General features: G+C 43.2%; 1 protein-coding gene and 1 long non-coding RNA gene across 7 annotated transcripts; one reads left to right on the top strand and one right to left on the bottom strand.

Moving 5' to 3' along the window:
- Positions 1–7815: 7815 nt before the first annotated feature.
- GHRHR (growth hormone releasing hormone receptor) lies at positions 7816–49821 on the top strand. Of its 6 annotated transcripts, none has more exons than XM_045003257.1 (14): positions 7816–7892; positions 9246–9327; positions 18983–19085; positions 19684–19791; positions 28998–29095; positions 33577–33674; positions 34282–34414; positions 34577–34730; positions 35909–35969; positions 38223–38292; positions 39745–39836; positions 40300–40429; positions 42030–42071; positions 48555–49821. In XM_045003257.1, the coding sequence occupies exons 2-14, from the start codon at positions 9289–9291 to the stop codon at positions 48678–48680; spliced, it is 1254 nt and encodes a 417-aa protein (XP_044859192.1). In that variant the 5' UTR covers positions 7816–7892; positions 9246–9288; the 3' UTR covers positions 48681–49821. The 6 variants fall into 6 exon arrangements, with proteins under 6 accessions (XP_044859192.1, XP_044859196.1, XP_044859193.1 ...); XM_045003261.1 differs by having other exon boundaries at positions 9246–9315; XM_045003258.1 differs by lacking the exon at positions 7816–7892 and adding an exon at positions 8512–8601.
- On the bottom strand, positions 27567–30511 carry LOC123362775. Its single transcript, XR_006576560.1, has 3 exons — positions 30377–30511; positions 29150–29246; positions 27567–27892 (listed from the first exon to the last, which is right to left on the bottom strand). It is a non-coding gene; the product is annotated as an uncharacterized LOC123362775 (long non-coding RNA).
- Positions 49822–72089: the final 22268 nt, after the last annotated feature.

Raw genomic sequence — 72089 nt, forward strand, 5'->3', positions numbered from 1 at the left:
TTAAGCATTCGATAGACCCATAGTTACCATCTTTACTCCAGTGCTTTGGTACCAACATTAGAGCAATCCCCTAAGCTGAGAGAATTAAAAAAAAAATCTATCATGAGAAAGTTCTCCTATTACCTGTTAATTTACTGTATTTATTCAGATATTAATAACACACATAAAGAAGAAACTTTGATCCACGTAAGATAATCAGAGGAAGAAATAAGGATGGGAAGAATAGCTTGATGTGAATAAGCAGACAGAGGTATCATAATCTGGAAAACAATATTTACGATGTTGTAATAGGTTGCTTTTCCTGGCATCAAGTCATAGCGTTGCGGGGAACTTTGCCTATTCCACCCCCTTCTGGCCACTGCCACGGCTCTGTGATGGGCTGCGTCTGTCCAAATCTCCCATGTCCTCACCCTCTGACCAGATCACCTCATAAGTTCAGCCCCGTTCCAGGGTAACGAAAGGTCTGACGGATAAGTCCAAACAAACCCAAACTACTAATTCTTCTGCCCCTCACAGGCTCCTCTGAAGTTCTCTGCTGCTTGGCCCCTTCTCAGAGCTCTTATGCTGCTTTCTCCCAGGGGGGTTTCTCCCATTGCTGCCCCTCCCTGGGTACTCAGGCAGCTTCCCTCAGGGATTTCCCTGCTCTTTGCAGACTCTATCTCCGGGCTCCCCCACAGAACCTACTCTGCTCCCTGTGGTGTTCCTAGCCTGAGTTCCCCACCTTTGCACCTCTCTTCTGGGTCTCCTCCCCACTCGGTGTTCAGCGCTGTTTAAATAATCATCTCTCTGATTCCCCACAGCTGGGGTCAGTCTCCATCATAGTCAGTTGGGGGATAGCTGTCTGGTCACAGGTAAGGCTGAGCCCATCTTGTCTTAAAGGGCCAGCCAGCCGGTGACATATGTCTAATAGACTTTTCATCTCCAAAATGATAGGAAAGCCTTTATTATTCCCATTGTGTATGAGGAGGTTGAGGCACAGAGACAGTATATGAATTTGCTCAGTGCCACAGTTAGAGTCAATGTCAGAGTTGTATTAAGAAGTTGGGAGACCCTGGCTTCCAATCCTGTGCCTGGACCACACCTCTTATAATAAGCAAGCACAGGAACATGAAAGGTGGCATTATCATGGCCGAAAACCATGTCTCTCCTCCTTTTTAAAATATTACAAGGCAGAGTCTCCAGGAGTAACACTCATTACAAAATCCTTGTGCAATGTGAATCCCATTGTGGACCATACAGAATGAACAGGGGTTGATAGCAGAACAAGAGAGAAGGAACAAATAAGAACATGAAACTGGTATCTAAAGACTATTCTGGGATGAGCACACAAAGATCTGTTTCTTATTAATTCTGTCATTGTAATTCATGCTGATTAGTATCTTACTCTGTAAATAGCCCCATTAATTTCATAGGGTGGCCCTATGTTACGCTTGTATCTCATTGTTTATTATTATTTACTATTTATATTACCATAACCCCTAGGAGCTCTAGTCAAGGCCGGGACCTCATAGCGCTAGGTGCTGTACAAACACAAAACAAAATGACAGTCCTTGCCCCAAAGAGGCTACAATCTAAGCCCTGGTCTACACTTGGGGGCGGGGGAGGGAATTGATCTAAATTATGCAACTTCAGCTATGTGAATAATGTGAAGACACTGCGGTGAGTCGACTGCTGCCGCTCCCCCGTCGACTCTGCCTGTGCCTCTTGTAGGGTGACCAGACATCCTGATATTTAGGCGTTTGTCCCGATATTTTGCAGTATTCCCTTTTTTTTTTTTGCTCCGCCGGTGACCACCCCCCCATGTGTCCCGATATTTTCTTCCTCTCATCTGGTCACCCTAGCCTCTCGCGACGGTGGAGTACAGGAGTTGACGGAAGAGCACTCGGGAGTTGATTTATCGTGTCTAGACTAGACGTGATAAATCGATCCCCGCTGGATCGGTCGCTGCCCGCTGATCTATCGTCTAGTATAGACATACCCTAAGTATAAGACAAGATGGATACACACAGACAGATGGGAGAGTACAAGGAAACAATGAGACAGTATTGGTCAGCATGGTAGGCAATGGTCTTAGTACACCAGAGGTCTAACCATTGTTGATTTTTCACCAAACGAGTCACAATGTCTGTGTCTTCCACAAGGTTTGGACTCTAGGCCTCAGATTCTCACAATTGGCTTCTAGGATCCTCATTCTCTTTCCTTGCTAGTTTTGCAGAGCACATCCTAATATCAGCCCCCCCAAACCGGGTAGCCCCTGGCAGTCTGGAGCTGCAGATTGACACTGCCTGCTTGCTGGGTTACGCTGGAGGGCACACCCAGAAGCTTGATTGACCTGCCAGAGTGGCCCCAAGTGAGGCTCAGGAGAGGCTCTGTGTGATCAGACAGAGAGAGAAGAGAGAGACGTAGGGGAAGGAGTGCTTGTTCTCAGCCACATGGAGAGGAAACCATTTTCTGACACTCCAGGTCAGAGAGCCTGAAGCTGACCTGGAGCCCCTGCTCTGCTCCAGAAAGCCTGAGAGCCTCTTGAGAGGCCCCTGCTGCACTGAAAGCCTGAGATCAGCCCTGGCTTGATTTGCCTGGGATACCAGCCCATTGACTAGCCCACAGCACAGACAGCGACACCGGCCTATCCATTGAACCCCAGCTGCTCAACTGTGGGGACTTTGGGAAGGGCTGTGGGGCGGGGTGTTTTCCTGTTATATTGCTGTTGTGGGGTTTTAGTGTGGTGTTATAGTGCAGGATGGGGCGCCATTTAGTCACCATCCCTAAGTCTCCTCTCCTGTTCCCCTCCCCTTCCATTGTTATCCATGTGTCCTGTTCCAGGAAGTAAATGGTTGATATCTCATGTGGTTTTGGTTTAATATATTAGCTAATTTATCCTAGAAGTCGTAGCTATCACTTCACCTGGCCAATGGATGGAGGCATCAGCCATTACAAATCCAAGGCCCATTGCTCCCAAGGGCGGGGGGCGGGGTCAAAGACTTCTGAAGAAGGGACTTCACCATCTTCACCCCTTCCTGAACCCCAAGCAGGAATGGAGTTTCTCTTTCTCCTGCTGTGCCACAGGACCCAGACTGAGTGCAGCCAGCAGATAGGTGGCATGATCACACACTTAGTTCTATCAAAGGGCTGTATCTGGCAGTTGCAAGGTGATTACAAGCAGTTGATTAAATCAGGATTGAAAAAGTAGACTTTCTGGGGCCTGCAATATTAAAACCCCTGTGATTTTCTGGTATATTGTGCAGCAGGGAAGTGTAATCTCAATTATTTTATTAGAAACTATTTTTTTTGTTGTTTGGCCAATTAAAAAAATAGGGACAGAAGATTTCCATGGTTAAAAACTCTCTCTGTTGTTTTTTTACTGGTTCCAGGCCATGTGGTGTAGTGAAAATGGCGTTCAAATTGTAAGCTATCACTTTCACTTGTCAGTGGGGTCTCCTGGTCCTACTTGCAGGCTGAGGGGCTCTGTAAGGCAACATGAATATCTGTGCCTTCAGTCTGCAGAGAACCAGCCTAGAGTACAGCGGGTTGAGTTGTGGCTCTGTGTTTTAGGGGGCAGCCTGCTTTGTCTCTCTGTTTTGGGGTCCTTGTGTGTTATCATTCTGAGTTCAAAGAAACAAAGTAGTGTTATGCTGCAACCTTCCAGCAAGAGTCTTTTATGTTTTTATCTAACTTCTCTGTGCATGTGCCACGAGCATCATCGATGACAACTAGCTTCTGGAACAGAGCAATCATACTATTGACCTACTGGGTCCTCCATGAATAATCAAGAGAGATCAACTGATGATTGCAAAGACTAGTTGAAGGATTCCAGTAGAGCACAGTAGAATTTCCAATAGGATCCATATGAGACTTGGTGTTTTTGAGAGCATTTTTATTTATTTTTTTTCTAGTTCACTTGAAAATTGTTTAAATGAAAATCTTTCTGGCTGATGTTAGTTCTCATAGCAAATTGGGCCATTGTTCAATCCAATGATCGTAACGAATGCTTCAGAGGATGACAGTCGCTTTCTCCACTGCTATAATGAACCTATTAGAGCTGATCAAGGAGTTATTTTTTTCTGCACCATTTAATATTTCAACAAAAAGGAAAAGAATCAGTTTCATCAATTTTTTTCGTCAATGTTTTTCTAGCAGTTGTAAAAAAAAACCCTTGAAAGCTGATTTTTTGTTTGGTATTGTTTTCAGCATCTGGAAACCAAAACTGTTTTCAGGAGCCGAAATCCAAAATGTTCAATTGGAAACAAAAACATTTTGGTTTTCTGTTCTGGAAACAGTTTTTTGCTTTTGATGAGAACCTGTCATTTTTCAATGGAAAGATTTTTTTACCCCACAAAAATTGCCATTACCTCGAAACGCCATTTTCCATTAAAAAACATATTTGATGGAAAATTTTTGACCTATACCTATGTAAATGTGTGATGTTATACTTAGCGTGGGGAGTGTGCCTATGCTGATATGCTCATGAGAGACTCTGTCAGATACCCTTCAGTAGGAAAAGCTTCTCATTACACCATTAATATGAAAATTAACAACCCTGTCATTGAATTCCAGCTTGGGCTATTTATAATATGTATGGAAGGGGAACATTTTTACATATATATAAGCAAATCAAGTCAAATGTTATTGATTTAGCCTTTGGCCATGTTAAACATAAATGAAATAAATGCACACGCTACACCCAGTTAAATGTACACAAGCTACCATTTAGAAAGCTAACTTGGTTATTAGAATTATTCATATATACAACATACACCAGTTCATGCAGTCCTGTTACTGCATGCACATTGTTCCTTTACGATTTCTTTGAAGGAAAGTACTGAGACACCAGTGTGCTTTCTGAAAACTTAACCTGGAAGTCCCATCCGCCTTTGCAACATCACGCCTTCTCTATATTAGAAAACCTCCCCCAAACAGAATTGTTCTTGGTACACTGGTACAAACTCCCAATATGAATGCACTTACACAGATTTAGTTTAATAGGTTTAAACATGATTGAATGCTTTTCACTAAGTGTTTCCTTGAAGCAATCCTCATGGCTGCTCATTAAAATCCATCTGCCCATTTCATATACAATGTAATTAAAATCATTTCCAACAATTACACTGTCTGTATGTTGCTAGGCAAAAATATCTACCAGAATACAATTTGACTGTGCTGTGCTTTTCAGTCAGCAAGTGTTAGTCAAAACGGCCAAACTGTTAGTACAATTCTATAATTGCCATTCTGTTATCATAGCACCATAAATATCACAATGTATAACTCTTCTGTATTGATGTCAATTCATATTTTAAACACTCCTGCTTGTCTTATAAACTGGACATTTGATTAGCTCTTGTAGTCTCAAAAAGTTAGGCGCGACCCTCAAACTTCCTCCCAGACCCTCACTCCAAAATTGTATCTTTTAAATCAGTGGCTTTCCAGACTACTGTACCCCTTGCAGGAGTCTGATTTGTCTTGAGTACCCCAAGTTTCATCTCACTTAAAAACTACTTGCTTGCAAAATCAGACATAAAAACACAGAAGTGTCACAGCCTATTATTATTGAAAAAATTGCTGACTGTCTCACTTTTGCCACATAATTATAAAATAAATCAATTGGGATGTAAATATTGTACTTACATTTCAGTGTATAATATATAGAACAATATAAACAAGTCATTGTCTGTATGAAATTTTAGTTTGTACTGACTTGGCTAGTGCTTTTTATGTAGCCTGTGGTAAAATTAGGCAAATCTCTGGATGAGTTGATGTACCCCCTGGAAGACCTCTGCGTAGCCCCAGGGGTATGTGTATCCCTGGTTGAGAACCAGTGTTTCAAATAACTGTTCTGCTGGTGGAAGGCTCCAGATTAGCAGCTCTGAGGCTGAAACCTTCAATTGATCCCCCAACATGAATATCCTTGGTAATACAAGCTTCCCTGTGCTGTCCTGCTCCTGGTTCTCAACCCTGATCTAGATGGACCACACAAGAAGTCACTCCAGATTACCTTCCCACTCAACTCTTGGTCTCTCTGATCAGACTATCAAGTACCAAGAGACAGTGCTAGTACCTGGTCTGGGGTGGTACAAGTCCCCTTCTGAGCCCAATCCACAGAATATACGAGTCTGTTATAGCGCCAGGTAGACAGCTTTAGCTCAGGCTATCGCCGTTCATGCTTTTAGTGATGGGGGTCCCCAATTCAATCCTGGGCATCAGCCAGGATGGGGGGTGAGGATCACGGTTGTTTCGATGGTGAAACGTCAAGGGTAGAAACACCTGTTTTAGGCCATAGGAAAATTAGGATTCTGCCAGCTTTCCAGTGTTATGAGACAATTAATTATTATTATTATTTCTATATAGATAATGCCCAAAGACTACAAACAGGATGCTCAGTTTCATCAATTTTAAGGCTAGAAGGGACCATTAGATTATCTAGTCTGAGCTTCTTTATAACACAGGCAGAGAACTCGAGAAGTGCCACCAGGGCCTGACACCCCTGCAAGGACGGGGAATTGATTAGCTGAGATATGCCCAGATGATCCTCACAGGTGAGCCACAGCCCATGCTGCAGAGGAAGGCAAAACACAAAACAAAACAAACAAACAAAAACAACCCCAAGTTCCCTGACGATCTAATTTTGGGGGAAATCCCTTCCCATCCCCAAATCTGCTGATCAGTTCCACCCTGACAATGTGAGCAAGACACACCAGACAAACATCTAAGAAAGAGGCTTTTCCTCACCACCTCAGAACACCACTCCGCCCTGATCAGTGGCTCATGTCCACCCATGGCCAAACTCGGTTGCTTAGAGCAAAGGGGAAAAACCCCACACCCTAGAATGCAACCAATTCTGCATTGTGGGAAAAGTTCCTTCCTGATCCCTGCAAATGATGGCGGAAGCCCTGAAGCATAAGATTCCATTACAGTCATAGTTTTACTGCAGATTGGGGCCCCATTGTGCTAGTCAGTGTGCAGTCCCATAGAAAGACGTGGCCTTTGCCCCAAACAGCTTATACCCTAAGGGCCAGATGGTGTCCTGCCCTGCACATGGCGGCAGGGGGGCACAAGTGCCCAATGCGCCCTTGTGCCAATGCACCGTACCACCGCTTCAGCACACAGGCAGTAGCAGGATCCACAGAGCCATTAGGTCCCCCCTTGTGCATGTGGGCAGGAAGGGATGGAAGGGCGTGGAGAGAACATTGAGCAAAGGTCTCCTCCATGCCCAGCAGCATGGCTGTTCAGCCTGTTGAGGGGCGCATGCTGAACCAGGGACAGGCCCAGCACTCCTCACTCCCGTCCCTGGAGCAGCAGAGGAACCAGGAGGCAGACCGTGATTCGCCAGGTCGGAGTCGGCTTCCTAGGCTGCTCCCGGCACAGTGCAACGATGCACTAGTCCTTAGGGCGGATCACAGTCTGGCTAGCCATAAGTGAGAAATAGCGCAGGCGTGGCGAGAGAAGAGGGAGCAGCGGTAGCCCAGGGAGAGATGGTGGAGAGGTGATGGTACAGTGGAAGGTGGTACAGGGAGAGGACCTGGCAGCACTTCCCCCAAGCGACTGAGGACAGTCCTGCCGGAGCGCACTCCTGGATGTTGGAACTTTGCTAAGCAATGGCAGTGAACCATGAGCAGGGGGCAGGGAGGAGGACATTTATCCACTGGACATTCACACTGCTGGTGGGGAGACTGAGCAAAGGACGACTGTTGTGTATTTGGTTGTCATGGTTTTGTTGCTATGGCAACTGAGTTAGATTATTATGGGTTAGCTCAACCGGTTTCAACCGGCTGAGGAGCTCTCTGTATATATGTAAATAAAATGGAGGTTTTGGTTAGCTGCCTGCTCTCTGGCCTCAAGTGATTGTTTCCTACACCGGCTGCCCCAAGGATATAACAACGACAGCCAGAGTTACTGAGGTATTCGTATTGTTGATTTCTTGTTGCTGTATTTTCCTAAACGAATGCTGCGTTTCCTTCCCTTCCCCAGCCCCAGTGTTATCCAGACTCAGGGCTTGCGAGTAGGGAAGTATTGCTCTTAGGGCAGGGAGGGCATTTAGGTTTTTCTCAGGTTTCAGGAAGGGGTGGAGGGGGGCTTGAGCCAGTGGGTTTTGTAAACTTAGAAAGGAACCCCTCAATATTAGAACCCGTCCCTTTTTGTTGGCAGAAGGGAGCACACAGAGCTGGCTCTAGGAGAAGCAGGCGAGGCTGGTGGAGTGGAGGAATGGTGGTAACAGACAAGAGCAGACAGGCAGGAGAGACAGAACTGTGAAGGGCACTGACGGTTGTTCATTTTCACCTCTGGCACATAATGAGATCTTTACCATCACAATCTTTACAGTCAGCTTGCTTTGTCCGACGTCAGGCCTGACCTCACTTTAGCAGCCAATATCTCTCAAACTGATAGCGTGAGTGGCTTGGGCTTGCTGAAGCAGCTCTCACAACAAGCCGCAACTGAAATCCTTACAGAACTGAAGTGGCCGACTTCCACCTTCGGAGAAAGTCTGAGCAATATGCAGATTTCTTCCACTAGAAATCTGCTTTCTCCTTCTTCATCTCTGCCGTCTTCTAAGCAATCTGCCAGGTCTAGATGTAACTTGGCAGACTGCATGCATGTGCAAAAGCAATAGTAAGCTGTTGATCACTAGTTGTGTAACAACGATTGGAAAGAAAATGTACTAGTTACTGATTTGGCACAGTGGGCAGCTTACTCAGGGGAGGGTCAGGAAAGGGAAAGCCAGGATGGTGCAATTCAAAACCAAGTTGCAGTAGTAGAGCTGTGGGGTGAAGTGGTAAGCTGGACAAAAATTAACCAGTCTGGCTCTGATTTTATTTGAACCAGTCCACATGTCCTGAATTACAAACAGCCGAAACGTCACATAAAACGTTGACAATTGACTAGACCTCATTTGAATAAAATGTCCGTGCTGCAGAGAATCACAAAAAAAAGGCCAGTTAAGCTAAACAGGGGAAGATGGACCAGGACTAATGACCATGGGTGCTTCAGTTTTGGGGTTTCCAGCCTGAGACGCCTTCAAGGGGGCTGATCTTCAGCAAGTGCTCAATGCCCATCCACTGGAAATCAGGACCCTTTAAGGTATGTCAAGGCGGGCACTCAAATACTGGGGCAACCAAAATCACTAGCCACTTTTGAAAACCTTGACCAATTTTTGGTAAAGTATGCATTAAATCCACAGACAGATGAATACTCACACCACATAGGTGCATACATACTCACAGTGGGTATATGAATATATGCTTACCTGCTTCCAGGGTGATCAATGAAATGGTGCAGCGGGCCCTGGATTGAATCGACATGGCTAGGACCCCTGGACCAAATGAGGTACATCCTAAGGTACTCTGTGAATTAACCCTGAAAAGTACTGGCATATTGTAGACCTCCCAAATGGATGCTTGGCAAAATGCACTTAATTCATATTGTGTCTCTCTGTAGAGGGAGGATGAAAGAGCATATATGATGGTACACTGTGACATAAAGGATTTATCTGGCACGAGATTGGGATGACTGCACTGGTCATGAGTGATAGTTACAGGAATTACAAGGACTATAAGGAAGCTACGTAAAATATCAGAAAGCTGGTAAAGCTCCCTGTTCTAATTTACTATTGGAAATGCTCTGATTAGTGCAAATACTGCGTTTATTTAGTTCCACATATTTATTTAGTTAGCTGAGGTAATCAGCAAATGTTAATGGCTGCTTATAGGTTAGCTGTGCATCTTATAGAAGCAGTATGGCCTAGTGGCTTGAGTGCAAGACTGAGACTCAGGAGACCCAATATCTATTCCTGGTTCTGCCATTGGCCTGCTGGGTGACTTTGGCCAAGTCACATTGCTGCCCTGTGCCTCAGTTTCCCCATCTGTAAAATGAAGATACTATTTACTTCCTTTGTAAAGTACTGTGAGGTCTATGCCTGAAAAGCTCTACATATATATAGGCAGCAATACCTGTACTTCAGGTTCCCTGACACTTTCCATTATGAGACCTTGTTTTTAGTTTCATTCAACTTTGCCAAACTTTAACCATTTAGCCTGAAATTTTCTACGCTCTCCATCTGCCTCAGACTGAGTAGTTTTGGAAAATTCCATCTAAAATGGTTCAGTAATTTCTGATAATAAGGTTAGAAAAGATATGTTATTTTGCCTATGTTTAAAAATGTACACATATTTTGTTGAGAAGCTCTAGTGCCTGCATGGTTTGGCACAGGGACTTAACATTTGGCCGGAAGATTGATTTGCTTTCAGGGATGTGCCTTTGTTGTCTCCACAAAGATTTGCACAAATTACACCAAGAGAGTTGGAGTTTGGCAGCTAAATTCTCCAAAGATTCCATCTGGACTGAGCATGCTCCATCCCCTCAGAGTTCCTACATGCCAACTGGAATGTATATATGCCACCCGCACAGAGCAACTCAGCATGCTCCAGCCCAGAGCTGCAGGGACTGAACAGGGTTTTCCCTGCAATTGCTCTTCTGGCACCAGATCTGAGGACAGGGAGACTAGCTGTCCTGTGCATTCAATGCTCCCCATCTAGGAAGCTAGAGGGGAAGGAGGAGTGACAGATGGGAGCAGGGAAGGGGGAAGATATTCAGGGCAGGGGGAGAGGGGACGGGGAGTGGGAGTGGCAGGAGCTGGGGGAGCAGGAGAAGCACAGGACAAGCAGGGAGGGGGCAGAGTTTGGATGGGGAGAAGGGGACAGGCAGAAGCTTTGGGGACAACAGCAGAGGCCAAGTTAATTCAGGCATTTCCTATCTTGTGAGTGCTTGACTTTGCAACCTTAATGTTCTTTTCATACAGATTGTTGGGGTGTAATATATAAATACACTCACATGCAAGTTTTCATGTATACCCACACTCCTGGGACTGAAGTTGGCCTTCAGATGCATGCACAATGTGCATTCAAACCCCGGGAGTTGAGTATATGTGCAGAATTTGGCCACACATTTAAAAAATGTAATATTATGTGTTTACCTACCCGCTCCACACACTGTTTGAAACAGGAATAAGATGCACATTTGTTAGAATGAATGACTATTAACCATCACCATGTTTAAAGGGTTTGTCTCATACATATTTTGTTGCGTTAAATGCAACATGGTCAATGGTAACAAATCTATCAATGCCTACTAAAATCCTAGGGAGTGCAAGTTACCATAATCTCAGGGGTGCTCACATAGTCAATCCTTTGCAATCTCGGCACATACTGCAAGGTCAAGAAAGGTGGCAAGCATGTCATCCACAGCCTCGTCAATCACAGCCGAGAGAGTTGTTAATATTTAGTTTCCTCCTCATTTTACTGTTACGTCACTCCTGGGCAAAAAGATAAATGCTTCAGATCAGCAACCGATAGGAGAGGGGGAAGAGGAGAGGAAGGTAAAACGGGCTCAAGGAGGCTGAGGAGGTGGAGTATGACACCACTTGCTTCGGAACATGAACCCCCGTGCTTTGTACCGTTGTGCCTTTTACTCCCTGAGTCTTGCAGCTTTTGTAAGTAACTGTGTTAAACAGGTTTTCCGTCATTGTTTTCCCTAAGCAGTCAGTTTAACATTGGAACAGATGGTCAGATGCGGCTCGTTGCATTGCATGAGCATCTTTTTCTTTTTTGGACTTCGCTTCATATTAAACTGTGGAAGAGGCTAGGAAAGGTGCAAACTGTAGCAGAAGGCACACACACCTAAGCTGTCGGAGCTGTGTGCCCTTGCGCTGCACTGCGTTGTTACTGCACGTTCATTATTACTGCACTTCCATGAAAGAGAAACAGCATCCTAAACCGCGCATGTTACTTTATACAGAAGTGCTAAAAGAGAGGATGACAAATGCAAAGGGGAAGGGAATCGAGAAGATACTGTAAAAGCTATGAATTTAGATATTGCTGCTTAGCCTTTGGCATATACAACATTAGTAGGAGTTGGCATTTCACCTGCTTCTTTGGTAACATTTAGGATAACTTAGAATGTGAACTGTGTAGACAATAACAAATTAATTGAATCAACTGTGGCTGCATCTGCATATGCCAGGCTTCGATTTGGCTCCATAAGTTCATCTATGCAAAAAGAAACTACCTATCATGCTGACATTTTGCTTCAGCCAATTGCTTATGAGCGAGGTTGCCTGATTGTACATGAGAAGCTCTGTGCGATTGTTTACTTAAATTATGTTGCAGATTAATTCATTTTACGGTTGAATCCTTTCATTTCATTTGGGGCAGTGTTTCTCAGTCTTTTAAGGTTGGTGACCCCTTATTTCAAGTCCAAAAAAATTGCGACTTCCTCACATTTCTGATACAAGTAAGAATTAAAAATGTATCAGTTATAACAATCAACCTTTAGAGAGAGAGAGTGTGTGTGTGTGTGTGTTATGAGAAGTTGAAAGAGAAAACTTGCTCTTGAGGGACAAATGTGTTCAAGAAATGAGGAGTGAGATTTTCTTTGCTTTAGATTGTAATAAAATTTTCAATGCCGTTCATGACCTGGGGTGGGGGTTGCAACCCACGCTTTGAGAAACACAGTATTACAGTATTGTTTTGTGTGGGCGGCACAGGATCTTCTTTTTGTGTGTGGAAAGAGAAACAACACCGTGATGTGGAATAATTGGGACCATATACTTTATCTGTCTGTGCCTGTCATTCTCTCTGCTTGTACCATGTAACAAACTCTGCTCTGCAGTGGCACTCTATGTGGAGTGAAGAACCATTCCTCGTGAACAGGGTATCTGAATCTAGTCCTTAGTGGTTAACCATACTCAGCATTAAAGGACATCAGAAAGATCTGGGTGTTACAGTGCTTTCTTCTGAGCTAGATTCTGCCCCGTTACTCATATTGAGTAGCACCATACTTCACAAAGCATCACAAAGGACCAACTCACAGAATAAGATGCTACTCAGTGTGTGTAAGGATGGCACAATCAGGCTCTTACGGAACATTAGGATATCCTTATTATTATAACTGACATTAGCTAAGAAAACACTGTTTTAACTTAGCTGGAAAAACAACCATCCATTCTCAGCCATCAGTATACCTGTATGGTTTGTGGTAACTTTTCAGCGCGGTCTTAAATACTTACAATATTTAAAATGTCTCTACATTTTGTAAACTTCAGATGTTTTTATGCTTTGTATTTGTTGCTTGTATGCTATTTGTTGTAGTACGGTGTAAGAAAAAATGCAGAGACAGTGCAATGCTGAAATCCATGAGAGAAAACAATGAGAGATCACAAGAAAACCAAAATTCAAGTAAATGGAGCACAAGATACAATAAAACTGCATAAAATAATCTGAATAAGACACATTCTAATCCCAGAGTGTAATCCCAGAGTGTAAAGAGTTTGGTTGCTCTCCTGGGCCAGATCCTGTGTTCATTACTCACCTGAGCACTGATTTCACATGACCAGAGGTTGCAAGAGCAGCCTGATTTTCAGAGGGGCTGTGGAGCCCACACTTCCCGTTGACTTGGTTACTCAACAGCCCAGGAAACAAGCTCTAAATTTAGAATAGATCTCAATTTACTTTTGTATTTCAGACAGTTTAATTTTACAACATCAACAAGATTAATGGTTCATTCACTTCTTCTTGCCGGAAATAATCAGAAATATTAATCATGATCTTTATACAACTATTTCCCATGTCTGATTGTTTTGTTTCGTTCTCACTGTTTTGGGCCCTGGGCGAAAAATATGATTGATCTCATAGAAAAGAATATTGGAAAATCTTTTCTCCTTTCCATTGTAAGTGGGGCTTCCAGCTTCCTTAAATACACCAATAGCAAAAGAGAAGCAATTTTAGACCTGATCCCTACGTACCTGCCACGGCTGTGTTTATTTTCTATCCCCACTCCTGCCATATTTGCTCGCTCTTCTTTTTGACTAATCAATGAATCCTTCTTTTTCCTCTGGGATAGATTCTGATCCCCTTCTTCACTTCAGGTTCAGTAGTGCTATTCCTCATGAACAGACCCGTTGATTTCAGTAGAACCAACCATGGGGTAATGTCCTGTCCACTATGTGAAAATGGCATCAGAATTTGGTCCTTTGATAGGTAATAATTGGAGATATACCAATCTCCTAGAACTGGAAGGGACCTTGAAAGGTCATCAAGTCCAGCCCCCTACCTGGACCAATTTTTGCCCCAGATCCGTAAGTGGCCCCCTCAAGGACTGAACTCACAACCGTGGGTTTAGCAGGCCAATGCTCAAACCACTGAGCTATCCCTCCGCCTGGATAGCCAAAAGCTCCCTGCTCCTGCATGCATTTCTCAAATGTACCCGCAATCTTGGCTCCTATCCCCCAGCACCCCAAAGCAGCTCTGCATAAACATCATGAGATTCCCTGCTCAGAAGCTCAAGTCTTTGTACAATCAGTACAATCATACAATCAGTATGTCCTTCCCAACATGGGAGAGAAGGCTCTGTCTGGGACAGGTTCTGGTTAAATCAATATTCATTTGTAACAAGGAGAAATAGTTCTTTTACTTTTTAATTGGAAAATGGTCTGGCACGACCAGGATATTTTTATTCTCTGTGGATTCCAAACTGTCTTTATTCTTTGACGGTGATTAACCAGTGGCCTTTGTTGTATTTTACATGAGTGAAAGACCATTAGAGCTCCAATGTCGCAGTGAAGGCATCACGTAGATATATTTAATAACCATTTTAATATGCTAAAGTCCTTGGCCAACATTTTCATAAGTACCTAGTGATTTTGGATGGCCAATTTGAAATACTTTAATGGGTCATTTTACAGGTAATAGCTGTGCAGCGGTTTCTGAAAATCTGGCCCCATTATGATGGCTCAAGTTGGGCCCAAAGAAACGGAGTCCCCGGAATCACTAAGTCCCTTTAAAATCATTAGGCCAGGAAGCTGTAATCAGAACTGGTTCGGATGCCATATTTTCTGACCCAACTCTAAAATCTGAGCAGCTGGGGCAACTTCAAGATTTCTAGCCCTGAGTGGGCAAAAACTGTGTGCAAGACAGAATGGGGACTAAGGATCTGCTGCATTGTGCTAATGCACCTTCTTAGCTCATATTATATAAGCTGGGCTAATGCAGCCGTGTGAGAAAAGACTGTGGGTTTGACCCTGCGAGGTGCTGAGAGCCTCCTGTGAGGTGTCAAGCACTCCCCGCTTCCCGAAATAGTAAGTTCTTCAAATGGTACCTGTGAAGCTTCTGATCCTGAGTCCCTTAGTTGTGCAGGCAATCTCACCCCATCAGTAATTCCACAGAGTTTAGTAGGGCTATTTGTTCTGTGCCACATGAACCATCATTGCAGGATCACACTGCATGATCACAAAGTAGGATGCAAGGTGAGATGAGAGATCCTTGCTAGATATGGGCCCGAGACTTAAAGTTCAGATCAGGGTCCAAACGCTCTCAAAGTTTAGGAGTGTTCTGACTGTGGATTTTGATTGGAGCATTGTAGTAATAGAAGGTGGCTATGAGTATGGCTCTATCTCCCAGTCCTGTGCCAAGTTGGTATAATGTCTCACCTATTCATCCAATCATCCACTGCCTCGGCAGAAGGCAACAAAAGCTGAATATTCAGTGCCTTCCATAACCCAAAGTCAGCTTGTGTTAGTGTAACGCTGGCAGACCCTGGTTGTGGGTGGGTAGGATTGAACCTGGGATCTCAGTACAGGGGGCTCTACAATGTGAGCTAATAGCCACCTGACTATTAGCTAAGGCCATAGAGAAGTCTCAGTCCCTCTTTTGAAGTGGTCTGGATGGGCCAGAACACCACACCCAGGGGGTGTGTGGGTTACTTAGCACAGCCAGCAGTGTAAAAACACCAGCAAATGAATCTACCATAATCACACTTGCTTTCTGCCAAAGGAAGGCCTATGACATGAATATATTTTTTAAACCTATCTCATAGAATTAGGAGGGACCTTGAAAGATCATTGAGGCCAGCCCCCTGCCTTCATAGCAGGCTCAAGTACTGTCCCTGACAGATTTTTGCCCCAGACCCCTAAATGGCCCCCTGAAGGATTGAACTCACAACTCTGGGTTTAGCAGGCTAATGCTCAAACCCCTGAGCTCTACCTCCCCTGATAGTGATAAGGGAAAGGCTAACAAACACTTTGGAGAGGGAACAGGTAGCTTTTCCACACAGAAGTGTGCATGCATAAAAATCAGGAATCTGGAACATCAGCTTGGAAGGTGCAGCCGTGTTGAATTCCAACATCACTTTCTGGCTGGCTACACAATATTGTATGTGTCTCTCGCTCAGCATTCTCTGTCTTGGCTTGTTGAAACTGAGGGAACAGCCGAATCTTACACCCATACTTTGGACTGGTGCAAATGACTGCACAAGGCAGTGGGGAATCTGGTTCTCTAATCACTACATTCTAGTAATTCACAAATGTTAGGGCTGAGAACCTACAATTCTTATTAAAGTCAGAGGAAGTTGCAAGTGCTCATGATCAAGGAGGAGCCAGAACTTTTAAATCACCTGCAGTAAATGAAACATACACATTTAACTCCGGGGTACCTGGTAAAAGTTCTCACAACTTTGGAAACTAAACAACCCCCCCCAACCCCCCCCCAAAAAAACTGTATTTTTTGAGTCTATGAAAAAGTCAAACATTTATTTGTTCTCACCTTGAATATTTTAGTGGATTCCAAGGCCATTTTCACATGCAGATACCGGTTATTTTTTCCAGGAGAAGTTCTTTTCACTGTGCAAGCAGGTAAATTTCCACCCTGTTGAGATCTTTCTGGACACAGTTCATTAAACCAATAGAGTTCTATAAACTATCCGTTCATTGAAAGATATGCCTGGTTGTCATGCTGGGAACCTATTTTCTTCTGGGGTTTCAATACACAGGGACCAAATCATGGCCTTTCAGCATAGCTGACTTTCATTACTGATTAAGGAACACAACAAAGGAAGGACAAATATAAGCCTGCATGAGAAATTAAAAAGAGACTGTGTGTAGTGTGGGACCGACTCTTTCCCAGACACCTTGAATTGACCCAAGGGAGCTGGTCTCTAGCACACAGCAAGGAAGGCTCCATACATTTAAAGGTGCAGGACACAGAAAACAGTATCACAACATCTCCACTACATTTGTATATTCATATACACTCCAGTTTCACTGGTAAGTTTCCAAGTCCTGAAGTCAAAACAGCCATGGTTGTGTATGGAATTCCATGGCATGGAATCCTGGATCTAATCTCTTTTTTCCCCTTACACATGGGACCTAATCCTGCTCCCATTAAAGCAATGGCAAAATATTCAGTGTTTTCATTAGGAGCAGGAACAGAGCCTCAGATGGTAAACTAATAAGCAATCGGTTCAAAAGGTTGGTATATCAGCTTGGTATAGGGATGTTAATATGAATGGAGAACACTGGCTTATTAAAACCATTACATTCTGCCCTCTGAATGACCTGAAAGCAAGATATTTATTTCCAAAACTCGCTGAATATTTATCCTTCCTGTGTGAAAATGAGCCGAGTTGAATTTAGTCAGCCACCTGCTCAGTGGATAGATTTCATCCTGTTTTGATTCTTTTTTAAAAAACGAATGCTTTGATAGGTAACACTTCTTCCCTGACTAGTAAGGACAGGGTGGAGGCAGTGTGGAGCAGTCAGGGCCATGTGTGGATATGCAAGCGTCATCCGGCTGGTGCAGAGAAAGATGGTGCCAGGTGACCAAGGCAGACCCTGCTGCCCCTTCGAAGAGGCGTCATGTGCACTGCTGCCTATCACCCGCAGCACACAATAAAGCTGGGTGGGAAATGGTTTTCCCTTCCTGTGAAGAAAATGGAGATTTCAGAATAGTTTCTGTTCAGCAGTGGGATGAATCCAAGACCTTTTGACATTTATATTTTTGAGAAAAACCAGAGGGGAGAAAAAGGGATGTTATAGCCTAGAATAGCTCAGTGGTTACGGCACTTGTCTGGTATATGAGAGGTAGGTTCACAGCTCTGCTCTACTTTATTTGGAGCAGGGATTTTACTCCTCGTCCCCCAGGTCAGTGTCCTAGGCTAATGGCTATTCTACAGAGGAGCTCTCTCTGGCTACAGATTCTGTCCAGGATGTCAGAAACCTCTGCTGGCCACAGGGCTGCTGGAACAAATTCTATAGTGGGGATGCTGAGAGCCACTGAACCAAACTGTAAATCCTCTATATTTAAACCATTTCAAGCGAGGATGTGCTGCAGCTCCCCCCGCACCCCTAGTTCCAGCACCTGTGCCTGCCCAAAGCTTAGTTGAAACTGACTCTTTCCTACAAAAAGTTTTGGTTTTGACAATTTGGCATTTCCTCAACCCCCTCCAAATAAATATATTAAATTGTTGAATAATCCCACTTGTTTCTAGCACAATGTACTTGCCAGCTGTCTGGGTGCCTTGGAAAATCCAGTAGCTTATGTCTGCTTGTAGCCATTGTGCTCTGGTCCTACCCAACTCACTGGCACTCTTTGCAGGTCTAGGTTGGAATCCTGCTTTGTTGTAGCAAGGGGGAGAAGTGGGGAAGAGGTCCTCTCTGTTCAAAGTCTCTGTGCACAGCTCTCCCCCGCATCAGAGCACACAAGCAGTAAAGGGTAGGACCTGGCCATCAGAACGTATGGTTGCGAAAGCCTCAAAGCACGGAGGATTATATCCTGCCCATAACATCATTCAAGCTGGAGAAGGGCAAACAGCATGAGAAGGAAACAGAGCAGCTCCCTTAGGAGTCAGTGGCAGGAGATGCTTGTGAGACACAAATCTTGCAGAGGGCAAATCTTATGGTTGATGCTTCAGCGATGAAAAACCTTCTGAGTCAATTTTTACCTGGGGATAGATTCTCAGCTATGAAGTTTATGGAGCTATGCCAGTTTACACCAGCGGGGGATTTGCTCTTTGGTGTAAATCAGCATAACACCACTGACTTCAACAGAGCTCCACTTATTTATGCCAGTGGAGGATCTGGGCCTGTATAGTTGGGGTTACATGATGGAGTGGTGCCCTAACCTCCAAGCCGGGGCTAAGCACCCTCATGGCGCCTTTCTCGTTGCAGGTGGTTGGGCACATCCATCCAGAATGTGACTTTGTAGCTGAGCTGAAGAGAAATGAGAATGAATGTCTGAGGGGTGCTGAAGATCATGGAAATGAAACAGCAGGTACCGCATGTGGCAGCTCAAAAGGGGTGCGGGTTGGACAGTGAAGTGAAAAATTGCCAGGGTTGTGAGAACCGGTTCAGAGAAATGAGTGAATCCTCCCCACTCGGTTCTAGACCTGAACTCAGATCCTTGGATTCCTTCCACTGGCTCCCCATCACCCAGTACATCAAGTTCAAATGATTTGGTCTTTCATTCAGTGGCCCACCTCCCCTTTCCCCTGGTCTATCCTCACTGATCTGTTCTTCGACCACATTCTGCCACCCACTGGTCCTTTCATTTCTTTCTCCCACTCCTGATTCTGTGCCCTTTGCCACGCTGCCCTGTAGGCATGGAATTGTTTCCCAGCCTGAGTGCACTGCGCCACCTACCTTTCCTCGTTCCGTTCCCTCCTATGCTCTCTGTGCTGCCTGCAAGAAGTGAGCTAGAAAAAAATAAATGAAGGGGACCAGCAAGTTGGACAGATACCATCATGTGAGCTTGCTGCCGTAATGCTCCTCCTCATGCCGACATACTCTCACGTATTGCATCATGTCTAAAATTTGACTTTTCATATGCAAATATAAAAATGCTTTAAAATGTGTTTTCCCTTTCCTGGCAGGTTGCAGGAAAACATGGGACAGGCTACTGTGCTGGCCGAATGCCGAAGCTGGTGAGACTCTCACATTGCCCTGCCCGCAGGTTCTCTTTCACTTCCTCAAGGAGCCAGGTGAGGGACCCGCTTTACCTATTTATTTTAACTGTGCACATGACCATTGTGCTCATGAAAGTGAGGGACCGAGAAAGCAGCTTACACGGGACTGAGCCATGCTGGGTTACGCAGAGTTGCCACTCCGTTGATTTCAACAGGAGCTGAGGGTGCTCTGCAGCTCATATGCGGCCTTGCAGAGGTCCCATGACGGGGCCTGGTCCTGAAGTCCCTACTTAGGGCTGAGCTGAAGAACGCGGACGTCAGTGGAAAGATCCTCATTGGCTTTAACAGGCTTTGGGATCAGCCCATTGGGTAAACACTCCTGTTGAGTTCATTCTCAGTGCTGGCTGAGTCAGGACTTCAGCACAGGATCATAGGAGCTTCAAGCTGTGATAAAGCCTGGGATGAGATGAAAGGATGAGGAATCAGTGATGTGGTTGTTCCTTAGGGCCAAGGGTTGAGATGAGAAGCAGAACTATGCCATTAAAATGGCATATGCGTTGGGCCAAACACAACACCGAAGACAATAGGCACAACCCAGTGGAAGTCAAAGGCACTTACTGCAGAGGTGACTTTGGCCCAATAACTCACTACAAACAAACATGTGGGAGCCGAGAGGGAAATGATCTTCCAGGAAAGATCTAGATTTGGCATTTTCAAAAAGGAAAAAGTAATCTGCAAAGCTCAACCTCCTGCCTCCCTGGCAGCGCCTGACACGTTAGTTATAAACGAGGGATAAGGCAAATCCCTTTCATCTGCAGTTTCATTTCCTGCTCTGGGATTCTTAGGTTTAGCCTTGATCCATCTCATAATGCGTTCTGCTGAAAGCCCCTTAATAACCAGCAGGAGAAGCCAATCGCACCAGAGAAACCAGCGACTAATATCCAAAAGATGTTAACACCAAGGAGGGAATGGGTGCAAAGGGGTACAAGGGGTGTGTGTGAGGGGGGAGGGGATTGAATATAATTAGGAGGTCAGAAACAGCAAATATATAACACAAAGGCTTCAGGATGAAGGAGTATTCATACTCGGACACAACAGGAAAATTGGTCATTTCTGACTGAGAGGAAAAACCCGAACACAGCTAAAATCCTTGTCTGTACAGCCTTCGTGATATTTGATAGAATTACCTCAAAGGCAACAAGAATTTTTGTTTGCCAGTATTTGTGGACACACCCCGGACCCTAAAATTAAAGCAGCGACTCAACATGAAACCTAAGAGAATAATGAGGGCAAAGCCATTGACTATACTGTGCAGCTACAACGATGCAAAAAATCAAGCCCCCAAAAAATGTTTTTGTACTGATAAAGGAGCCCTGAGGTATAATTGAAATGCATCAATCTCATCACTTTTGTAGCAATATTTTATAGAGCCACCTGCAAAACAATTATTTTTTTCCCGTTTGATTATCACATTGAAATGGCCCTAAAGAATTAATTTTTCTAATTATTTTAAATCCCACCCCTCACACACACACACACACACCTATCTCTTGCACCCACTCCCTCCTTGGTGTTAACATTTTTCTGGCTATTAGTAGCTGGGGTTTTTTTTGTGACTGGTTTTTAAGGGGCTTGCAGCCAAAGGCTTTATGAGATGGATCCAGGATACAAATCTACGGTGTATGGGGCCCTGAAAACCGTAACTTCTTGCATATGCTCCTGCCCCCACCCCGCCACTCATAAATATTTTGCTTTTCTCTAAACCAGAGGAAGAGGTTGAGTGGAATACAAATCATAGCACAATGTTTAAGAGCTACACTAGCCCAACCTTTAAACAATAGTGATAGCTTCCTTTGAAACATTGCCTAAAGGAACTGCCTCCCATACAGAAAAACCCCAACCAAACAAAAACTTCTCGAAAGCCAGTTTACAAAGATGGGACATAGGCCACTTCATAGGCTCAACACCTGTAAATTGCAAAGAAAGTTTTTGATTCCAGTGTACAGTGAAAAAAATAAAAATTTAAAAGTCAAAAGCCATAGCTTTGTAACTGCATGAAAGACAGAGGTACAGACTGTAGCCTCTAACATTCTTATCTGAAGAAACAGCCCCATCCTACACCTCCTCCTCCTTCTTTCCTGACATTTTTTTTATCTAAAACTGCCATCTGCGTCTGCTAAACATACTGTTTCTAATCACATCAACTAAAGCTTTAAAAATAAATACTCATAAACTTTTAAAAGTGTAACATGAAGAACAGGGCTTGAGGAGACGAGAGCTGGGCCTGCCTTTTAGAGGAGCATTGATACATGACTGAAATATTGTTTTAGTAAAACAATTTTGTAGCCACTCTTTGCTAGTTGTCATGCTTTACCATGAACAAACATTTGTCATACAAAAGATTGTCCCAACTTCATGAGGCATTATTTCTCCCATAATTGTGCCAATTTTTCCAATCCCTTTCCCCCAGACTATCAGAAATAGTAAATAAATCAGATTCTCAAAATCGTTGGCGGGTGACATGCTTGGAGATACTGCATAGCAACACCGGCAAAGCAACAATTATATTTTGGGGGTTTGTTGATCATAACATTGACAGGATCCTAGAGAATTTTTTTTTTCTGTTCTTAGTTAACACTTTACATTTTACTTTTACACAAGGTGTAACCTGGATACTGAATAATACAAGACAGATGAACAACCTGAGAAAGTGCTGAAAACAGAAGCCTTATGATGGACTCAAGCCCTAATGTAACGGGACTAGGGAAGAAGTTAAAAGGGATAGCTGAAGAGAAAGATAGTGTTAACTAAAGAGGAGATTTAAAGAAAGCAGGGAGGGGAGAGACTTTTAAAAGTTTCTGATAGCTTATTTTTAAAGCTTTATTTGATGTGATTAAAACAGTATGTTTAGCAGACGCATGCAGAGAGGATGGCAGTATTAGATAAAAAAAAGTCAGGAAAGGAGGAGGAAGGAGTTTGGGGCAGGGGATGTTTCTTCAGATACCAGTGCCAAAGGCGACAGCCTTTATCTCTGTCCCTCAGACAGGCACAAAGTTATGGCTTTTGTCTTTTTTTTTTTTTTTTTACTGTACACTGCAATCAAAAACTTCCTTTGCTGTTTACAAGCGTTGAGCCTATGAAGGGGCCTATATCCCATCTTTGTAAACTGGCTTTAGAAAAGTTTTTGTTTGGTTGAGGTTTTTTTGTATGCGAAGCAGTTCAGGTAGGCAAATCTTTCAAAACAAACTGTCATGTACTTCTGGCTACAGAGCTCACTTATATACGCCAGCTGTGTTCATCGTAAGATCCTTTAATGCTCTGCCAGGCATGGTTGAGGTTAGTTAAAATAAGATATTTTACACCACATAGTGGTTGAACAGATAATACAGTTAACATTCCATTTCATCTCCCCCTTTAAGTTCTACATTCCTACCATTTACAATATTTACACTTTCACACTGTCTTTGAAGTTCAGTATTTATCAGCCTGTTGCATGTCTCTGAAACAGACTCTTTTTCTAATTACGTGACCCAAATGTGTGTCGACTTGGTATTCTCGCCATCCATTACTTGCAATGACTAGCCGTGGTTGGTTTGGAATCTCTAAGTCTTCTTTGTGAGCTGCTTCCGCCATCTGTAGAGTTTGCTCTGTTGATTGTTCTTTCTGAGGAACAAACTGTAGCTGTCAACAGTTTCTGTTGAACTCTCCACTGTTGGTGTCGATTACATATGATCTGGGTGCTGAATTCTTTTTCTTTATGGCAGCTGGAGTTGTCTCTCCTTTTCCTCCATCCAGTTTGACACAAAAGTGGTCACCAGGTTCTAGACACAGCAGTTGTCCAACTGAGTGATGTTATTTGTAAAAGCGTTCATAAGCTCTTTTAACCTTTTAATCCAATTTGGCTACTCTCTTCCTGTCTGACCACTTTGAAGACAGATTCCTCTCCCAAGTTGGAACAGCCGGTCTGGGGTTCCATCCTCCGGTCCCTACCAGCCGGGGTCCTGGCAGGCGGCCCTGCTCAGCCAGGTGCCAATCTGGGGTTCCATCCACTGGCCCCGGTAAATGTAAAATGTATTACTGGCACACAAAACCTTAAATTACAGTAAATAAATGAAGACTTGGCACACACTTCTCAAAGGTTGCTGACCCCTGTGCTAGGCTATATCTAGTAGCTGCTACTGATGTTGATCTGTAACTCAGAAGAGCGAGGAATGGACCTTCCTGCTTTGGGATTTTCTTGGCTGGCTGTACAGCTCAGTTGCTCCATTCATTTGTGGGTAATGTGGGCTGCTAGTAATATGGTTAAAACCATATTTAGTTCAAAATGACTTAAATTCTGCTGCAGTGAATTATGGTCCATTGCCTGTTCCTAGTTGTTCTGGAATACTGAAGTGAGGAAAAGTGCACTTCATTTTTCTCGATAACATTGCAACATGTCTTTCAAGAACATTATTTCTAATAACTGGAAAAATGGTTCACAATGACCAGGCAATGATATCCTCTGAATGCATATAAATCTCCAGCTAGTCTCTTCCAAAGTCTCTCTGTTAGAGGTGTTGTTATTAAAGATTCTTTCTGTTGTGTTGGGCTGCTAGTTCTGCAATGTTCACATGCAGCAACTTTATTGTTTATGTGCTTTCTGATACCCTGCCACCACACTGACTGGCTGGCCCATTCACAGCATTTAGTTAATCCTTGATGTCCTTCATGGATGAGGTTTAGAAATTTTCCTCTCATTTAATCTGGAATTATGATGCAATTGCCTTTAATCATGAGTCCATTTGACTCGCTTAACACAGCACAAAGTTGTCTCATGTCACCTCCTTAGTGTCCGTTAAATACTTGGGCCAGCTGCCTCAATGTAACTTAGACCTTCCTGAAGTTGCTTCTCTGTCAAGGTTGCTTTTGGTAGCTGGAGTAGCCTCTTTTATGACACTTGTCTGTATGTGTCCACAGCATTCACATCAGCTGTTACACCACCCTTGAGCTCACAGGTAGCTGAGTACAATGCTGAGCTCCATGACAGAGTGCCTGCTACTACTAGATTTTCCAAGGAACATATCTAGCAATTGAGCTAAATCCCATAAACCTTAGCAATAGATGTCGGCATTTCAGTGGTGCTTGGTCCAGGTCTTTTCAGTTGATGAGGGTGATAAGCGGTTTATGGTTTGTTATCCAGGTAAATGAATCCAGTCCACACAGATATCTGTAAAAGTTCTCACATGCCCATACACTTGCCGGGCACTCCTTTTCAATCTGTGCATATCGATTTTCCGCGTCTGTAAGCCCGTGAGAGCAAAATGCAGCTGGCTTCCACTCAGAGCCAGGTTGTAGCAACAATGCACCACCTAGGCCATAGCTGCTTGTATCTGCACTGACCATTGTGGGTTGGTTCACATCCTCGTACTTGAGAACTGGAGTCGTTGAGATAATTTATTTTACCTTATCAAAGGCAATTTCTTGGTTTGGCCCCACCTACGCAAGATGTGTTGGACATTAACAGTTCAGACAGTGGTTTGTTGCATTGAAAAGTCTTGTAGGTATCGAGCAAGGTAATTTACCATTCCCAGTATACGTCTTGGTGCATGCCATTCTCAAATTGCTTTTACTTTCTCAGGTCTAGGACTGATTCCAACTTTCTTTATTGTCTGTCCCCAAAACTGGATTTGGGGTACACAGAAAATGCACTTTTCCTTGTTTAGCTTCAGTTCAGACTGACTGATTAGGTTTAGGACTTTGTTGAGGGTTTTGTAGTATTCTTCCACCAAAGATCCATCTATCAGAATATTGGCCATGAAAACTACAGCTCCATTTGTGTTCATTCACAGTTCTGCCATCTGTCTTTGGAAAATTTCAGGTGCACTATTCATCCAAAAAGGTGATCTTCATAAGCAGAATCTCCCAAAAGCTGTGATAAATGTAGTTAGTTTAGCACTTTCTTTGGCTAAAGGAATTTGGCAGAATCCACTCAGCCATCCAGCTTAGAAAATACTGTATATCCTTTCACTTTGGGGAGAAAGTCATCCAGTGTTGGAAGGATATATTTTTCTCTCACAACTGCTTTATTAAATCTTTTAAGATCCACACAGCTTCATATTTTTCAATTTTTCTTTATAATTGGTACCATTGGGGCACACCATACTGCTGGCTCAGAGATTTTCTTGATTATGCCAATACATTCCATTCTCTTTAACTCAGTTTCCTCTTTATGAAATAATGGGTTAAGATTCCTGTGAGCTGTATGTGTATGGCTTAGCATAGTCTCTTAATGTTATTTGTACTAGATCTCCTTTCAAAAGTCCAATATCAATACATATTACATTGAGTTCCTCCACCTTTCTCACTAGGCCCATCAGGGCTGCCACGCTGCAGCTGAGAAGGCTTTTGTTCTGCGGTCCATTGATCACACACACTCTGCATGCATAGCTTTTTTCTTTGAGAGTTGTTTTTGTGGTGAACTAGATCATGCAATTCAAAATCCCTCCAGGTGATCTGTCAGGTGACATCAGCTTTGGGCAGTGTTGAAGGTGATTGTAAGTCCCTTCGGAGATAACTGTGATGCTAGCTCTTAAGGGAATTTTAAAGCTAATAGCCTTGCCAGGGATATACAATTTCATTCTCCAGGCAGGCTTTTTATCATCAAAAGTGATAGATTCCAGAAACAATGCCCTCTTGATTATCTGTAATATGAGTGAACTCCCTGACTGATTTGGTTCAGCAAACAGCTCCAAAATGTCCATATTTAATGCCTTTAGTACCCTGTGCACCTCTGGCTACATATGCATCATCTCTCAGGATATGACTTTTTTCACATCTTGTATATGTAGGCTGGATTTTGTCCCGCTTAGCTTGGGAGTTCTGTCTCCTTGCCTCTGGGGGCTTATGATATTACCTTTTAACACTCAAGTGTCTGTGTACAGTTTCTAACCTAGTTTCAGATTTTTCATGTTCATCAGGAAAGCCTATACTTTTAAATTATTATTTTTTATTGTAAAGCCTGTCTGTAAATGATGGAAATTTTATATTGTCCCCTGGAATCTAAAACTTTGTTCACCCTTTACAAATGATATATGTGAGAAATGTATTTACAAATTTTTGTTTGGTTGGGGGTGTTTTTCCATGCTGGGCAATTCAATGAGGCAAAACTTTGCCAGACTTGAGGTGTAACAGAGGCCTTACTCTCCATTGCAGAATGATAGTTATTTAATTATGGAAAAGAAATAATTTAGCCATTTCCTATTCTTGGCCTCTCTAGGGTGTAATGTATAGATTCAATGTAAAAACATGCTTACATTATCGTTAAAAGACTGGCATAATATTGCTTTAAAACACTTTATTTCAAATTTCATATTATTTAATTTTAATCCTATGATTAAAAAATTATTTCGCTGAAGATATTGCAAAAGACGTCTCTCTTAGAATAAAAGGAGGATAGGGTATGACAGTGACAGAGTCCTTTATTTCTCTCTTTCATGCAGTTACAAAGCTATAACTTTCTTTATGGTAAAACTCCTTTATAAAGTAGAAGAATATTATCTTAACCCTCCAAATCTTCACACTTTAGAAATGATATTCCACAAACTGATGTTAAAAGGAGTTAAATTAAGTAGTGTTTTATTAATTTAGATGGAATCTGGTATTAACATAACCCTGTCACTGTCCAACATTAAACAGTTTTAAACAAAAGTTGAGGTTTGGTATAGAGGCCCCAGCATGCTTTGTACCATGGCAGACACACCAGTAAACATCCTTTAAGCTTTTTATTAAAGATACTGAAAATAAGGGAAAACAGTTCAAGCATTTGACATATAAAATAGTGAATAATATTTTCATTTTAACAACATCCCCTGTTCTCTTTCCCTTTAGCTGGAGAGAGCTTTTAGAAGGAAAAAGCCCTTGTTTGACACTATTTTACATGGCATTAAAGATGGTAATAACTGTATTTTGGGGGGAAAAGAGCAAAAGTTAGTTGATATCAGAGGCATCATGTGCATGAGGAGGGCATGATTTTCTGCTTGGCTTCTACTGAGCATGCTCCCATGAACTGAGCATGCTTAGTAACATCTGCTGAAGCCGCTGTCCTCACTCTGCCTCTCCACTATGGGCAGGTATGGGTCGTCTCTGGTTGAGACGGGCTGAAGCTGTCATTGCTGTTCTTCATGTCCGATCACCTTTCCTAAAAGACAAAACAAAACAAACACGCACAAGAGGGGGAGAGGAAAGAACAGCAAAATAGAAAATGCCGCTTCTGTGTCTGGTGTTGCTTTTCCCTTGCAACCTCCCCGTTGGAGAAACGTGGACAGAGCACCTGGTCTGATCAGCCATTCCAAGGTCTGGCAAACTTGTACCAGCATGGGCTGGTTAGGGCATTGCTTTACTCACCTCTTTCTGGTCACAGACATGCGGCACTGTTGCAAAAGATACAATCTTGACTTGGCCAGCTAAGCCAGACTCTGATTAGCCAGACGGAAAATGGAGAGGGATAGGAGAGAGGGGGAAGGAAAAACATACATGGGGAGAGGGACGGGAGGAGAGAGACAAAGTCTCCCATCCCAGGTGGTGTTTGGGATTCAGCCAGAGCTGATGGAGGTGGTGGTGTCTTCGGGGACCCTCTCTCTGGACCAATCAGGTCAGGACATACTTTAGGATTAGGATGAAGAAGATCCAGGGAACCTCATGAGCTGTATCTCTTCCTAGAACTGCTCTCATGTATTCTTCTGCAGCAGGAATGTAAGTCCTTCCTACCCACCAGGAATGTTGCCCCTGCCCATTCTGAAGCTCCTCATTAGCAAGCTACCTACTACTGCTCCTTTCTGTTTTGTCGTGGAATGAATGCATTCATATTATTATTTATCTGAATTACTGTAGTGCCCAGGAGCCCTAGTCATGGACCAGGACCTCTTTGCGCTAGGTGCTGTACAAACAGGGGCGGCTCCAGGCACTAGTGCAGCAAGCACGTGCCTGGGGCGGCAAGCTGCAGGGGGTGGCCTGCCAGTCACTGTGAGGGCAGCAGTCAGGCAGCCTTTGGCAGCACGCCTGTGGGAGGTCCGCCAGTCCCGCGGCTTTGGTGGCAATTTGGTGGCAGGACCGGCAGATCATCCGCAGAGCCACCGCCAAATCCATGCGGCCAGCAAGGCCGCCTGACTGCCGTGCTTGGAGCAACAAAAAACACAGAGCCGCCCCTGTGTACAAATACAGAACAAAACAATAATCCCTGCCCTTGTGGGCTTACGATCTAATGTATGGCCTTGATTAGCAATAAAAACAAGCATTTCTTGCAGGCTTGGTAAGAAGAAACTGTACAGTGAATGGCTGGTCTGATCCATATCCCTCCTATCACATTGCCTGTCCAGTGAACGATGAGATTCCAGTTGAGGAAGTAAGTATATCTGAACCAATACCATTCAGAAATATGCTGACGCTAGTCACATACCTTTCTGTTTTAGAAGTTGGGGATGGAAACTTGGTTGAAGCAGCGACACTCTCACTCAGTATAAAATGCCATTGTATTTTTACTCTGTCCACTTGCTCTGTGAAATTAATGCCATTTATTATACAGGTTAAGAGAGCAGTCATTTAGACACCTAATAGATCAGAAAAATATAGGGCCAGATCTCCTGGTGTTGTAAATTCGTTATAAACTCTGTTGAACGACATGGACCAGCTGAAGATCTGGTCCAAAACTGGGATTAATACTTCAGTTATACTCAATCAGTCGGAGCTGTCGGTAGCATTGCTGCAATAATAAGGCAAACATGCCCTTTTTTCACCAGAATTTCAGACTCAAGACAAATTGAATCAGTTTAACAGAAGATGCTGCAGTTTTGCTCCTCGTCTAGTTCAAAGAACACAAATCATTTAAAGAAAAAATAAGCAGCCATAACAAAGCAAAAGGAAATCTGGGCTTAAGAAAAATACCATGCCCAGATTCTGGTCTCTGTTACATAGGTGTAAATCCATTGACTTCAACAGAGTTATTCTGGATTTAATTTAGATTAGTATTTGGCACATTTTGTCAGTTTGATTCCCAAAGCCGTTGTCACTTTAATCTTGTCTGCACAACAAATTTTTCCCATTTTAACTACACCTTGTGCTTACGTATAAATGTGCTTCTGCTGGTATAGCTATTTTTGTACAGGAAGGGGAATAAGTGATACTGGTATAAGGCACCTTAAAAACAGTATCATTGCATCCATCCTAGGCCAGGTCTGGCAGAAGTCCCCTAGTGTAGATAGTTACACCAGGAAAGCTGCACTCTGACTAGTATAGCTTGTTTCATTCAGGGGAGGTGGTTTTTCAACTCCAGCGCAAATCACATTTTTGCTGGTATAAGCTGCATCCACACTAGAAGTGCTTTGCTGATACAGCCTGCCAGTATTCCCAGACTGGTAAAGCTCTCCTGGAATAGACATACGCTAGGGTTGTATTGGTATCTCCATATCAGGAAAAAAATCAGAACCCTGCCTGATATAAGTGTACTGGTTCAAAACCCGTGGGTCACCCTGGCTTTGTTGCTGATTCTTCTCTGTTACTCAGGTGTAAATTCAATCAGAAGTCTCTCCATTAGGGTAAAACTGGTAGAAAACAGCAGGGAATCAGACCCTTGCTGTTTGAGCAAATGAAAGCAAGATTCTGTTTTACTTATTGAAGTTAATTTCACCTGTCAGAGAGAGCTTAGTCAATAATCCATTCCATATGGGTTGGATGGATTTTTGTTGTCATCTTCACTTTATTTCTTCACTGTTTGTCAGCATGCTGTTTAACTTGGAACTTGCTTTCCAGCTGGCTGATCTGTAATGCAGAAATGCAACTCTTGAAATGTTCTTTTCCCTTCCTTGTATTTATTCCTTACATTTCTAGTGCAAAAACAAACATAGTATGAGCCTGCTGTTTTCGTTGGCAGTTGCCCTGTTTTTTCACCTAGGTTCACTCTTTGGCCAGCTTGTTTATCCACTTGGGAATAGGATTATTGCCTTGTATGGACTTTCTTTCCTATCTGATTTGCAAGGAATGGCTGCCAGCTGGGATGACCCTACCTCAGCTTTGAAACACTTGCTCATGAGATGGGTTCTCATTGATTTACCCGGTGGATTTGCTGCTGAGGATCCCATGTTTGAGTTTTAGCTGGATAAACACAGTCTGAATAAGAACTGCTGCCAGGGCTTTGCTAACTGGTTAAGTGCAATCTAGTGTTTCGCCACAAGGTGGTAGACACAATATGAACCCTACTATGAGCAAAGGAGCTGCTGCTCCCTATTGCTTCAATACTGCTCAGCACTTCTGAAAATGGAACTATAATTATTGCATATTTTTTATTGAGAGAGAGATACTAGAGATTCTAACCAGCTTTCCTTTCCAACATGGAGCCATGCTCCTGCAAAGGCTGGCCAGGGTGACAACATCTATACAATAAAATTAAAATGGGACCAAGACAGATACTTCCAGACTTAGGGAAAGTTTGGATTCAGAGCCAAACTCTGCATCTTGGGTCCACGTCTACTTTTATTTGCTGCTTCCTCTAGAGATGGATGAAGTTAATTTGTCCAAATTCCTACCCACTCAAATACGATGTCTGAAAAAAGCTGGATTTTAACTCAAGCACTATTAAGTTTTTCTTGTACATGGGAAAAGTTTAGTTTGGGGATATAGGGAGAAAATATCCAGTAGACAAATAGAGTGGAAATAGGAACAAAGCACAAACAGTGAACTACAGATAGGGCAAGGTTGAAAAAAAGAAGGAGAGAGAGAGAGAGAGAGAATAATCATGAAAAAATTGATGTTTGCAGTGTTGTAGACACGTCAGTCCCAGGATATTAGGGAGACAAAGTATTGGACCACCTTCTGTCGGTCAGAGAGACAAGCTTTTGAGCTATACAGAACTCTTCTTCAGGTACTTAGGTGGAAAAGGTACTCAGAGTGTCATAGCTAAATACAATGTGGAACGGATTGTTTAGCATAAGTAGTTTACACATATTCTAATCTAAGGGATCAGTCCAGGTGAACTGGCCCATTTTCAGCTCTCCAGTCATAGGACAAAATGATACACTGTGCTGTGTATATCATACATTAGGCAGCCATTAGTGCCAGCCTAGCTTTTGAGGAATTACCTCTATCTCTAATACAAGGCTCTAGTCTGCCTGCAATTTAGGAAAATCTGATGTTAAATCCACACCCCATTGAAGTCAATGGGACTTCTTCCAATTACTTCAGTGGGGCCAGGATGTCCTCCAGGGGGGTTAAAAATTGAATTGTTCTTGTAAAACAAATGTGGGTTTAAAGTGTAGCAGACAAAGCTTTGTGAACTCAAATTACTGCCATTTGGAATCCCCTAAAAATATAGTTTGAGGTTGTGACAAAGTCCCTCTTCTACCTTGGTGGGTCCTGCGCTTCTTGGCAGATTTGCTCACCTCAGTGATCTTCCCCTCTGGTGGAACCCACAGTCTGGATCAACTCCTCCTGTGTCTGATCAGGAGTTGGGAGGTTTGGGGGGAACCCGGGCCCACCCTCTACTCCGGGTTCCAGCCCAGGGCTCTGTGGAATGCAGCTGTCTATAGTGCCTCTTATAACAGCTGCATGACAGCTACAATTCCCTGGGCTACTTCCCCATGGCCTCCTCCAAACACCTTCTTTATCCTCACCACAGGTCCTTCCTCCTGGTGTCTGATAATGCTTGATTGTATGATAATTCCTCAATCCTCCAGCAGCACACCCTCTCAGACTCAGATCCTCGTGCCTCTTGCTCCCAGCTCCTCACACGCACTTCTCTCCTCTGGCTCCTCCTGCTTGACTGGAGTGAGCTCCCCCTTTTTATACCAGGTGCCCTGATTAGCCCGCCCTGATTGGCTGCAGGTGCTCCAATCAATGTAGCTCTCTCCGATGCCTTCTAGAAAGTTCTTAATTGGCCCCAGGTGCCCTGATTAGCCTGCCCTGATTGGCTGCAGGTGCTCCAATCAATGTAGCTCTCTCCGGTGCCTTCTAGAAAGTTCTTAATTGGCCCCAGGTGCCCTGATTAGCCTGCCCTGATTGTCTGCAGGTGCTCCAATCAATGTAGCTCTCTCCGGTGCCTTCTAGAAAGTTCTTAATTGGCCCCAGGTGCCTTAATTTCCCTGAAGCAACTGCCATTTTGGTTCCCATGGTACTAGGGATTTGCTTAGCCTGGGGCTAACATACCTGTTCCTGAGTACTTTCCTGTAGCCATCCAGCCTTGCTCCATCACAAGAGGCACACAAAACCTTGCACATCATGAGATTCATCCTTCCCTCCTTGTTACCCATCTCCCTGGACCTTCTACTATTGATTACCTTGAACTTCTGCCATAATTATCAGAACGTTTTATCAAAGCAAGAAGATTTAGGTTTAGTAAATGAGTGAGTGGTGACTTATAGGAAGGTTTAATGTAGACCAGTCATGGTATAACAATATATTCACAAAGAGAGTCAGGTTGAAATTTTGTCAAGAAACCCAAACTTGGCCAAACTTGCCTGGTTTCAGAGATCATTATAAGCCTGAAAGCCAGCGCAGTTTCATAGAAAGACTTGCAAAATTCCTAGAACCCTTTGAGTTAACTTGGACCCAATTTCAAGCCATCCTAGGCCCTCTGATGGTTTTCCAGTAAAACCATGCAGAGTTTACTGTTCTTCAAGGTTTAGATATGAAGCCCAGTGAAAGGATAAAGGATTCCAGCGGAGTTTTCCTTTGAGATCACACGAACCCTCAAAAAGTGAAAGTCAGGGGTGTGAACTGAGGCCACAGAAAAGGTTCTGATGCCCAACAAAGCAAACCCACCAGATTCTGGGTGTAGCTTCTTTTCCTTCTATTTTCATTAAAACTTATGTGACTTGTTCATTCTCTTCTTGATAGCAGTCCTATTTTTCTACTGTAAAGATCATCTACACTGTGGGGTACAGTATTTCCATCTCCTCCCTCGCCCTGGCTGTGACTGTTCTTCTTGCATTCAGGTATGTTTCTGAACATTTACCCTGGTGCCGCAAAAGTAAACAGAATAAACAGCTATCGAGTTACTGCAACAGGCTGGAAGCTACGGGCCAGCAGATTTACAGATTGATAACTGGCAGAAATATCTGCTATTTCACAACGCATTTTGCATTTTCATTCAGTTGCAACACTCATCACACTAGAAGCGAACATTATGATTAGGCATGAGTGATCTGGTGTGGATTAGACTTTAATGCAGCCTGATTTTCACGGTTACTGAGCATCCCCAACGCCTTCTGAAGACGCTGAGCTGCAGCTGCATATTACCTCTGCAAATCAGCCTCTAAATATAATCACTGTCCAATTTGCTGAGAAAGCTATCTAGATACTCACGGGTCTCTCTGCACCACTCCCTGTTGCTTGGGAGCTGTGTGAGCACAGTCAGTGTTACATCAGGGAAGGTTATTTCTTAAATTCAGAGTCCATTCAGCCATTGAGTTCGATGTGAGCAGAGGTAGGCCACAGCGGAGCACTTTTGACATCCCCACTCTAAGGAAACCCATACACGTGAAAGATGAGTTACCCATCTCCCACCACTTCATTTTGCTGGCCTTCCTTCTTTTCCTCCAGGAGACTCCGCTGTCCCAGAAATTATATGCACATCCAGCTCTTTCTCACCTTCATCTTGAAAACTATTGCCATTTTCATTAAGGATGCGGTCCTCTTCCAGAAGGAAGATATTGACCATTGCAGCTTCTCTACAGTAAGCATTTGAAAAGGAGATTATGGTGGCATTTGATATCTTTGTATATCATTAATGTACTGGTTAATACCTTGCCACTGCTTGTGCTTGTATATGATATTGTGGTACCCATAATATCTGTATAATACGCAATAATGAAATTTTGCCTTCCCTGCTCCTTAGACTGAATGCAAGATATCAGTGGCTTTCTGTCACTATTTTATGATGACTAATTTCATGTGGCTGCTGGTAGAGGCGCTTTACCTGAACTGTCTGCTCTTATCATCCTTTCCTCATGGAAGACGCTATTTTTGGTGGCTCGTTCTCTTTGGATGGGGTAAGTGAGGGCTGAGATGGGACTAGACAAGATCAGATTATGTTTCAGGGCTTGATCCATCACCCATTGGGGTCAATGGAAACATCCTGATGCCAAAGGAAATGCCCATATACTATCAAATGGATGAACCTCAAAGGGTTCTATGGTTTGGATGATTGTATGAAACCTGTAGAATTTGGAGACTGTATGAGGACACTGGGGATGCATCATCTCTTGGCCTGGATACAGCACTGGGAGCCAGGGACCCCTGATATTTAATTCTGGCTCTGCCAGTATCTACCTGTGTGGCCTTGAGTAAGTCACATTAATCTCAGAGTGGTAGCCGTGTTAGTCTGTATCAGCAAAAAGATAGTCTCTAAGGTGCCACAAGTACTCCTCGTTTTTTTCACATTAATCTGCATGCCTTGATTTCTCTATCAGTGAAATATGGATAATAAAACGAATCTCTGTCTAATCTGTACCATGCCCATCAGCATTACCTTACAGGAGCACTATGATAATTTAGTGAGTGATGTTTGTAAAGTGTTTAGAGGGATTATTGAAATGGATAAATGCCACTCCTCAGCACTTTGCCATGCCAAAACCCCCACTCCTTACCTAAAACTGGAGGTGGAACTTGCAACCTGATCTTAGGGACGTTAGTTGAGACAACTAGTCACCTGATTAAGGATTTCTCATACGAGTAATAGTTTGCAGGGACAGGTCCATCCTGGAGTTATTGTATTGTTTTCATATTCACTTATCCATCCTGCGCAAACATTAACCGGTTAATGCCGTAGTGCATCGGGAGATTTCCCATTATATTTATCAGAGGGGTAGCCGTGTTAGTCTGGATCTGTAAAAGCAGCAAAGAGTCTTGTGGCGTCTTATAGACTAACAGACGTTTGGGAGCATGAGCTTTCGTGGGTGAATACCCACTTTGTCGGATTTCTACTCCATACGGCTAAATGCAGTGCCTTGCATGGTGTCATTATATTTATGCAACTCACCATAACCTCGTTAGGTTAAAATGCAATTCCTGTTAGACATACTGGTCATTGCACAGGGCATTTTCTGTGGTCAGTAAATGCGTCTCATACTATCCCGGTTGGGTTGCAATAGACAGGATGGAAATTGAATTTGGAAGAATGAATGAAATCAGAAAAAAGAAACCAATGTGTATTGACTTGTTTCTACAGGTGTCCCAACGTTTTTTACCGTAGTGTGGATATTAGCAAAGCTATATTTTGAAGACACCGCGTAAGTTGAAGTTTCATACAGTGTTGCATTTTTGATGTTATGATTGGTCCCAGTCCTTCAATTTTCTCTGTGCCAGTGTGAAGGCCTATTGAAATCAATGTCTTGCATCTTTCCATCCATCTTGCATAAGTGTGAATGGTTTCATAAGTGCATGGCAGTGGAGGATCAGGCCCTTAACCCTTCCTTTTTAAAAAATAATGATGAGCGCACAAAAAAAAAAGTAATTAAATGGAAAATATATGTGGGTGAAATCCTTTCCCCACTGAAATCCATGGGAGTTTTGCTGCTGAGTTCAGCAGAAGCAGAATTTTACTTTGTATTTTTTTCCCAGTCTGGTAAAAGGATTAAGGGATTTATTTCAAACGGTCCAAAACAAATGTACCTCTTGCACAGAGACTATGAAAACATTAATGCTAAAGGAAGAATTTTTTAAGAAGTGACTGAAAATATGTTTGCAATGGCAGTGGAGTTACAGCTTTCACTATAGCACTTGCTTTTGCAAACATTATAATCAGAAACCTGAAGTATTATGCTTCAGGGAAATCAAGGGATTCAGATGAAATAATGATAACTATGGAGCAGAGCTACAGTGGTGTCTGATATCATCAGAAGCCCGAGATACTTATATAGCCTTATAAAGTCAAGCTATTACTTATAGCGGTCGGGGTCACCAATGTGATCAGAGGTTGGCTGTGTGTGAGTTCATTCAGCATGCTGTCCCAGCTCTGCACAGATAGCAGAGATAGCAGACCTTAATTAAACTGCCCAATCAATCCACAGACTCAGTTTTTAGCGAAGGTGCCTGGCCAGGTTTATTGTAGATGAAGCACAGTACTAGCACCCGGCAGACTTTACAAGGATACTAAGGCCTGGTCTACACTGCGGGGGGGGGTCGAACTAAGGTACGCAACTTCAGCTACGCGAATCGCATAGCTGAAGTCGAACTACCTTAGTTCGAACTACTTACCCGTCCTCATGGCGTGGGATCGATGTCCGCGGCTCCCCCGTCGACTCCGCCACTGCCATTCACGGTGGTGGAGTTCCGGAGTCGATGGGAGTGCGTTCGGAGTTCGATATATCGCGTCTAGATGAGACGCGATATATCGAACTCCGAGAAGTCGATTGCTACCCGCCGATCTGGGTGGGTAGTATGGACGTACCCTAAGACATGTATGCCCTGACAATGGACACAGCTTAGTTAGCGGCGGGACTTTCCACTGCTCCGTAGGCTGGCCAAAAATACTACCTTTAAAATACATCTTTTATACCCCAATACAAACAAGTTACACCTCTACCTCGATATAACGCTGTCCTCGGGAGCCAAAAAATCTTACCGCATTATAGGTGAAACTGCATTATATCGAACTTGCTTTGATCCGCCGGAGTGCGCAGCCCCGCCCTGGAGCACTGCTTTACCGCGTTCTATCTGAATTTGTGTTATATCGGGTCGCCATATATCAAGGTAGAGGTGTCGTTACTGCCCCTAACGTTGCTAGTTATTACCAATCATTTTGTACATGTTGGTTCTGTTAAAACACTTTTATTACGTACTGTCATTTTGACCTTATTTTTTAGGAGGGGTTAGTGTGTTCCTGTTATTTTTGGGGAATGTTTTTGTACCATCCTTAATATCGGAATGTTGGGGTGGCGCTTAATATCAAAATGTGTTTGCATAAGAGCACGGTAACTAGCACTTCTTTAAAATGTGTATTTCTGGAATATCAACCCTGTTCTTGCCAAATTCTGTGAGTAGGGTTTGCCTCTTGCTCACAAGCTGACTTTGCTTCATATCAGCAAAGTTTTAACCACTACTTTAGTTCAGGCCTCAGGCCTCATAGCAGACCTCTAACACAAGGGCTTCTGTCTCAGGCTTTCTTCCTGCTACAAAGACAATGTCCCATAGGTCAGAAAGAGATTTTCCAAACAGCAATGATGTTTTTGGTTTGGCTTTCAGCAACAGCCCTTATAACCTGCTGTCATTCCTATTTTCAACCATGAAGCAATAGATTTCTGGCTATCACTTGCTACATAAGGGTCAGTGGTAATTTTGTCATTTTGGTATGAGTAGGATAATGTTTATGGAACCAAGACTCTACAAAGCCAAGTTGCAGGGATATGGATGGCTCCATTCCATCTTAAAATGAGGTAATAGGTCTACTCATAATTCCGTCGACCCTAAATGTGTGGTTTCTCCGTGTAACCGTATTCCAATGACCATGTATATCAATGTTAATTGAAGTGCTACTTTTCTAGATGCTGGGATATTAACCAGGGCTCGCCTTACTGGTGGCTAATCAAAGGACCGATCATCATTTCTGTTGGGGTATGTGTGATGTTTCTCATTTTGGAAACGTGAATGGACAACAAAGTGATTATGGGGGTGGGAAATGGCTTAAAGCTTGAATACTAATACCTGAGCTACTGCTTCTGAGTAGAAGCAGAAACTGTAGCATTAATCCACTAAAGGGATTATCCCATTGGGCTAAAAATGAGTGCGGCTGAATCTCAGAGAAAACACTTCTCCCTATGTTTTCAAAGACTTGTCATTCCCACTGAAGTGACTGGGAGTAGCTGGGTGGCTAACACTCCCTGAAGCACTTTGAAAATGCCAGGTTTGAACTTGGAGTCCAGATCTAGCAAAGCATTTAAGCACACATTTAAGGAGAAGCACAGGGATAGACCTACTGAGTTTTGTTTCCAGTCTAAGCTGATAATAGAAATAATGGCCCTGGATCTGTGCATTTAATTGGTTAGGGTTAATGGGTCAGGATGCACAATTACTCACAACTGGTCATTAATCCCTAGGAAATATATAAAATAAACAGTTAATGTTTGCAGTGCACCAGGCTGTAATTAAAGCCACTGCATTTGTGTGACTTAATCAGACGGCAGCACCAGCTGCCTCTAAATAAGGGTTGTTGCAGGACAGAGTGGTACGAATGCGGAATCCAAAAATGACAGATCGTTATCTGCTTTATTCTGCCATGAGGCAGTTTTAAAATGCTCTACACCTCCACGGTTTTTGCCTCATTGCGTTTGACTGACATTCCTGACTAGGTGTGAATGCCATACAGGCAAGCAAGGAATGTATTTGTGTGAAAATCGTCTAATTAACTCATTATAGGTGGCTAAAATGAAATTGCAATGTCTGGGGAGAGATGGGCATCATTAGACCAAAACAGCCATTTGCCATCACCTGAAAGACTGATGGATGCACATAATACATGGCGTGCAAGGACAAATTCCCTGCTAGTATAAAGTGGTCCAACAATGTTGGTTTGAATGATGCTGTGATAAATTACACCAGCAGACAATTTGACCGGTCAGCTCTAAAGGTATCAGCCATAGTTCAGTGCAACAACTATAATTGTCTCAAACCAGAAAAATTTAGAGTGCTGGAAGCTATAAAGAAATGATCGATAGTTGGGGATTGGTCCTGCTTTGAGCAGGGGATTGGACTAGATGACCTCCTGAGGTCCCTTCCAACCCTGATAGTCTATGAGTCTATGATTCTACTCCAGGGACTAACAAATACTGTTGCTTAATAGAGATGGTCTTCCAAAGAAGACAGCAGAATTATATGCAATAGCCTTAGGGATACTTTGCTGCTGTCTCTTTAAGACGGGAAGTTTCCTGGTAAGGTTGGTTTCTTGTACAACTCCCACTGTATCTGCAGTAACGGCTAGCAATTATTTAAGTCACAATATACTTTTCACAGGAATGTTTGGTAGTAAAAGGTAACATAATCTTCTTTCTTTCAAAAAAATGGAAACAGGTCAACTTTATCCTTTTTATCAACATCATCAGAATCTTGCTGAAAAAGCTGGACCCGAGACAAATCAACTTCAATAATTCATGTCAGTACAGGTAATCCAGCATCACACACATTGTGAGCAATGCTCCTGGCCATGATATTTTCCAAATGGAGCAGCTGAGTCTGAAATTAATGGGCATGCCCAAGGTCACAGATAGAGTCATTTTCAGAGCCAGGGTTGGAACTCAGGGGCCTGGCCCCAGTTCTGTTGTCAAGATCACTAGACCAGGTATCTCTCTGAACAGCACTTTTATTCATTCTTATTCAAGCATTAAGAATACTGAATCACAGCAAAAAAAGGTTGGTTATGTGGTACCTCCACTCCAGCCAGAAGCACTGGAAATCTGTGCCCACCTTTGTTCTTATAAAAACCTGTCCCAGGCGACTTGAAAATATATATCTGGGTCCCTTTTTAACCTGTTGAGAATCGCTCATTACTAGAGAATTTCTAGTTCACCTGTCCTAATGCTCTTCAGAAGAATGAATATATTGGCCTCTTCTTATTTCCTGCCCTAGACGTCTCTCAAAATCGACGCTGCTTCTCATTCCGTTATTTGGGACACATTACATTGTCTTCAACTTCCTCCCCGAATACACCAACCTGGGAGTCCGGCTATATTTAGAGCTCTGCATTGGATCTTTCCAGGTAAACCCATTGAAGTTTTGCCGCAGTGCACATGTGCCGGTAGCTTGTCTAGCCTGAACAGATAGGATCACTTCTGTGCACATTCAAGTAGGCCTGTGATCCAAACTCGGTCCTGGATGCCACTTTGTTGAAGATGGTGGAGTTGCACAGAACTTTACCCTCTTTGTTGCAGTGGCCAACCTGTGGTGGGGTGACTTAAACCTCCCCGGTTAAATCCTACAGAAGAACACCCAGTGGCTATCAATGTCTCACTTCTAAAAATGAAGGGGTCGATTCACTCCCCAGCCCCTATACACTGCTCTGGCAGTGTATAAGCCCTTAGATGAACCACACCAGGCCAGGGCAGAATTCCCCAATGCAGGAATCAGACCTATATTGCACCCTGGCAGACCCCAGAATAGGAAGTGTGCCAGTGGCACTGAGTGCTAGGACATTCGGGGCTGTGGGGAGGCTGACATAAGTTAGAGCAACCTCCAGGCTGTTCTGGTTTACACTGAGGGGTGTTTTGACTCCCTGAATTAGTCCAGGATCTGGGCAGAACAAAGGTGGCTGAAAGCCCCTCTCTTTGCCCCATCCCTTTCCCTGACATATGTCGCAAACCCTGCCCCAGGATGTCTAGTGGTTATACTCACTTGAAATGCAGCGTTCCATTGGTCACTAACGATCCCACAGCCTCTTCAGCTGCTGGAAATCAACAGAGACCCATGAGCTGTGTGGATTTACACCAGCTGAGGATTGGACCCAGGGTGTTCACAAATTCCAGTCCAAATACTCTCATTCTTCCTGTCTAAACTCAGCCTGGGATTTCAGTCCCTACTCTGAATTTCAGTCTTTGGGGCTTTCGGTCATCATTAAATGATCTTGCAATGTAAGAAAAGATACTAAAAGGGCCAGACTCTCAGCTGGTGTAAACTGGCATAGAACAACTGACTTCAGTGGCGCTGTGCAGATTTGCACCAATGGAGGATTTACCCCAAAATGGTTCCTAAAACACCCTAGGGCTTGATTCTGCTCTGAGCTGTTGGACACAAGGCATAACTCTAGTGGTTTCACTGGAGTTTTTGTTTGGTGTAAAACCACTGTGTGTGAGATCAGAATCTGGCCCGCTGTGTATAATATCAATGCCATGCAGTGTGCTATAGAGATAAAGCTAGTGATTTGGTATTTAGAGAAATTATAAAAAATAAAGCTAAGCAGTGACTGGAAGCAATATGATCCAGAACAAACACAGTCTCCCAGTGGAGTCCGGGGTGCTTTGGCTGATTTACACTTGCTGAGGATCTGGCCCACAACATATTTGGAAGAGCCGTAATTTTGACCACCATGTTGCAGATATAAGGCCAAATTCATTCTTGGTGGAGCTTCACTGGACCAGATCATCAGCTGGTGTAAACTGGTGTAGCTTCACTGATTTCAATGGAGTGATACTAGTTTACACCAGGTGAGGATATGGCTGATTAACTGTCTAATTTGACTTAATTCAGTTTAGAATATTTTACGCTCATTCCAATGTATAGGATATATGAGTATCATCACAGACTGATGTAGCTGAGGCAGCTTTTTAAAACTGTGCTATCACTTAACTGTTTTGCTTCTTTAGGGGTTTATTGTAGCCGTTCTGTACTGTTTCCTTAATCAAGAGGTAAGAGAATTACACTCTCTTCTTCATTATTGATTTAAATGAAAGCCATATAGAGTTAATACCTAATTTCACAGTGGCAGGTGATCAAATGTCCTAGTTTAGCCCGGTTGCCTAGTGACACGGGAGTTAATGCTGCTGAATATCTCTTTGAACTATCTTCATGAGAATGAAGCCACCTAGTGGGCAGAAACATTGTTGCTACTTTGTCCTGAATTTAATGGAAAATTATTACCATCTCCGTTTATTATTATTTATACTGTTATAGGCTCAGTAGTGAACCAATGTGCTGGTGATCTACAAACTACAAACAGAATAAAAATAAGGTCCATACCCCAAGGAGCCAACAGATTTTTATTAAGTTGGAAATAATGTCAACTTTAAAGTGATTGTTTTACAAAAGGTAGATCATGCCGGACTAACTTGATCTCTTTCTTTGAGAAGACAACCAAAGACAAAGAAATACAGTAGATCTAATTTACCCGGTTTTCAGTAAAGCGTTTGATACATTTCCACATTGGAAATTATACATTAAATTGGACAAGATGGGAATTAATACAAGAATCAAAATGTGGGTAAGGAACTGGTTAAAGGGGAGACTACAGTGGATCATGCAGAAAGGTGAACTGTCAGGCTGGAGTGGAGAAGCAGTCTTGGGACCAATCTTATTTAACATTTTCATTAATGATCTTGGCACAAAAAAGTGGGAGTGTGCTAATAAAATTTGCAGGTGACACAAAGTTGGGAGTCATTGCTAGTATGGAGAAGGACCAGACTATCATACGAGAAGATTTGGATAACCTTGAAAACTGAAGGAATAGGAATTGGATGAAATTTAATAGTGCAAAGTGCAAGATCATGCATTTAGGGACTAACAAGAATTTTTGCTGTAAGCTGGGGATGCATCAATTGGAAGTGACAGAGGAGAAAGACCTGGGTGTATTGGTTAATCACAGGGTGACTCTGAGCCATCAGTGTGATGCAACCCAGGAAAAGGCTATTGCAATCCTAAAATGCATCAGTAGAGCTAGGGAAGTGTCATTACCATTGCACAATATTGTGCGCAATTCTGGTCTCCCATGTTTAAGAAAGATTAATTCAAACTGGAACATGTGCAGAGATGGGCTACTAGGATGATCTGAAGAATGGAGAATTTACCTTATGAAAGGACACTTAAGGAGCTTGACTTGTTTAGCCTAGCCAGACAAAGACTGAGGAGTGATATGATTGCTTTCTATAAATACCAGAGATGGAGAGGAGTCATTTACGTTAAGGGCTAATGTTGGCACAAGAACAAATGGGATATAAACTGGCCATCAACAAGTTTAGGTTTGAAATTAGATGAAAGTTTCTAACAATCAGAGGCATGAAGTTCTGGAACAGCCTTCCAAGGGGAATAGTGGGGGTAAAACACCTAACTGGCTTTGAGACTCAGCTTGATACATTTATGGAGGGGGTGGTCAGATGAGGTTGCCCACAATGACATATAGCCATCCCCAACTGCTACTAGCCAATATTTCTGAATGCTGGAGATTGGAGATAGAACATAAGAGGGGAGGGCTCTGAGTTATTACAGAGAATTCTTTCCCAGGTGTCTGGCTGGCAGGTCTTGCCCCCATGCCCAGGGTCTAACTGATTTCCAGATTTGGGGTCAGGAAGGAATTTCCCCCCAAATCAGATTGACAGAGACCCTGGGGGGAGGGTCGCATTCTTCTGCAGTGTGGGAGATGGGTCACTTGCAGGTTTAAACTAGTGTATATGGTGGAGTCTGTAACTTGAAATCTTTGAGGACTTCAGTAACTCAGCCAGAGGCTATTGGTCTATGGCAGGACCAGGTGGGTACAGTTCTGTGGCCTGCCATGTGCAGGAGGTCAGACTAGGTGATAATAATGATCTCTTCTGACCTTAAAGTCTATGAGTGTCAAATATACATAATGTCTGGTACAGGTAGTTTTCACTATGCTCTTTAACCTTGACAACATTTCTTTAGAGTGATATATCTATTTCCTTTATTCAGATGAAGCATCACATTTTACTGTTGCTCAGACATGCATTGTAATACAGGTGTGAAATAGAACACCAGGGTTGGAAGGGACTTCAGGAGGTATCTAGTCCAACCCCCTGCTTAAAGCAGGGCCAATCCCCAGACAGATTTTTGCTCAAGATCCCTAAATGGCCCCATTAAGGATTGAACTCATAACCCTGGGTTTAAACAGGCCAGGGCTCAAACCACTGAGCTATCCCTCTCCCCAATATAGGAGTGTAATACAGGTGCTAAAAAAATCTGATATTTATGTCCTGGCTTCAGTCACATGACCTGAGTTAATGTTACAAAGATTATACCCTGTCACAAAACAAGGGTCAAAATCAACTGAATCTATTAAGAACATTAGAATGGCCATACTGGGTTAGACCAATGGCCCATCTAGCCCAGTATCCTGTCTTCCGACAGTAGCCAATGCCAGATGCGTTGGAGGGAATGAACAGAACAGGGCAATTATTGAGTGATGCAGCCTCTGTTGTCCAGTCTCAGCTTCTGGCACTTAGATGCTTAGGACACCCAGAGCATGGGCATGCATCTCTCATCACCTTGGCTAATAGCCATTGATGGACCCTATCCTCCATGAATGTATCTAATTCTTTTTCAAACCCAGCTATAGTTTTGGCCTTCACAACATCTCATATCAACTAGTTTCACAGGTTGACTGTGCAGTGTGTGCAGTAATACTTCATTTTGTTTGTTTAAACCTGTTGCCTGATAAGTTCATTGGGTGACCCCTGGTTCATGTGTTATTTGAAGGGGGTAAATAGCACTTCCTTATTCACCATCTCCACACCATTCATGATTTTTTAGATCTCTATCAAAGCAGTTTTTCCAGATCATCGCTGATTACTACTATTAGTTATTAGTTGTATAGTGATTTAGTGCCAATAAAGATTAGACCCCAATTGTGCTATAAATATAGAGTAAAAGACAGTCACTCTCCAAATAATTGAAACAGACATGACAGACATAGGGCAGGAGCCTGGAGTATAATGTACAAACAGAAAGATCAGGGTGGGTGGTCAGCCAATGGCACATTAATGCCAAAATTGTTTTCCAAACATTCTTTGTGTAAGGCTTTAGCTATTGGGGGATAAGCTAAATATGGAAAGATAAAGGGAAGGATGGGGGAATAGATGGAAGGGGAGAGGTGGAGAGAAGGAAGGCGGAGAGGATGCTGGATGGGAGGAGTGAAGAGATTGTTAGGGAATGGGTGGGTGAGTGCAAACAGATAACCGCTATAGGGAAAAAAATGACAGATAACAGCCAGATGACATCATCCAGGTCTGCCAGTCCCTGCTGCAGCATCTGCTAAGGCTGCTTCTGTGTCTGCTCCTGGCTGACTGACAAGAAGCCCAGAAAGCAGTAATGGATCCAGTCCAGAACTCTGGCCCTGAATCCCTTACAACACTGGGAAAGCTTGGATCAGAGTCTAAACTTAGTGGCTTTGATACCGCTACGAGATGGAGAATCCACCACATCTCTAGGTAAGTTGTTCCAAAGGTTAATTACCCTCATTGTTAAAAAAAATGTGCCTCAGTTCAGTCTTAATTTGTCTAGCTTCAGCTTCCAGCTATTTCATCTCATTGTTTTTTCTGCTAGATTAAACTCCACTATCAAAGATCTCTTCCCCATGCAGGTACATGGAGACTGTGATCAAGCCACTTCTTCACCATATCTTGAATAAATGAAATAGATTGAGCTCCTTAAATCTCTCACTCTCAGCCAGTGGTGGGCAAGGTAATCTGATTGTGGGCCGCGAGACATTTTGCTGACGTTGACCGTCCACAGGCATGGCCCCCCGGTGCTCCCAGTGGCCGCGGTTCGCTCTTCCCCGCCAATGGAAGCTGCGGGAAACAGTGTGGGATGCAGGGACGTGCATGCCCCCGCTTCCCGCAGCTCCCATTGGCCTGGAACGGTGAACCGCGGCTGCAGGGGGTGAGGGGCGTGCCTGTGAATGATCAATGTCAGCAAAATGTCTCACAGCCCACAATCAGATTACCCTGATGAGCCGCATTCGGCCCACAGGCCGTTGCCCACCACTGCTCTAAGCCATGTTTTCCCGATCTCAGATCATTCTCGTAGCTCTTTTCTGAACCCTTTCCAATATTTCAACATCCTTTTTGAAATGTAGGCACCAGAACAGGACACAGGATTACAGTGATGGAATCTTCCTAGCTCCTATGAGGCAGAGAAGGGTGCCTGCTCTGTGGGAGCTGAAGATGAGAAAGAGAAAACAAGAAAGAGCAATTTACACACGCAGACCAAGACGTGCACCTCATCCCCAGCACAAGCTCTGAAAATCGCACAGTAGGAGCTTCTTAAGTGGCATACCCCTGTGGAAAGAGTTGTGTGTTAAGCCACTATCCTGGTCATCAGAAGCTCAGAGGAACACACCATGTTGGGAGACATGGGCAGTTATTTCACAAATAGCTTTAAAATATTTTAATTAAAATGGTCCGGCAGTAAAAGCAACTAGTTCCGCAAACATGACAGAGGAGTCAGAAGTCAAAAAAGAATGGCACGCCAGTAACTATGTACCAGCTGATATCGGTTCTCACATAAGCCTTGTCGATACTAGATTTTTAATACTAGATTTCTACCACCGACTGAACTCCAAAAGAGGTAGTAATGGGGGGAGCGTTTGTGTTAAGCCACCTTAGACTGCTGGCATTTTTAACCAGGGTTTCCCCTAGCACTGTTCTTAGTATTATGAGAGAGACAATGCGAGCCACTAAATAGCACCCTAGGCTGGGATAATGGAGAGCTGGGTTCTGTTCCCAGCTTGGCCTGCTAGGTGACCTTGGGCAAGTCACATCACTGCTTTGTGCCTCAGTTTCCCTATCTGTAGCATGGGGTTAACAATACTGACATCCCATAATAAGTTTCTTGAGATCTACTCATAAAAAACACTATGTAAGTACTAGAGATTATTTTTATTGCATGACTCACTGGTTGAAATGCCAGCAGGCCATCTATATTAGCACCCTACTGTCCCTAGCACCAGAGCTGGAGCTAGGTCGGGAAAGTTTAAGGAAAATATTAGTGTAGACTAGGGTGACCAGACAGCAAGTGCGAAAAATCAGGACAGGGGTTGGAAGGTAATAGGAGCCTACATATGAAAAAGACTCAAAAATCAGGACTGTCCCTATAAAATCAGGACATCTGGTCACCCTAGTGTAAACACAGCTATATGTATATGTATATGTGGAATTCACATTGTAGTATGGTTCTCTGTCGCCCTCTAGCAGGTGACCTTTATAAGTCTGATACTGGCTTTGAGTTAACAGACCGGGGTCATGCAGTAGGCTTGAACTAGGTGTTCATTTTAAATGGAAGAGGTGTGCCTTTTATTCATTGGTTAGATACCGTGCACAGAATCAAAAGCAATTGTCACACTCAAATGGGTATGCTATCAATTTATTAGAAGCAACATGAGCTAGTGGTCTGAACATGGAACTGGGAGCCATAATGCCTGAGTTTTAATCCCATCTCTGTCCATCTAAGTGTTTATTATTATGTATTATTTTATAGCTGTTCCTGCAAGCCCTAAAGCCGATGTGCTAGGTCCTGTACAAACATTATAGATGTGGTCCCTGTCACAAAGGCTTTGAAATGTGTGGCTGACATTTTTCACACTGATCTACTGTGTGACCTAGGGCAAGTCACTCTGGCCATCTTCTCAGAGGTATTTACGCACCTAACTGACATTAAAATCAATCAGAGTTAGTCACCTAAATATCTTTAAAGATCTGGGCCTTCACCTCTTTGGAACAAAGGGATAATAATATTAACTTATCTAACTCCTTCCCTCCTAGGAATGCTGTTAATTTTTTAACTTTGTATGATGCTTAGATGGTATTATGCATGCTGCAGAAGGTCTGATTCTCAAAAGGTATTATGAATTAGGTTACCACTTATTGTATAACTACTGGTTGAGTTGGTCTATTTTTATAGTTCCAACTGCAAGACCAAATTTTCTTTATTTGCATTATGAGAAGACATTTATTTTAGAAATGCAGTTACGAAAATTCAGAGCAGCTTCAAACTCATTTAAAAATTACACTTAATTTTTTTCTTAAAATCAGAAAGAGATGTTAAAAAAGTCACACATTTAAAAAAAATTCTTCAGTTTTTAAATTAGAAATGTTGACATTTCGACATTTAAAAAAATGTTTTCTAACTCTGTAGTTGGTTGGAAAATATGCAGTAAAAATCACACTGAGGTTTTTTCCAGTTTTTATTTTGAAATGTCATTCAAATTGTCACATTTGAAAAATGTTGACTAGTTCTCATGACAAACGTTCCCTAGTGGGTCTATAATGTATGTACTCAAGTTGGGTACCATGAACGTACCTGTCCAAGCCTCCTCTCGCCGGGCTCATTTGGCATAGAGATGAAATCAACCTAACAAACCACTAACATCTTCTTTCCCTTTTCAGGTGCAAGCGGAAATTGGCCGGAGATGGCATGGGAAGAGCTATGGACTTATGCCAGTGTGGAGGAAGAGAACTAGGTGGACCATGCCATCTAGTTCTGGGATAAAAATGACTACCTCTGTGTGTTAGGGACAGCTGCTGAACTGGGAGCAATGGTGTTTAAGAGCCCAAATGTGATCGAGGAAACTGAATTTAAATCATCTGACTGTAATTTAAAATGCCTGAGTGAATTAGAGAAGACTAATCCAGTTCTGTCTAGTTCCATAGAAATTCCTCCCACCAGACCTCTACAGAAGTTACAAGCATTACAGGATCAGATCAATCACCAATTGGCTTATATAATCCTTTTCATGTGTATCATATGCAGCACAGCAACAGACGCATAACAGCAACAACCTCCTCTTCTTTTGTCCAGTTTCTGGACTATTTTTCATGGACTACACATTAAAGCACATCAACTGAGAGGTCACCAAAAGTATCCTAAAGTGACACTATGGAAGTGTCAGATCTGGAATGCACTACCACCTTCTTCAAATTGTGGGAACTGGATTCAGACTGCTGGTTTTGAATCACTAGACTAGCAAACAAGAAACAGAATGCCTTTCAAACCTACAGCACAGTGTTATCAGTTCCCTCCTAAGCAAGGAGATTCAGAGTTAAGGCGAAACTCATCTATAGCCTGAACTCTTGATATTGTGCAAAAGCCGTTTCTCAAATTATGGTCCCTGGACCACCAGTAATGTAGAGAGTATATCTTGGTAGCCTACAGGTGAAACTTTCTGAGAATTAAGGAGTAGGAAACTGAGTTGTTGGAGGAAGATGATTCCATGAGGGTGGCGTTTTATGAAAAATTGGGCTAAGTAACTAAAATGAGCAGAAACATTGAGAAGTCATTGTGGTGCCTTAGAGCCTAACACATTTATTTGGGCATGAGCTTTCGTGGGCTAAAACTTATGCCCCAATAAATTTGTGAGTCTCTACTAAGGTGCCACAAGGACTCCTTGTTGTTTTTGCTGTTACAGACTAACACAGCTACCCCTCTGAAACAAGCAGGGAAACCAATGAAGAATGAGAATAGGATCGGCAATGTATTAATACATTTTAACTTGAGAAGGAAAGGCAGTGAGAATAACAGAAAAAACAGTGAGTAAGAAAGTGGGAGATGTTTGAGACAGAGAAAAGGAGGAATGAATGGGAAGAGACTAGAGGTGTTCAGGAAATTATTGTTTTTCCCTGTGAAAATTTTTGACAAAAATAAAAGAAATGTTCACTTGCCAAAAATTTTAGTCTTGATTTTTCAGGCTTTCATCAAACAAAAATGTGAATCTCTTTTGCAAAGATTTCTGGTTTTTTTGGGAAAACCATTCTCCATCAAAAGCAGAAACCAAAAAGATTTCAATGGAAAATGTTCACCCACTTCTAGAAGAGAGTAGAGTAATGCATGACACAAGAGCTGGCTCTTACCAATAAGCACATGCATATAATAGCATGAATGCAGATTTCTCCACAATAGTGTCTGCTCTGAGAGGACCATATTGCCTTAAAGACTGTGGGCCAGATCCTCAAAGGTACTTAGGCTCCCAGTGGAAGCTAGGAGCTTAAATACCTTTCAGGATCTGGGCTACGTGTCCGTTCTAGTGTCCTTGAGCCCTCGAAATAGCAGGGACATAGGAATTGTGGGGCTCAGTATCAACTACAAAAGGGCCAGGTGACTCAAGTGCTCTCTTAACGAGCTTTGGCTGGTTTTGCTCGCCATTGTCGTCATGCTCATTTAGGAGTTTGGGAATCAACGTTCATTCCCTATCTGTGTCCTTTTCATTGAGCTTTCCCAAATGGGTGCTGGAGTCTGGGGAGAGAGAGATTGTTATCAGTGAACTTTTCTAATAGGAACAGCAAGTTCCAGAAAGTGGGGCAGATACACTTTCGTGAAAGGTGAGGGCCGAGAGGTCAGTCAGCGTCCAACCAGAACCTTTGGGCATTCCGCTGGGCTTTAGTCTCAGCCGTTTAAACAACACAAAAAATGGAGTGGCCTTCCCCTTTCTTGTGTGGTAGCCCGATACAGGTAATTAAATGGGATGGGTTGATCATTCATGCACATATCTTCCCCCTCCCTTCTGGAAGTAGGTGTCAGCCTCTTTGGCACTGGTCCCCACAACCCTTCCTGTAACCCACAGGCCTGCCTTCTGCACTAGAGATGGGGATGGAAATTGGGGATGCACAATTCCCAGCTGTGCAGTGACTCCCAGGAAAATATAACACATGTTGGTGCTCCGCAATATCTCTTACACAGAGCCAGGAGACCCCCTTCCCCTGTCCACATAGATTCTGGGGGCACTTTGGTGGTCAGCACCTAGAATTCATGTTGATCACATGAATGCATGTGACCCAAGGTGAAATGAGGGTTTTCCAGCACTCAGGGCCTTATATAAGTACCTATAAGAGTTGAGTGAGATAGTCAATGATTGGCGGCATTGTCAGATTAAATCCTCAAGGTAATTAATTGAATTTTCACTCCATACACCAGGAATTATCCAGCCTCAGGAAGATTATTAATTTTCACATGATTGGGTAGAAAGAGTTTTAGAGCTTCTGAGGTTTTAAAATTAATCTTCAACTTGGAAACGTATCCCCATAGAGCACATAGTGTTGCCACGTTGAGAGAAAAGAGAATGAAACTGAGGGCAAAGAGAAATCTTTCTTGTGTTTATTAGATCAGTCTATGTTTGGTGTTGTAAGTTTCTAAACGTGTGATGTCATTTTGCATCTCCCCAGGTCCTGACCAGTGGTATTACACATGACGGCATATCAGGACACTGATAACTGTTGAATTTATCATCCTCCATTTTTTCCATTGTTTGTAATCCTGTCTTGGAAACCTGAAAATATTTACCTCACACGAATGTTCTCCTCTCGCAATTGGTTAATGATTTTTGCCCCTCCCGAGTGCTATTGGACCTTATCTGAAAAGGACATGGCAGATTTATAACACGGCACATTAATACCTGGCCTTAATGAGTCCAAGTATTTGTGTTTGTGTACTAGCCTGCATTATGGGCTGAATCCAAAGGCAAGTGACTCAATGGCACTTTTCCAATTGACTTCAATGGCCTTTGGCTCAAGCCTTATGCCACTAAGGTTTGGCTGCGCTAAAGCAACCTGATAAGAATCAACATAATGAAGGCTAACACGACCAGGTGGTGAAGGAAGCATTATTTTCAGAAAAGGAGTGTATCATTCTCCTCACCTCTGCCCCAGTAACGGCTCTTTGGTTTGAGCAAGGCTCTTCCATATTCTAGACTGCCCTCACTTTTCAGTCCACTGTATTCTTTCTGTGATCCAGCACATGACTGTGGTACCAGGATAAACGTCCAAATTCACTTTTTTTGAGTAAACGTGGAAAAACTTCAGACCACAGGGCAACCTCTGTGGGTGGGTAGGAAGAAACTTTCCCTCAGGTCAGTTTATGTTATTACTGACTTCTGCAGGGCTTCTTGTATTTTCCAATGAAGCATCTAGCGCTGACCACTGTTGAAGCTACAGTACTGGACTGGATTGATCACTAGGTTGATCTGGTGTGGCAGTTCCTGTGTTTGCGTTTTCTCTCCAAATGGGTTTCTTTTCAGATAAAAACACTCAAAGGTGAGAAATTGAATGTTCACCTCTTTGCATGCAACACCAGCCATTTCATGAGAACTAATGAAATGCATCTGCGCCACAAAAAAACCCCGCAAACAAAAGTGCCATTTTTTTCTCTCATTTCAAGAATTTCTCTGTGAGTCTCATTTTGGCACATAACTGTTAGCAGGCACAAAAGAGAATGGACTTGCTCAAAAGAAGAAGATATTTTCTTGCTGCAGTTTCCTCCTTTAAATGTCAGTAATTGAACCATTTCTTTGGATTTTGTAGTGTGAATTTTCTCCATCTCTTTGAGGTAATTTGTCAATAGACTAGCAGAGAATTCCCTGAGTCTGTACTTGCTTAACAAAGGAGTTGTGCTACTAATCCAATATGCTTTAATTGTAAACTTAGTGTCTGTTATAACACAGACAACCATGACATATCAGAAGGTTCGCCAATGTAATCTTGATTAAAAGATGTTGCCTAGAATAATAAATTAAACTATTTTTACATTTGCATTTTTTACATTTTACAATTTTTTCCTTTTTTTGGTTTTTCTTTGGAAAGGGAGCATGATTTACAGTGAATTCAGATAGTCCTGAGCTTGCCTAACATTAAGAGCTTTCCAACATATGTATGCTTACTACACCACCCAGTTATGTTCCTCCAGGTTCGTGGCTTTGATATGTAGTCAAAAAATGTATGAAAAGTGAAAGGAGCTGGAACTCCATCAGGCAATTATACCAACCACAACTGTTTACTCATTGTGGCTCAAAATGGAGCTAGACCAATATAAAATTGGACTACAGCAGTGGCAAATCAGACCCAGTGCGTCTAACCTTTTACACTCTTATTTGTGTTTCTCATGTGGGGGAGAACTCTTAAAAGACATATTCTGACTTTCTACAGCCAGAGCACCTGGAGCTGTGATCCAATGAAATCTCACAAGCTTTTTTCTGCTTTTCAAGGCTTCTGTAAGAAATGGTGTTGTGATACTGCAGGTTATACACATATCTCTCAGTCAGTACAAAATCAACAACCTAGCGACTTTTTGTGACACTCATTGGCTGTGGGATATCTATTGAAATTGTAAGCTCTTGGGTCAAGGACTTTATTTTCTTATCTTCATAGATTTCTGTCATGTTCCTAGCTATATAGATAAATAACAATACTAATAAATAGCAGCTTTGGGAGCACTGTGTAGCTGAAGACCCCATCGTCAAATTAATAGCTGATACTAAATGTCCTATTGCAGCACGTTGAATCTGTGTTCAATGCATTAAATTATTCACCCAGGTAGCACTTTCTCTTGTTCTCTTGTCTGTTATTCTGCCCTCAGACTTTGGTGTCCTCTTTGGTCATTTAGGCAGCACCATTGGTTTTGCTATCTCTCTATATTCGGGTTTCTATTGCTGCCCATCACCATAGTATGTGAGCACCTTCCTTGTCAGAGCAATAGCAAAGTCCCTAGTGCTGAGCTTATTTATTTTATGATGAACGTGGCAGAACCAGCACAGAGAGGCAAAGGTAACAAATTCAAACCAACAAAAAAGTGAGGTTACAGTGTAACGCTGACAGACGCCAGTTGTCAGGATTGAACCAGGGCCTTTGGAGCTTAGTGCATGAGTCTCTACTGCATGAGCTAAAAGCCAGCTGGCTGTTAGCTAAGGCTGTAGAGCAGACTCATTTTATCTCTCTCTCTAAATGGTTTCCGTGCCACTAGCTGGGACAGAACACTACACCCAGGAGATGTGTGGGTTATATACTTCCCCTAGCTGAGGAAGCACATCCCAAGCTTCAGAGACTTCCCAGTTGAAATCCCGGATGAGTCCCCACTTGTAACACTGACAAACGCTGGTCGTCGGCAGGCGGGATTGAACTGGGGACCTCTGGAGCTAAATGCGTTAGCCACTACTGCATTCGCTAAAAGCCACGAGCCCCTTAACTAAGTCTGCTACAGACTTATTAATCTCTCTCTCTTAGTAGTCTCAGTGCCCCTAGACGGGACGAGCACCACACCCAGGAGGTATGTGGGTTACAACAGCATTACGCTGTTTTGTAGAATTTAAGGCCAGAATTTCATTAGATCATCTAGTCTGACCTTCTGCATATCACGGGCCATTAAATTTTACTCCGTTACCTGCTACATAGAGCCAATAACTTGGGTTAGACTAAACTGTTGCTGTCTTCAGGAGACTAAAGTGCTGTGAGCCAGAGGTAGGGAACAGGAGAAACCAAGGTGCCACCAGTGGCCAAGGCCCCTGCAATGGCAGGGAACTGATTAGTGAAATCCCAGATGATCCTAGCAGGTGAACTGTACTCCATGGTGCAGAGCAATGTGAGCCTCCTCCTCCCCCTCCCCGATCCTTGCTGCTCTCAGCTGGGGGAAAATCCCTTCCTAACCCCAAATCTGGCAGTCAGTTGGACCCTGAGCATGTGAGCGAGACACCAGCCAGGCATCTAAGAAAGGGGATTCTTTATACCACCTCAATGCATTGGTCCACCCCATCTAGTGTCCCATCTCCAGCTGTGGCTAACCTCTGATGCTTCAGAGGAAGGTGAAAAATATATGGGGGCTCAAAGTACATCTGATCAATTGAGCATCGGGGGGTGGAAAAATCTTTCCTGACCCCTGCATGTGACCGGTTAAAACTCTAAAGCATGGAATTTGATTATAATCATGTGAGTAAAGGTGCAGCCTCCTATGGTTTTATCCAACATATAGACAGGGTCAGCATTATCTTACCCAGTGAAGCCCCCATATGTTTGTAGGGAATGGGTGCCACAGAGTATAGCTTTTCAGTGGTTCTGCCTCTACCCTTAACAGCCACCTCTCTTCCATGACTACAGTGCAGCAAATACATGGAGTTTCCTCTGACATACATCTGTGGGGTCAGACGTATATTGGTTTGGGCACTCTCCCTACAATAGGCAAAAGAACAGGCATTCCACTCTTTACATCCCCTTCAAATAAAATAGAGATGGGCCCACACAACAAGTACTTAAGGAGTTTTTGGTTTATTCTCTTGAGTCCATTAGTAAAATTTGCATGTGACACTCAGTTCAGACGTTAGACTCCCCCAATGTTTGAGTGTCTGGGTCACTGGATGTTGTTTGTAGCAATCTCTATTTAAAAAAAAAACAACAACAACAAAACCCAGAAACTCCTGCGTTTCTAAATTAGGTAGATTACAACAAAGGACCACCTCAGCCAAACACAGTAGCCAGACACATGCATCTGACGAAGTGGGTATTCACCCACGAAAGCTCATGCTCCAATACGTCTGTTAGTCTATAAGGTGCCACAGGACTCTTTGCTGCTTTTACAGTAGCCAGTGGTATCCTTAACTCTGAAGCAACAAAGAGTCCTGTGGCACCTTAAAGACTAACAGATGTATTGGAGCATAAGCTTTCGTGGGTGAATACCCACTTTGTCGGATGCATGATGCGTCTGATGAAGTGGGTATTCACCCACGAAAGCTTATGCTCCAATACATCTGTTAGTCTTTAAGGTGCCACAGGACTCTGTTGCTTTTTACAGATCCAGACTAACACGGCTACCTCTCTGATGCTTAACTCTGAAGACACTATGCCCTGGTTATCAGAGAGTTTTCTGAAAATGGAAACTGAAAGAGATCGGGCAAGCAGAATCTACATCTGCTTTGACTGAGTCAATTTTATCTTCATACGGCATACCCATCCCAAGCTGTGCTCACAGCGTGTCAGACTAAGAGGCTAATATGATGTCCTCAAGATCAATGACTGCATAATTACTCCACGTGCATAATGCTTTTAATCAAAACTATAAACCAATATAAATGATCTGTCCCCAAAGTCCCAGTCCTGTTTGTTTGATGAACATGATCTCATAAAAGCTTTTGAAAAATTATAGTTATTGTATAATGTGAAAAAAAGAAAGTAGAAAGAGAGATTTTTATTTTACGCAGCAATAGGATTTGGCAAGCATTTTACAGCATATTAATAGTAAATGCTATATATTTTAATGGCTAAGAACCATATGTATATATATTAGTGTCTCCTAAATTGTCAACAATTATTAGAATATATGTATAGTCAATGTATGTGTATGTATATGTATAACATAATATAGAATGGATCTCTGTTCCTTTACTTATCGCATTGCCTTTATAAGTGACACTGATTTACCTACTCTTCCTCTATGTTTGAAATGTTATTTGTTTGACAGAAATATTGGGCCTTGTTCTCATTTTTATTTGAAGTGTATGTAAATACACTTTATGGATAAATATAACTTACACCCATTTGATGGACCTTTTGTACTGTAAAGGGGCCTTTCCATAATTATACATGCATATTTAATATACTTTGTGTTGCAGTAAAATACCTGGGTGCCAGCTATATACAGTAAACAGAAGCCTCCTCAAGACAGGAGCCATATGATGATGAATACGTTGGTTGTTGCAAGTTCTTTCTGTACTTTTGTTCTTTTTCTTCTTCTGCAAAATTCCACCCATTTGGGCTGCCGAACCCAAGACGCCTTGGGCCTGATTTTCAGAAGAGCTGACCACCCACAATGCCAACTGAAATCAAGGCACCCTGCATCAGTGGCCACTTCTAAAAACTCAGCTAGAAATGCCTGTTGGTTCTCCTCTGTTGTACAGTTCTGTAGCCTGTGTGACGCAGGAGGCTACATGATCATAAGAGTCCCTTCTGGCCTTAACATCTATGACACTAGATAGAAAGCAATGTTCTTCCTCCAATTGCCACTGTAGCTAGGCTGAATGTTCACGTGTTTTAGGAAAATTACTCTTTTGTTCTAGCAACTCACCTATTATACCACATACAACAGGTGCTCACTTAGTTTAGTCAAGTAGTTCACCGTCATTGCAAGCCAAAGCTATAGTTCTGGTGCATCTCTCCCTAACTGAACTTTTATAACGTACATTATTCTCAATAACCACTGCACTGCCTGGCGACTGCTATAATGTAAACAAAACAATTTAACTGCATGCCTATTGCATTGACAGGCTGGAGTCATTTCTCAGGTTAGCTCTTGTGCTGCCTTCTCAATGCCGGTGAGAATGACCATCCTTCAGTGGATGGAAAATAATAATGGACGGAACAAACAAAGGAGAACACAAAACCCAATCTGTTTTGACAATGGAAGGTCACTTGATCTTCTGCCTGCATGAAAATGGAAACGAGTGAACTCTAAAGAGAAAAGCGACATTACAGGAAAATAAGTGGGTTTGACACAATATTAAACAAGCAAGAGAATTCCTATTTTAAAGATTCCCCCAATACTAATGAGGGGTCCTGTTGTGTGTATAGTTGGGAGAATTTTTCTCTCCAAACCTTTTTTGGGGGGTGAAAAATTCAAATGTGGCAACATCAAAACATTTTATTAATTCTTCTTGGTTTTGCCAAATTGTTTCAGTTGAAAAAAACCTTAAAAAAAATCCCCAAATCATAACATTTTGTTTCAACCTTGGTGATATAAAATGTTTTGATTTTTTGGTTCAAAATGACTTTTCATTTAAATCCCAATAAAACATTTTAAAATGATTGAACTCAAAATGAAACATTTCAATTTTATTCAACTGAAACTTTTCAATTGACCTGCAATACAATTTTTTTCTGATTATCCAAAAAATTTTTAAAATATATTTTCAGTTTGATCTGAAATGATTCTCCCCCCATTTTTTGAATTACCAGCAAACCAAAATATCATTTTTTCTCCCCGCTCTACTTGTCCGTAGATTTGGGGGATGGAGTTAGATCTGGGGACCTGTAGATGGGCCAATGAGACTGGGTAATGAAAGCATCATTGAACTTCATTATGCACGGAGCCCAAGTGCTTTTTGGAAACAGGTACTTTATTAAATTAATAGAATGGATCCAAGAACCTTCCTAGCTTCTAGCTCCCTATGAAGCATCTCATCCTGCAACATCTGGGGCTGGTGGTGTCTGGAGGACAAAGAATGGTGTCTTTGCCACTGTGGCCCTTGGACTACGGAAGGTCCCCCTTTGGGGTCTGAGAATGACTACAGTCCCCACCCTCTTTTTTTAGCTGGATGGTGCTTTAATTGATAGTTTTGTGCTCAATTTAATTGTTGTTTTGATACTTTTTTTAGTTCTTTAATCTTTATATTTTATGTTATCAAGATCCAGGATACTTTTTGTATAGATTGGCCTGGAATATATTCAATCCATTATTTTATTTAATTAGGTCTGAAGAAAAACAAAACACTCAAAACCAATAAAAACAACAAAGAGTCCGGTAGCACCTTAAAGACTAACAGATGCCACTGGACTCCTTGCTGTTTTTGTGGATACAGACTAACACAGCTACCCCGATACTCAAAACCAATAAGTATGTCTCCCACTAGATGGCAGCAGGAGACCTTAACTGACTGTTCAATCTGCAACCTGCTCCTATTTTTGACTCTTTCTCTTGACACTTAACAATTAAGATGTTCCTTTCGAAGGATGAATTGCTTGACTAGCTTTCCAGAGAGTGTTTCAAAATACAGAGGAATTCCAGCACCAGTGAAATCTACTGTCCATCCTCCAGCTGGGATGCTAATCCCTCTCATATTCTGCCTCCCTCAAGTCTCTGCAAGCATTGTGATGGCACCGAGAGATCTCCTCAGTGGAATTATACCTTCACAGCACAATGTTTGCTATTTCCTCTGGGCACCATTGTGTCCCTAGGCCTGTGTGCCAGCTCAGGGCACTTTGGGGGAAGGAATGGCACCCCTTCACTACACTGAAAGAGCTTTCTGTATTGCTGGAAGTAGCATGGGTGTTGGTAGGGGGGAAACAGCCTTCATAGAGCTACTCTCCCTTCAGGTGAACAGGAAGTGGGTGGGCGGGGCAGCTGGTAGAGCCTTGGTTCCACCCTCCCATTGCACCAGTCAGCACAGCTGCACTGGAGTAAAAGGGGAAATAATTTGTGTCAGGGATAGGGCTAGTGCATTCCCTTGGAGGAAATGGGGAACCAGGGAGACTCACAGTCTGGGTCACAGTCTACATCTTTGGCAGTGGAACTGGGAGCTGCCCCTTACTCAGGGCTTGTGTCAAAGCCGCTCTTGGTCCCTCTGTGTTTTTTTTTCCAGCTCGGCTTTCAGAGATGGACAACAGGACACACAATTTAGATAGAGATCCAACGTTTCGAAACGCCTGGTGTCATACAGTGTTCATCATTTGGGCCATTTGTTGTAGCCATGACATTCTGATGTGGATCCAGTCCTGGATTCTGAATCCTCTAAAGAGGGTTTTATTGAAAACTGGACTTTAGTTTGTTCACATTACTAATTACAGCTATTGGGCTTTTTTAAATGTAGCTTTTGCGTGTGTGACTGAATATGAATTTTATAGCATGATGTGTGTCAATAATATTTTATACTATACTCCACCATACATATTCTATAACTGCCACATATTTTACAGGGAAAATACCTCCTTTCCAAATGTGGAACATAATGGCTTGCACACCTTCCTGCCTACCTGAGAAATGCTGAGACCATGAAGGAATTAGAACAAATATCATGAGGCTCAGAGGCTGACTAGAACTGGTTGGAAAATTTAAAAACAATCAAAACTGCAATTAAAAAACAGATATTTTTGAGCTAAATTTCTCACTGATGTTGCATCTTCTTTAATTAATGTTTCTAAACACATCCTTGCATGAAAGAAAGGATGGCCCTGATCCAACAAGCCAAGAAAACCAATAGGTCTTGACCTACATGCTTAAAGGTACACGTGTTTACGTACCTTGCTGACTTAAGACCTATGTTACTACTAAGCATAATCATCATGACGTATCTCTGTTGACGAAGAATTGGATCAAGTAGCCTCAAATTTACAGTGGAAAGATATCTGGTAACTAATTGAAACCAATGGGTATTAGGCATCTAATTGTGCCTGAGAGGACTAGCAATGGAGATAGAGCCTATAACCTGCAGATGGTAAATTCAAATCCTAGATGGTAGTAGCTGAACAGCAATTGCTATCCAGTAGTCTGGCTGAAATGAATCTGTGGTTTAGTTCACACTGTACAGGTGTCCATATTATAGAAACCAGCCATTGCTATGACTCTACTTTGCATCTTAGTCGCCACAGAGTGAAATATTGAATCGCCATAGCGTGAAATTCTGGCCCCATTGAAGCCTATGGAAGAACTGCTATTGATTTCACTGGGGCGGGGTGTGGGGAGGGGCAGTATTTTACCTATGGAGCATGTTACCTTCTTGGGCCAAATTCCCTGCTGGTGTAAAATGCAGCTCCATTTACTTCAATGAAGTGATGCCACTTTACATGATCAGGGAAATGAGCCCCTTATATGTAGCATGGTCCTTCGAGGTAATGGCTTGAAATGAAAGGGTAGGGTGAGTTTGGGAAGCTTGCACTAGCACTGTGGCTACACATTGTACTTCAGTCTTCAGGGCTGGATGAAAATTATCCATCAAAACTACTTGGAATCAATGTCATTTTTTTTGCTTCCTTTCCAATCAAAAATGTTCAGTTGTTTGACAAAAAAAAACAACCAAAAAAACCAAAACAAAACATTTCCCACAGGAAAAAAACCAACCCACTCATTTTCTGACCATCTCTAATGTGGATCCATTATATTTTACCTGAACTAACATTCTTTGGAAATTAACACCAGTGAAAAAATATGGGGATCCTTTTCAACTCAACACCCCACAGACAATAGTGGTGCATAAGCTACATACTGGTACAGATCCAGTTGATTACCACTTGCTGTTCTACATATGGACAAGGGTGGGGAGGATGTGAGACCCAGCCACTATGTGATTCCCTCAGGCCCTATTTCCTCAACCCAACAAAGCCCTCATACAAATAGTCTGTTTACCTGCTTAAAGTTAAGCATGTGCTTAAGTGCTTTACTGGCTTGGGGCCCTCCAGAGGAATGTTGTCAGTACATGTTCTGGCGTGGGTGGTTGTGCATTAAAGTAGCTAGTTGCAAGTGCCACTATCTAAGGCTCTCTCCCTGTCCCTCCACTTTCAATAGTTCCTGTTTCCTGAGTGCTGTTTCAGTATCTCAGTAACAAAGGGAAAGTAGCATATAAGTGCTGTCTGGATTTTAATTTAGTTCTCTACGTTTTAAAAGCTTTGGGGAAAAAAATAGAGAGAGCAGCTTTTAATAAAGTAGAGATGATTGGAGCACCGGTAATTTTCTTTCCTCTCTGCCTCTTCAAAGAGACTGCAGAGAATATAATTTAATTTGATTAATTCACAGCTCATCTTTAAAATCCCCCCACCTTCCTTTTGGAAGTTGCACATATAAACCATCTGAAGAGAATTCAGATACCTTTCGTGGGAAGCGGCTATGTTGTGTGCGCTACGTGTGAACCACAAGAACACTGGTGCCCTGTCTTGTAATATGTGTGACAAACACATTTGTTTGATGAGTTATGTAATGGATGAGACAAAAGGAAGGCAATCACATCTCTTTCTTTGGCTCCATTTCTTCACAGGCGGTCATTCGTAAGGCTATATTTTAGTCACATGTATTTTTAATAAAAGTCATGGACGGGTCCTGGGCAATAAACAAAATTCACGGCCCATGTCGTATCCATGACTTGTACTATATATCCCCAACTAAAACTTGGGTGCTCAGGGAGGGTGGCACAGGGGCGCAGTGGGTGCTCTGAGGGAGGCATCCCGGGACCCCTGCTGGTACTGGGGGGCGGACTGGGGGGGCTGGCAGGTTCCCTAATTGGCTCTGTGAGGCTCCCGGAAGTGGCTGTCATGTCCCTGCAGTACCTAGGCGGAGGCACAGCCCGGGGGGCTCCGTGTGCTGCCCCTACACTAAGCGCCTGCTCCACTGTGGCCAATGGGATCTGCGGGGGTGGCACCTGAGGGTGGAGGCAATACACGGAGCTGCCTGGCCGTGACTCCACCTAGGAGCTGGACATGCTGGCCGCTTCCGGGGACCTCTGAGGTCCTCACTCCTCCCATACTCCAACCGCCTGCCTCAGCCCTGAGCCCCCTCCCACACCCAAACTCCTGCTGCTGCTGGGGGGGAGGGGCGCAGTGGCCCGAGACTGCCCCAGCAGTGGCCAGTGCGGCTGGCCTGGGGGCCACCTGAGCTGCTCAAGAAGCCCTCAGGCCAGCTGCACCTGCCACTGCAGAAGTCCCAGAGGTCCCAGAAAGTCACAGAATCTGCGACCTCCATGACCTCCGTGACAGACTCACAGCCATAATCATTCGCAATCAGTTCAGTTAACATTATTTTTCCAGTTAGTACATTATTATTACTGCTTCCGGCACCATTTTTTTACCCCAGAATATGTTTGAATGATCAAATGCTAAATATACAGAACAACAACGAAAGGTATGTGTTACCAGAAGAGCTGGTCAAGATATTTAGACAAAACATTTCTTTAATTGAAAAGTGCTTTTTCATCAAAACCAAAACATTTCACCAAGATATATCAAATTTGATGAGGTTTTTGACCAGAAAATTTCTGAGGTCCAGGGTAGAGTATCCAGTCATTTCAAGAAAGAAAGACTTGAACTGAAAATCTGACCTTTTTCACAAAATTCCATTTTGTGAAATCATTTGAAACATTTTGGTTTTCTTCCTGTTATGTTCACTTGCATACACACAGAGAAGTTAGATTTTAAAAAAACCCAGCAACATAAAATACTCTTGTTGGAAAATAACACTAATTTATTGCTTACAATGCAGAACCTTAACCCAAAAACCCCAAAACAGAGAGAGACAAACCAGGCTGCTCTCTAAAACAGAGAGGCACATCTCATCTACCTTGCTATAGGTTAGTGTCTCCAAACTAACACTGATTCTGTGCTTCCCGACAGAGCCCCCTATTCTACAATGGAACACCACTCCCCACCATGCACTTAAAGTGATAACTTGCAATTCCAACACAGTCCTCAAAATAACACAATTCTAATGTGGACTGAAAACAAATTTTGAAACCTGGAAAATTGCAAAATGGAATTATTGTCCTGCAACCTGCTCTAGTTCCCAGTACGTATATTAATAGCAGCAGCAAGGAAAGGCACAGTTAGCTAAAGAGTAAGGTAGTAGATATGGAACAGATAACATCTCAGATTATATAGTCACAGGACTGGTTTGAAGGGTGTTGGGTTTTAGTCAATGAATCACTGTATTTTGTAATACATGTGGGGACGGCAAACTATAATGGCCTTCTGCTAAAACTCAACTGTGATTTACCTAGAAAGATATCAGTCTCTCATTTATATACAGATTGACCATTTTTGTCTCTTTACACATACCGAGTAGAATCTTATTCCTGAGCAGAGCCCTGAAATTAATAAGCCACACCTACTCTGGACCGAATCTGCACCTGGTGTAACTCAGTTGGGAGGAAGAAAGGTCAGGTGGTTAGGACATTAACCTGGGATTTGGGAGAACAGGGATCAATTCTTGTCTCTGCCACAGAGTTCCTGTGTGACTCTGGGTGTCACTTAGCCACTGTGTGCCTCAGTTCCCCCTATGTACAATGGGCATCATAGCACTGCCTTGCTTACTAGGGGTATTGTGAGGACAAATACATTACAGATTGTGAGGTTCTCGGATACTATGGCGATGGGGGCCATGTAAGTACCTAAGGTAGAGAGATAGAAATCAAGGTCACTCCATTAGCTTCAGTGGAATGATTTATACCTGCCGAGGAGCTGATCCACAGAGAGTAAGGATGCAGTGTTGCACTCGTGTTGGTCCCAGGATATTAGAAAGACAAGGTGGGTGAGGTAATATCTTTCACTGGACAAACTTCTGTCTGTGAGAGAGATAAACTTTCGAGTTTACACAGAGCTCTTTTTCAGGTCTGGAAAACTAAGGCTATGTCTACACTACACACCTTATTGTACCACTGCAGCTGCGACAGTGTAGCCGCTCTATGCCGATGGGAGAGAGCGCTCACATTGGCATAATTAAACCACCCCCAACAAGCAGCAGTGGTAGCTAAGTCGGCGGGAGAGCGTCTTCCACTGACATAGCGCTGTCCACACCAGCACCTTTTCTGTGAAACTTATGTCGGTCAGAGGTGTGTTTTTTCACACCTCGACCGACAGAAGTGCTAGTGCAGACAAAGACTTACTCAAAATGTCACAGCTAAATACAAGATATGAACAGCTTGTTTAGCATAAGTAGTTAACACATTTCAAGGGACCATTCAAGGTGAAGTAGCTTGTTAACGCCCTTCCAGCCATGGGGTGGGGAAGGAAACAGCTTGGAGGATTGTTAATGGGTTACAAGTTTTTTGTAATAAGCCATAAATCCAGCGTCTCCAGAAGGGAGGAAGAATCTTCCCCTGAATGAATCACATCTGCTTTGTTCCTCAAACACAACAATTGCGTACCAAAGACATACCGAAAGGCCACTGAAGTTAGACACTGGGCGGTCATGCCCCTAATGCCTACGGGTAAACACAATGTCTAGTCAAAACATTTCAATGAAAACTATTTTTCAGTGGAAAATTGGGGTTTTGACCAAATGAAAAATTTCCCAGGAAGTGGGTGCTCTCCTTGAAAATTTTCCACTATTTTATTGGAAAACCAAAAAGCAAAACTGTTCGTCTGAAATCTGTATGCCGTGTTGTGATAGCCGTGTCAGTCCCAGGAGAGACAAGGTGGGTGCGGTGATATCTTTTGTTGGACCTCCAATAAAAGATACTACCTCACCCACCTTGTCCAGCTGAAAACTGACATTTGCCTAAAAATGGTTTGTATTTATCAGATTTTGGCTGAAAAAATCATTTTTTTAGAATATTTTTCCATGGGCGGGGGAGGGGGGGAATTGAATTCCTGACCATCTGTAATAAACACCCACTAGAGTGAACCCATCAGTGTCTACAAATATTGCAACAAACACCAATGTACATACTTGCATCTATAAATAGTGCACCTAATGCCCGTGTACGTCTATTCTTACCTGTACGTAGGAGTGTGCTTTGCTTTACAATCTCTACAAACCACCTGTTATTCTGTATGCATATGTACCTGTGTAATTACCATTAAACAACTCCAGAAAATATAACAGTTAAAAACATCCAAAAAAAATGAATTGTCACCAGAAGCAGACTTGTTTATGCCATTTTAAATAGGGAGCAGCATCAGAGGCAGGGAACTGCAAAGAGACGAGATGGCAGTGCAATGCATTCACAGAAGAGAGCATAGAAGACTTTCCTCCACTAAGGCATTTGAGATTATGAGCAATGAAAACTTTGATGAGAAAATAGGCCTCTGTGAATAAATTTGACAGTATAACCACACAAATGCCTTGGAGCTGATTTCACATAAATGACAATATATTACAATCTAGCTCTTATATAGCACCTTTCATCAGTAGATCTCAATGCACTTTGCAACTGAGACAAGTATCACTATTCCAATTTTACAGATGGGGAAACTGAAGAACAGGGAGGGAAGCGATTTGCTGAAGTCACACAACAGGTAACTGGCAGAGCTGTGGGAAAAGACAGAAACACCTTATTGTTTCAAACAGATCCAGTGATCAGAATCGCGTCTGCATTCATTATACATCGATAATATATCACATACTACTTTTACACAGAACGAGGCAGGATGCACTGAACTCCAGACAAATGTACTACGCGAGCTTCTTTGATTCAGGCCCTGATCCAGCAGAATACTTAAGCAAGTGCTGGTTTGTTTTGAGTGATTTAACCCAGTAGTATTCTGTTCTGTCGTCTGATTCACACACACACCTATTTTGAAAGCCCGCATTACTGCCGCATTTACTTTGTTACTTTGACACCAAATCCCACATATCCTTACCCAGGCAATCAAGACTGTCTTTGGGTTGCAGCAAAGAATCCTGTGGCACCTTATAGACTAACAGACGTTTTGCAGCATGAGCTTTCGTGGGTGAATACCCACTTCTTCGGATGCAAGCCTTGCATCCGAAGAAGTGGGTATTCACCCACGAAAGCTCATGCTGCAAAACGTCTGTTAGTCTATAAGGTGCCACAGGATTCTTTGCTGCTTCTACAGAACCAGACTAACACGGCTACCCCTCTGATACTTGTCTTTGGGTTGGCTCTTCCGTCTGGGAACAGGGGTTTGTCGGCAGGCAGGATTGAACCTGGAGCCGCTGGAGCTTAGTGCATGAGTTTCTACTACATGAGCTAAAAGCCAACTGGCTGTTAGTTAAGACTGTAGAGCAGACTCATTTAACTCTCTCCCCTTAAGTGGTTTTGATGCCACTAGATGGGACAGAACACCACACCCAGAGGGTATGTGGGTTACATAGGATCAGCACCCAAATCTCTTGAGTCCCAGGCTAGTGCAGCAGAAAATAACCTCATCTTGATTACTGGAGTATATTTTCACCATGACTGAAAAAACTAGTGAAACTGCATTGTATTGTGTGCAAACAAAATGAAAAGGCCCATTGTCAGAGACGCATACAATTAGACTGCACAAGACATTGTAGACAATGAACTGTAGCCAATGGAGCTGGTCAAATATATTTAATTTTAATGAAAAAATAGGGAAAATAATTTTAGTTTTCACATTTTTCTCCCTGTTTTTCAACCATGGATTCGAAGGCCAGAAGAGACCATTGTGACCATCTAATCTGACCTGTATAACACAGGCCAGAGAACTTCCCCAAAATAATTTCTGGATCATATTTTTAGAAGAACATCCAATTGTGATTTAAAAATTGCCAATGATGGCTAAACCACCATGACCCTTGGTAAATTTGTTCCAATGATTAATTTCCCCCACTATTAAACTTTAATGCTTATTTCCAGTATAAATTTGTCTAGCTTTAACATCCAGCCATTGGATCATGTTACATCTTTCTCTACTAGATCGAAGAGCCCACTGTGAAATATTTGTTCCCCGCGTGTATACTAATAGACTGTAATCAGTTCACCTCTTAACCTTCTGTTAAACAGACTAGATTGAGTCTATCACTGTAAGGCAGGTTTTCTAATCCTTTAACTATTCTTGTGGCTCTTCTCTGAACCCTCCCCAATTTATCAACAGCTCTAGCAGGGAACAATCTTCCTTTGGCAGAGGCACAGGCTAGATAACCCAAGGCTTTTCTATCTTTTACAACAAAGATTCTCTGAAATCCATTGCCTTTCATTTTTTATTTTTATATTTAATTATTATTCTCGTCATGCCACGAGCAGGTGTAAAATCATTGTACCTGCCTGGTAAATCTCCATGTTAGCTTTGCAAGGCTGATGTAACACAACCTAGAATTTATTTCATTGGGATGAGGCTAACGCATGTAGATTGGGAATGATGTCAGGAGAATAGTTCTATAGCATGGAAGCATAAAGAGCTTTTTGAAAAAAAGGCAGTCCCCATGAGAACCCTTGATCATCTGCCATGCCGCTCACTTCGCATTCCCCTACTGGAAACCTGAAAGCAGTGTGCAACAGGTAAGATATATAATTTATTATTTTGCCTCCTGAGATTTCGAGGCTCTGCAGACGAGCCCCCTGCTGCCATGCATTCCGATTCTTCCTGGTACCAAACCAAAAGAATCAGACTCGTGCTGAAATTCAATCAGAATCAGCAGGAGCCTGTCTCGTATTTCACATTGATTTTTTTTGTTATTGTTTGCAGTTTTGATTTTTTTAATTGCCCACCAAGCGCATTGTGATCTCCTGAATGGGGTAGGTTTGCAAACGTATCTGGAAATGTGAGTGCTCCCAAAAGGTACCAGATTAACAACCTCGGAGATTGAATTCTGCTTTTCACAAGAGCTGAGCTAACTTGGCCACACAATCCTACCCATGTGCTTCAACTATGGACTGGATGGACCACCTCGCAGGTTAGCTGGTAGCTCAGTTTCCAGGAGTCAACTGCTGAGATATCACTTTGCATTCTAGGCCCTCACTGCATTTTACAGACACTATGGCCATGATACACAAGGGGATGTAGGAACCCAGAAAAAATCACAGGAACAACAGTTTGAGCCATAAAGCCTGAGTTCATTGACTACGTACGCTCCCTGTACAATGGATGGGGACAGTCAGGTGCTTTAGAATGTGATCCACACAGGCCAGCATGCTAGGCAGGGAACCACCTAAGCTTGCAAATGGGAAATGCTGACCAGAGGGGTAGACATTAAGCTTTGTCCTTCTGATGGAGATAAGACTGGGCTACAGGTTGCCACCTATTTCTGCTAGTGAGCCACGACTGGAAACCCCTCTCCTGGATTCAGACGACTTAGGTGCCAAGTTGTTTCTTGACAGAATGAGTGAGGCAGCTGCTTAGCCCCACATAAAATGGGGGAGAGAGGAGACAGAAGTGTTTACCGTATCATTTTTATCCCAGTGGTTAGAGCACTCACCTGAGATGGGGGATATCCAGGTTCAATTCCTCCCTCTGCCTGAGGGGAGAAAGGATTTGAACAGGGATCTCCCACATCACTTAAGAGCCTACTCTATCCATTGATCTGTGGGATCTCTCGACGTGAGGCTCCCTCCCTCTCTCTTGTTGAAACTGTTCCACTTTGGATAAATACTTAAAGAGCTATTGGGTCAAAGACACCATGTAAGAATGACTCTGTAGTCCAGCGACTGGGCCCCCATTTGGGAGACCCAGGATCCAGTCCCCCTGCAGTAATGACTCTTTAATGATTCATCCATCATTGAGTTTAAACAAAATCACCATCAGTGGCACCTTCACCCTCTTCCAAGAGGTTGTTTTTTACTTTTATATCACAATTTTTTTCTTTTTTTTAGTATTTGTAATAGTACCCACTGGAAACAGAGGTTGCTGCCCCCCAGTCATGTGACGGGGATATACTTCTGTAACCCTGAGCCATGTCGTGTGAATGGATGGGCCACTGTCTATTGATTCCAGTAGTATCTTTGAAAGTACTTCATTTCATTGTCAGCATGATGGCACCATATTTTCTGTTGAGACTAAAAGGACTGTTGTTTTTTTTCCTTAACTTTCTTCTGAAGGTTTGAAGCAGCCCCAGGCATGACTGTGTATTTCAATTCCTCATTGTAGTCTTTCTTCAAGCAGATAAGAATGAAAACCTGAAGGCTTCAGGCATTTCAGATCCTCAGGAGGAAAACAAAAAAGAGAATAAGAAACAGCTTCTACGATGACACATTCCCTATAAAATTTAAGCAAAGAAAATCCTGCCTTGTGAAGGGGACAGAGATAATCCCAAACATCCATCCCAATGTTCAGGCTATTAAGGCAAATTGTTTAATTATGCCTGGATTTAGCAGAGCACTTAATCTGCCCTCTGCCAATTCATGGTCCAATAGAGTGTCATTGTATTTTATAATCTCACATGAAAAGGCCTTAAATTGTAAAAATGGTTATTTACTCTATTGCAGAGGAAAGGGAAGAGATATTTAAAAGCACCTAAAGGATCTAGGATCACAGTCCTCATTGACAGGCAATGGCATTTGAGCTCCTAACTCCTGTTCTCTTTTATTTTTCAATGGGACATGTCCTCCTAATTCATTTAGGCGCTTTTGAAAATCCCACCTGTGATGGGCGCCTGCCCCACACTGGCCCTGAGAGGGCTAAAACCAGCCTAGGAAGGCTCCTATTGAGTTCTGCTAAAGGACCCTCCCCCAATATGTGGGGAGGATCCACCATGTCTAGAAACTCAAATAATTACGGGGGACAACCAATAATGTAACAGGGACAGGTGTGAAGGTCAAAGGGTCAAAGAAAGGGAACCTGAAAGGGACACTGAGCACCCAGGACAGCACCCACTGCTCCTTGAAGGAGTCAAAGGAGCCAGTAGATGCCACCCAGAGGAACTCTGCCCGGATATGTGAGCATAGGCAGGATCGGAAATAGGCCCCACAGTCGCAGGAAACCCCTTTCCCTGGTCTTATAGATGACTACTTTGGTCAGTGCTAGGAGGAGATTGACAAGGAAGTCCCACAGATTTGGGGCCATGGATAAGGTGTGTGTATAGGAAAAGGTGAGGGGCAAAGTGCAGCCAAAAACGTAAAAGGATGCTCAGAAAGAGCCGGAACGGGCTGCAACCTGGCACACTCCAGGTATACGTGTGTCAGGGTCTCCCTCATGCCGCAAAAGGGACAGGCATCAGGAATGGGATGAACTGTGCCAGGTACACGCCTCTGCTCACAGCTCCGTGGAGGAGCCACCAACTAATATCCCCAGAGGGCCTTGGGACTAGGATGGACTCTAGCCTGGCCCATCAGGGTTCCTCACCCCAAGAGGTGACAATAGGTTCCACCACTTTGTATCAGGGCGGGACACAAGGGTGAGGAAATGAAGGATGTGGAGCACAAGCATGTACAGGTGTTTCCTTGGTGCATTCCGGAAGTGAACTGGCTGCAAGTCATGCAGCCAGCTCGTGGTGTACAGGTGGGACAGCCGGGGGGACTCATGGGGCAGGGGCATGATGAACAGGTCCGGAGGGCCCAGGGTGCAGGATAGGCGGGGAGTACCCTCCTGCAGGACCTGGTCAAGGTAAACCTGAGTAGTGGGCAATAAGGCTGCCCTCACCTCCTGAAATACACGCCGGGGGGTAAGAAGGGTGGAAAGCCCCATGCGCTGAGCGAGCATCAGGGGATCCATCCTCTCTCTCTGGTCGTAGTCCAGGTCTCCTCTGATTCTGGTGACTTCTGCCAGGACCAACCTCTGGCATACAGAGGGGGACTCCGCCACCTGCACACAAAGTTGGGGATTGTGTAGCAGGGGCTCCGCGAGGAGATCTGCCCCCTCAGTGGCCGCCATGGACCTGGCCGCCGAAACCAGCTTCCCGGTCCAGAAGAGGTCCTGGTAGAAGACCGGCAGCCCGGACAGGTCTCATGGAAGACGTCTCGGATGGAGATAAAGGAGCTTCTGGGCACACCAGAGCCCTCAGAAGTGGCGCAGGAAGACATGAACTAACGTGCTCCAACAGCCTAGGGAGGCTGAGCAGCAGGCAGCCAAAGGAGTGTCTGGCAGCGAAACAGCCAATTAGGGCGGCAGCTGGACCAGCCAATCAGGGCCCAGCCGTCCCACATAAAAGGAAGCTGCAGACCAGAGGAAGTTAGTCTGCTGCAGGGAGCCATAGGGAGAAGATTGGCTTCCTAGAGGGCTGCCAGGACGTACAGGCTTGAGGCTCTGGGAAGAGGGCAAAGGAGCTGGAGCCAGGGGCAGGAGCAGAAGGAAGTGAGGCTGCAGGGAAGTGGCCCAGGGAATAGAGACAGTGAGCTGGAAGGAAGAGGCAGCAGGAAGCTGCTGTTTGCAGGGTCCCTGGGCCAGGGTCCGAAGTGGTGGTCAGGTCTGCCCCTCCCCCCACTAGCCACTGAAGGAGTGGCCTGGCTGTGGACTCCCGAGTCACTGAGAGGAGTGGCTGGACTCCAGTTGGAGGAGTCCCTCAGAAGGGGGGGGGAAATGGATGATGACATGGCCGGAGGGTTGTGCCATGAAGCAGACACCAGGAGAAAGGAGCCGTAACGGGTCTGCAGGCAGAGGACTAGTGAAGACCCACTAAATCGACCGCTGATTGCGCTCCTGTCGACTCCGGTACTCCACTGGAACGAGAAGCATAAGGTAGGTCGATGGGAGAGTTTCTCCTGTCGACCCAGCGCGGTGTAGACACCGCAATAAGTCAACCTAAGGTACATCGACTCCAGCTATCACGTAGCTGGAGTTGCGTAACTTCGGTCGACTTAGACCCGTAGTGTAGACCTGCCCTCAGTTGTCCTGCACAGGGTTGCTTGCTTTGCATTGCCAATTACACTAAATAATACGGAGTTCCTGTAAAAAAAAAAGTTACTTCCTCCCTAAGAAGTGGGATTTTGAGACTCCAGTACTCTGTGTGTGTGTGTGTATATATGTGTGTGTATAATATGAATGAAAACAGGGATAAATTATACACCGCATTATACATTATGCCACTCCACTGAAGTTTGTGGGATTGTATGAAGTCTTTGTCAG

This window comes from Mauremys mutica, chromosome 2 (genome assembly GCF_020497125.1).
Source record: "Mauremys mutica isolate MM-2020 ecotype Southern chromosome 2, ASM2049712v1, whole genome shotgun sequence".
Lineage (NCBI taxonomy): Eukaryota > Metazoa > Chordata > Testudines > Geoemydidae > Mauremys > Mauremys mutica.

Coding starts and splice junctions, on each gene's coding strand:
- GHRHR (XM_045003257.1), top strand. CDS start 9,289: ATGGCTAGGACCCCTGGACCAAATGAGGTACATCCTAAG. Junction 35,970..38,222: donor CTATATTTTGAAGACACCGC/GTAAGTTGAAGT, acceptor CTACTTTTCTAG/ATGCTGGGATATTAACCAGG. Junction 39,837..40,299: donor AATAATTCATGTCAGTACAG/GTAATCCAGCAT, acceptor TTCCTGCCCTAG/ACGTCTCTCAAAATCGACGC.